General features: G+C 44.0%; 1 protein-coding gene, 1 long non-coding RNA gene and 2 pseudogenes across 2 annotated transcripts; 3 read left to right on the top strand and 1 right to left on the bottom strand.

Annotated features, from left to right (window-relative positions):
* The first annotated feature begins 12,033 nt into the window (after positions 1-12,033).
* Positions 12,034-12,714, top strand: LOC121536411. The gene is made up of 4 exons (XR_005994863.2): positions 12,034-12,100; positions 12,221-12,308; positions 12,417-12,484; positions 12,637-12,714. It is a non-coding gene; the product is annotated as an uncharacterized LOC121536411 (long non-coding RNA).
* A 3,218-nt stretch (positions 12,715-15,932) lies between these two features.
* Positions 15,933-18,330, bottom strand: LOC121536223 (annotated as a pseudogene).
* A 21,392-nt stretch (positions 18,331-39,722) lies between these two features.
* Positions 39,723-68,406, top strand: LOC121536654 (sterol 26-hydroxylase, mitochondrial). The gene is made up of 9 exons (XM_041844066.2): positions 39,723-39,965; positions 40,609-40,799; positions 41,542-41,741; positions 60,689-60,886; positions 66,152-66,315; positions 66,409-66,575; positions 66,751-66,832; positions 67,000-67,200; positions 67,935-68,406. The coding sequence occupies exons 1-9, from the start codon at positions 39,723-39,725 to the stop codon at positions 68,064-68,066; spliced, it is 1,578 nt and encodes a 525-aa protein (XP_041700000.1). The 3' UTR covers positions 68,067-68,406.
* Positions 48,836-51,807, top strand: LOC121536653 (annotated as a pseudogene).
* Positions 68,407-72,089: the final 3,683 nt, after the last annotated feature.

Genomic DNA, 72,089 nt, shown 5'->3' with positions numbered 1-72,089 from the left:
TTAGCCAATACGAGAAAAGCAGTGAATGAAAGAAAACATTTGCCTGATCAGCCGATCGAGGCAGTGGCAGTACAGGTAGAGGAGGAAAGAGGTAGCCTGCAGCAGTGCGTCGAAACGCAAATTAGTTGAGATGAAAATGACAGCTAGCAGCGATAACCAGACAGCAGCTAGCCAGCCAGCTAACAGTCGCTTGTATTCCACATGTCACAAATAAACCAACTTGTACAGTCTAAACACTGCACTGAAAATCACCATAGACCCCACCAACCAGGTGTCGTGGAAATTCTAAACAGGGACACTCGAAGTCAATCTTAAATGAACCTTGAAACTGAGATATCTTTCGTTCTCAAAACAAGGGTTTAGACGTACTGCCAAATTGCAGATACTGATAGTGACGATTCTTTCAATCAGTCACTTGCATGAACATAGAAATTGGTTATTAGAAAAGCACAAACATAGAACACAGAAATTGGTTATTAGAAAAGCACAAACATAAAAATGTCCATCACATTCCCTCCTCTTATCACTCAATCTGTGATAATCATCATTACATTTTTATGTAAGAATTTAGATGTTAGCTTCTATATCAAAATACATCATTATAATAAATCATAATAAAGGTTATACTTCTGTTAACGGGAGAGAATGTAATTTCATTCATAATCATCATAATAATGCTAAAATCTATAATGAAAGTAGTAAGTAATAAGTAAACAAAATCAGCACTTAAAACCACAGACATTTTCTAACCCTTCGTTCTGGGTTGTACAATCATTCTGGGTTGTACTTGTAAAATCAATCAATCAATCAAATGTTATTTATAAAGCCCATTTTACATCAGCAGATGTCACAAAGTGCTATACAGAAACCCAGCCTAAAACCCCAAACAGCAAGCAATGCAGATGTAGAAGCACGGTGGCTAGGAAAAACTCCCTAGAAAGGCAGAAACCTAGGAAGAAACCTAGAGAGGAACCAGGGTCTGAGGGGTGGCCAGTCCCCTTCTGGCTGTGCCGGGTGGAGATTATAACAGTACATGGCCATTAAGGCCAGATTTTTCTCCAAGGTGTTAAAACATTCATAGATGACCAGCAGGGTCAAATAATAATCACAGTGGTTGTAGAGGTTGCAACAGGTCAGTACATCAGGAGTAAATGTCACTTGGCTTTTCATAGGAGTCATCAGGCCAGGTAGTCCTGAGGCATGGTCCTAGGGCTCAGGTCCTCCGGGATGGGAGGGAGAGAGAGGGAGAATTAGAGGGATCATACTTAAATTCACACAGGACCCCGGATAAGACAGGAGAATATCACCAGATATAACAGACTGACCCTAGCCCCCCGGCACATAGACTATTGCAGCATAGATACTGGAGGTTGAGGGGGGGGGGGCACTGTGGCCCCGTCTGATGATACCCCCAGACAGGGCCAACCAGGCAGGATATAACCCCACCCACTTTGCCAAAGCACAGCCCCCACACCACCAGAGGGATATCAACAGACCACCAACCTACTACCCTGAGACAAGGCTTAGTATAGCCCACGAAGATCTCCTCCACTGCATGAGCCCGGGGGAGCGACAAACCGCATTAGAATGTTTTAACTTAAGACCTTCGCTTCAAATAGTTACACATATGCTTCATTACACAATTTTATTTATGGATTCTGGCAATGACATTTCAGCAGGAGCTTTTGATGCGAGTGGCATGTTAATGACAGATCGGTATCTCAATGCATTCTTAGTCTAAATTACTATAGATTTCACAGTGTGCAGACCTCCACAATCAACCTGATACCCCAAATAAACAATTTAGGATAAGCCTAAATTAATTACAGGCACGGTTGAACACATTTCTCAGAATACTTTTTTTTTTGTACCTTGTTTTTATTGAAGAACACACAAATAATTGTTTAAATAAAACAACATAATAAAAATAATCTGGCAGGTACAGCACACATCATACATACATCAGATTAGTTACAGTAACATCATCTTTGAATTAGACAATTTTAAAGTACGAAACCCATTTGTCTCTCATGAGTTCTTAAAGTAAAGGTAATACGCTCCATATAATGTATTTCTTTAACAATGTCTATCCATTGTGTCACGGTGGGAGGGTCTTTTTGTAGCCATTTCCTAGTTATAGCCTTTTTACTGGCTGCCAGTAGGACCTTCAACAGGTACTTTTCTCTATTGTTTAAGTTATCAGGTATTTCACCCAAATACAAAGAAATGAATGTTTGTTCTATGTCAAATCCCATTATTTTTCCAATGTTAGATCTTATTTCTCCCCAGTAAGTTTCAATTGCGGGGCAGGACCAAAATATATGAGTGTGATCCACACTTGATAACCCGCGTTCTCTCCAACAAGGGTGTTGGGAGCCAGTCTTTTTTTATTTCAGTTTAGGTGTTATGAAGAAACGTATAACATTCTTCCAACAGAATTCTCTCCAAGTCCTTGAGTTGGTAGAGCTTAATTGAATTTCAGATATGTTCAACCATGTTTCATCAGTTATTTCAATGTTAAGTTCCTCCTCCCATTTCTGTTTAATATAGTTTGTAGAGTGTTTCTTTGAGGATAGAATACCCAAGTAAAGATTTGAAATAGTTTTTTTGATATTCCCTAAATTGTATGCGTTAGTGAATCCTTGGATCAATTTCTTAGGTGTCCCTTACCCCCTTACCCATCTCAGCTGTTACCCTCTCAAACCTTTCAATGGCTTCTCCTGTCAGTGCTCACTACCTGTAGATCGATGGGCGGTGGTGGACACCATATGTATCTTCAATAGTTCCCAGTGGTTCTCAACCACATAGACACTTCTCTTATTAATGCCTACAGACAATTGTCAGTAGAGCCTCTCTGCCCTCACTCTAGCCTTCTCTAAGACTAGCCAGTGGTTCTCAGACCACGTAGACACTTCTTATAAATGCCTACAGACAATTGTCAGTGGGGCCTCCTGCCCTCACTCTAGCCTTCTCCTAAGACTAGCTTGCCGTTACTTCCTATACATTGTGGCGTACCGTAGGTTAGCCACCAGGGGGAGACTCGTCAAGGCCTGGTGACAGAGGGAGTCTACATCACGCGCCGATGGCTCCCTCTGCTGGACGTACCAGGTCTCGATGGGCTCTCCGGCCAGGACTAATTGGGGCTGATTGTGGTTCGTGAGTAATCAAGGGGCTGATTGCTCACCAGCTGGACGAGTCCCATAAAGCTGCCAGAAGGGCAGCACACAGGGGTGGGTACTGGGGAAGAGAGGTCACTCCCGTATAGTCGTGCTCAGTACCAGAGATAATGGAAGGAGCTCTGTTTTGTTCCCCACAGGATACAGCAAGAGGAGGAGCCCAGAAGACGGTATCCCGGGGAGATGTGGCATTTGATATAAATGTGAGGTTCTTCTAGCCCACGAACTTGGACTTGCAGCTCTAAAGAAAATAAACAAAGGGATTCCTTCCTTGCGTCTCAGCTCATATCAGAGACATGACAGGGGGGTGACAGGTAAATAAAAAGGGAGAGTAGCCCATTATTGTCAGGTGACTTGCTGTGTATAAATAATATTTATTTCCTTGCTCCAGCAAATAAACAGAGTGATTAGGAAAACATAACTATGCAGTGAGTGCCACGTATGAGTGTCACATAGGCCAGTGTCATAGGGCTGTAGTCTACTGTGATTACTGAGACATTAGCTTTGCATAAAGTAAATACATGCTGATATGCTAATATTTACATACGGTAACATGCTGATATTTAGTCCTGCAGTTATGACTGTAATGTCAACAGACATCATAAGTATTCCCCCCCACTTTAGTTGCAGAGATTCAGAGAGGGCGACAGTCAATGGAGAGTGCTGCAAAGCTAATTAGAAGAGCATACACAGATATAGACCCAGACATGGCAGAATTGCTGAAGGAAGATGAGGATGCCATCATAGACATTCATGTATCCTTTGATGGCACTTGGCACAGGAGAGGATTCTCTTCCAACTACGGGATAGGTGTGTGCATAGACATTGCAACATGTCTAGTGATAGACTATGAGGTGTTGTCTTCATACTGCCATGCATGTGTGATGAAAAGGAAAAGTGGAATTACTGAGGAGGAGTTCAGGGAATGGAAGGGTTCATATGGAGATGACTGTGCTCAAAACTTCTCAGGTTCGAGCAAAGCAATGGAGCAGGAAGCAGCTAAATGCATGTGGGCCAGATCAGTCAGTCGCCACCGCTTACGTTACACCGAGATGCTCTCAGATGGTGACAGTACTGCATACAAGGCAGTTTTAAAATTAGATCTCTACACAGGCATTGAGATAGGGAAACTAGAATGCATCAATCATGCCCATAAGAGGATGGGAACAGCGCTTCGTAAACACCTTGGGGGGAGAGGTGTAGGGAAACTCACTGCACAAAAATGTAAGAGTCTGCAAAACTATTACAGGGGTGCAATTCTTAATAACCAGGATGACGTAGAGGGCATGAAAAGGGTGAAGATCGACCCAGTTTTGAATAGAGAGGTTGCACAGAAAATGGTACCTATATATCATAGAATGTCAAATGATGACCTCCTCAAAAATAATGCAGCACGGAGGAACCTAGAATGCAAATATATATCTGAACTATATGGTTGCGATGCCCCAAAACTGTCTTTGTGGGCACAGGTCGCATTAATGCAGCAGCCAGTATGGCAGTAGGCATGTTCAATGAGGGAGCCACTGCTATATCAAATGTGATGGACAAATTGTGGCTTGACAGCACTTTGGTGACACTGGAAGCAGGGAAGCAGTCAGAGAGGAGGATGCGAGGCATGTTGTGAGAGTTGATGCTGCTTCAATGGAGTGTGCCAAGCGTAGGCGCAGGTCCCATGACACAGTCAAGAAAGTAAAGCGGCACCATCAACAACTCAAAGAGGGCCTTACATATGGTGCAGGCATAGCTGATTAATGTTCTGCATATTTCACCAGCCATACAAATGCCTTGTATGTGACAAATTGAGCAAAGTGATATGAGAATTTTCCCAAAACTGCAGATTTGCTCAACAGACTAGTGTTCAAAGCATATGCTCTATTGCTTGAAACTGTCACGGTCGTCTATGTCGTCCAAGTATGACCAAGGCGCAACGTGTCCAAGAAACATGACTTTATTAATCAAAGTAACCAAATACAAAACAAAAGACGACTCAAATGAAGTCCACGGTACAACAGACCGAAAACGGAACAAAAACCCACAAAAACACAGTGCAACCACAACAGTTTAAATATGGCTCCCAATCAGAGATAACGAGCCGACAGCTGTCACTCGTTACCTCCGATTGGGAGTCACATGAATAATCAAGAACCACCACAACATAGAAATGAACACCTAGAAACCAACATAGAAATACACCCAAAAGAAAATGAACAACCCTGGCTCAATAATCAAAGTCCATGGAGCCAGAGTGTCACAGTACCCCCCTAAAGGTGCGAACTCCGGGCGCACCAGCATACAGTCTAGGGGAGGGTCTGGGTGGGCGTCTGTCCATGGTGGCGGCTCTGGCACTGGTCGTGGTCCCCACCCCACCATAGTCACTACCCGCTTACGTAGCCTCCTCCAAATGACCACCCCCCAACTAAACCCCACAGGATTAAGGGGCAGCACTGGACTAAGAGGCATCACCGGACTCAGGGGCAGCACCGGACTAAGGGGCAGCACCGGGCTAAGGGGCAGCACCGGGCTAAGGGGCAGCACCGGACTAAGGGGCAGCACCGGGCTAAGGGGCAGCACCGACCAAGGGGCAGCACCGGACTAAGGGGCAGCTCCGGACTGAATGGCGGATCCTGGCTGGTTGGCTCTGGCTGATCCTGGCTGGCTGGCGGATCCGGGCTGGACGGCTCTGGCGGATCCCGGCTGGGACGGCTCTGGCGGATCCCTTGCTGGGACGGCTCTGGCGGATCCTGGCTGGACGGCTCTGGCGGATCCTGGCTGGACGGCTCTGGCGGATCCTGGCTAGACGGCTCTGGCGGATCCTGGCTAGGACGGCTCTGGCGGATCCTGGCTGGACGGCTCTGGCGGATCCTGGCTGGACGGCTCTGGCGGATCCTGGCTAGACGGCTCTGGCGGATCCTGGCTAGACGGCTCTGGCGGATCCTGGCAGGACGGCTCTGGCGGATCCTGGCTGGGACGGCTCTGGCGGATCCTGGCTGGACGGCTCATGGCTGGCTGACGGATCTGGCTGCTCGCGGCTGGCTGACGGATCTGGCTGCTCATGGCTGGCTGACGGATCTGGCTGCTCATGGCTGGCTGACGGATCTGGCTGCTCATGGCTGGTTGACGGATCTGGCTGCTCATGGCTGGCTGACGGATCTGGCTGCTCATGGCTGGTTGACGGATCTGGCTGCTCATGGCTGGCTGATGGTGCTGGCTGGGCGGCTGGCGGTGGAGGCGGACCCCAGCCTCGGATTGCGGTCATCACCTCCAGCAGGGCGGCTCCCATCTGCAGGAGCTGCTCTTGCTGGCCCCGAACCTGGGCTTCCAGTCTAGTATGGGCTGCGTCGGCTCCTGCTGATTCCATAGCTGGTGTATGATTCTGTCTGGCGGAAGGCTCTGGCTGATCCTGTCTGGCGGAAGGCTCTGGCTGATCCTGTCTGGCGGAAGGCTCTGGCTGATCCTGTCTGGCGGAAGGCTCTGGCTGATCCTGTCTGGCGGAAGGCTCTGGCTGATCCTGTCTGGTGGAAGGCTCTGGCTGATCCTGTCTGGCGGAGAGCTCTAGCGGCTCCGGTCTGGCGGACGGCTCTGAAGGCTCATGGCAGACGGGCGGCTTTGCAGGCTCAGTACAGACGGGCAGTTCCTGCGGCGCTTGGCAGACGGACAGTTCAGACGGCGTTGGGCAGACGGGCAGTTCAGGCGCCGTTGGGCAGACGGGCAGTTCAGACGGCGTTGGGCAGACGGACAGTTCAAGCGCCGTTGGGCAGACGGGCAGTTCAGGCGCCGTTGGGCAGACGGCAGACTCTGGCCGTCTGAGGCGCACCGTAGGCCTGGTGCGTGGTGCCGGAACTGGAGGTACCGGGCTGAGGACACGCATCTCAGGGCTAGTGCGGGGAGAAGGAACAGGCCGGACCGGGCTGGCGACGCGCACCGTAGGTTTGGTGCGAGTGGCAGGAACAGGCCGGGTCGGGCTGGCGACGCGCACCGTAGACTTGGTGCGGGTGGCAGGAACAGGCCGGACCGGGCTGGCGACGCGCACCGTAGGTTTGGTGCGAGTGGCAGGAACAGGCCGGGTCGGGCTGGCGACGCGCACCGTAGGTTTGGTGCGAGTGGCAGGAACAGGCCGGGCTGGGCTGGCGACGCACACCGTAGGTTCTGTGCGTGGAGCAGGAACAGGCCGGGCTGGGCTGGCGACGCACACCGTAGGTTCTGTGCGTGGAGCAGGAACAGGCCGGGCTGGGCTGGCGACGCACACCGTAGGTTCTGTGCGTGGAGCAGGAACAGGCCGGGCTGGGCTGGCGACGCACACCGTAGGTTCTGTGCGTGGAGCAGGAACAGGCCGGGCTGGGCTGGCGACGCACACCGTAGGTTCTGTGCGTGGAGCAGGAACAGGCCGGGCTGGGCTGGCGACGCACACCGTAGGTTCTGTGCGTGGAGCAGGAACAGGCCGGGCTGGGCTGGCGACGCACACCGTAGGTTCTGTGCGTGGAGCAGGAACAGGCCGGGCTGGGCTGGCGACGCACACCGTAGGTTCTGTGCGTGGAGCAGGAACAGGCCGGGCTGGGCTGGCGACGCACACCGTAGGTTCTGTGCGTGGAGCAGGAACAGGCCGGGCTGGGCTGACGACGCACACCGTAGGTTCTGTGCGTGGAGCAGGAACAGGCCGGGCTGGGCTGGCGACGCACACCGTAGGTTCTGTGCGTGGAGCAGGACCAGGCCGGGCTGGGCTGGCGACGCACACCGTAGGGTTCTGTGCGTGGAGCAGGAACAGGCCGGGCTGGACTGGCGACGCACACCGTGGGCTTGATGCGTGGAGTAGGAACAGGCCGGTCCGTACTGGGAACACACACCACTGGCTTTAACTGGGGATCAGGAACGGGCCGGACCGGACTGGTAACACACATCAGTCTCTCACGCCGTGCCGCAACAACTTCCCTTCCTCTACTCGCCAATGGCTCCCGTAATCCGATAGCCTTCTCTCCACGTCTCCCTGTGGCAGCCTCCTGCTGCCCAGCCCTAGCCATGTGCCCCCCCCAAAAATTTTTGGGGTTGCCTCTCGTCCTTCCGACGATGGCCCTGCTGATGCCGTTGCTCCTCTCCTGCCAGGTTCTCCCCCTTCATCGCCCTCCGGTACCGGACGGCCTCCTCCTGCGTAATATGTCCCCAGCCGAGGAGGACATCCACCAGCGTTCTCTCCATACCTGGCGCTTCCTCCCCAAAGAAATTCTTGGGTAGTACTCTCGGGCTTCCAGCCTTGCCTCCGTGCTGCCTCCTCATATCGCCGCCTCTCGGCTCTAGCTGCCTCCCGCTCTTCACGAGGACGGCGATATTCTCCCGGTTGATCCCAAGGCCCCTTACCATCCAGAATCTCCTCCCATGTCCATGAATCCTTTATGGGAGTCCATAAATCATGTGTAGGTAGGTCCTGTTGCCGCTTGACACGCTGCTTGGTCTTTTTGTGGTGGGTTTTTCTGTCACGGTCGTCTATGTCGTCCAAGTATGACCAAGGCGCAACGTGTCCAAGAAACATGACTTTATTAATCAAAGTAACCAAATACAAAACAAAAGACGACTCAAATGAAGTCCACGGTACAACAGACCGAAAACGGAACAAAAACCCACAAAAACACAGTGCAACCACAACAGTTTAAATATGGCTCCCAATCAGAGATAACGAGCCGACAGCTGTCACTCGTTACCTCCGATTGGGAGTCACATGAATAATCAAGAACCACCACAACATAGAAATGAACACCTAGAAACCAACATAGAAATACACCCAAAAGAAAATGAACAACCCTGGCTCAATAATCAAAGTCCATGGAGCCAGAGTGTCACAGAAACAAATGTATTAAATGTGCTACTGTATTTGTAAAAGGTATATTTGATGTTTATTTGTCAGTTTAGAAGTGATATATAAATAAGAAATTAATTAATGTGACATAAATTGTCATATTTATGGAAAGTACATTTTAATTGCATTAGCCTATCTTTATCGGCCATTTTCTCAAAATGACATGTTCCCGTGCGGCAATTCATTTTTCTTCAAAGGACGTACGTTCACATTATTCCACACACAGGTTCTTAGGTCTTATAGTCAGACTAATACAGAGGCTTTTTTTTATATATCTTGTGTCGTTTTGATTTTAAGTGTCATTTTATCTGTAAATATATGCAAAATATGCATCCGTCATACATGTGAGTAGTGTTTTTTAAATAATTCCATGAAATGGAAACTCAAAAGGACTGACAGTGACTCCTCTGTTTGAGCTGCTGGGTGTAAGAGAAATACGTCAGGGGGCGTAATGGCGGCGAGTAGTGCGGACGAAATGAAGAAAATTGAGAAAAAGTTGGTGAAGCAACAGCTGTGCTGGAATGCGAACAATATGGGTGTCAGTTCTGATGGTATGGAGCGGGAGGATGATGTTCAAGGACCGGAATGGTTGGTAGTGGAAAGACATAGGAAGAAGAGAGATCATGATACAGAAAGCAGTGGGGCGTCTAGTAAAGAAAGCATAAAGAGGGCCAAGGTAGGAAGCAATAGTAGTGATGTGTTGGAGTGGAAAGTGGTGATAGTGTTTGATGAGACCACAGGGCCTCACTTACACCATATCTGACTAACTAATGCCGTAGAGAAAGAGGTAGGTGAAGTGAAATTCGCTTTGTTAATTGGAAATGGTAGATTGTTAATATTGTGTTGTAGCCAGGGTCAGCAAGAGAAGATTTTGAAAATGGAAAAGATTAATGGGAAGAAGATTAAAAGCCATGTCCCTGGTGCGTATGCTAGATTGAGGGGAGTCATCACTGGGGTCCAATATGATTGAGGCCAAAAGGTTGATCAGTAGGAAAGAGGGTCAAAGAAGTGGAAGCTTATCAGTGATGCTGAGGTTTGAGATTGTCTTGCTGGGAAAAGTACAGATAGGATTCCTGAGTTTCAATGTTAGAGAATTTGTCCCATATGCACTGCTGTGTTTTAAATGCCAAAGAATGGGACATGTACCTGCTCAGTGTAAAGGAAAGAAAATATGTGTGATGGGGCACATGATTATGATGAATGTGGAAGCAATGCGAAGGTTAAGTGCTGTAATTGTGGGGGAGAACACAGTGCAACATTTGGTGGATGCCAGGTACAGAGAGAAGCTAGAGAGGCTCAGAGATATAGGATCAGTCATGATGTATCGTATGCAGAGGCCGTAAAACTAATTGGTAGAACTACAGTGCGGACTGATGGAGCTTACATGGATGTACCTGTAGTAAGTGGACGTACTGTCGGGGCTGGTGCTTCTGATGGTCCTGGCATGGTTTCGAGGCCTGTTCAGAAATCTTGTTCTCATGAATGTGCAGTGTCAAAGGACACTTTAATAATGAATGAAGTTGAATTCATAGCTTTTATTGGTAAGGTTATCAATACGACTTGGGTTGTGGAAAGCAGAAATGCCAGGTTGAAGGTTATTGTGGAGCAAAAGAGATATTGGGGGTAACAAATGTTACTGTTGAAATGGTTGTTGACATGCTGAACAATCCTAAGGGTGGAGTGTTTCAGCATGATATGGATAAAGTTTAATGGGGTGAGGAGGGATTTTGGAGGGAGGGGGGAGGGTGTGGTAGAAGTTAGGGATTTATTTGGTTTAGAATTTTATTTTCATGGTAGTACAGATCATGATTGATCGTACATTCCAGCACAGTAGGTGGCTGCATGCACTTAAACGATTGTTTGCGGACCGCCATGATATCGAAGAAGAAGAAGAAGACGAAGAAGAAGAAGAAGTGACTCCTCTGTTTCACCACTCTCATCACCGGGTCTGTGTCGCACCAAACGGCGGGCGCCACAAACACCTCAACCTCAATTGCTCCACCTGCACACTTAACGCTACCCCAGAAATCACTCCTTTCAATGGCGCAAAGCAAGAAACAGATCCGAAGAAACACAAACATATATCACAAGTCCACTACAGGTTACCTTCACTGATACAACTGCACCCAACTCCTTTCCAACACACCCTGAAACCACAAATGGATGCGCCAAAAGGCAAGGATCCACTTTCTCCAAAAATGTCACTCCTACTGGACCAGATTATTTTGTATTATGTCCATCGATACCAGGCTCAGGCTCTGAACTCTTCACCACACTTTCCACCTCACTTAACTCAGCCTCATTCACATCCATTTCACCTCCCTAACTTGGTCTGGCGCAAGGCTCACTCGGTTTGCACTTGACACCAATCTTCTTCGACAACCCATCTCCATTTGTATTGCCATCTTCCACAAATTCAAATCCAACCTCTGCTTTCCTCATTCTCTTCACCCTCTTCCTCTTTTTGTCCCATCCATTTCACCTCAGAAATCCAGCTTTCTGTGTCCCTGTCCCAATATTCCTCTTCTCCCGACATTGCATGCCACAAGACAGAACGCTTGCAAAAGCTTATTGGACTAATCAAACCTAAATACTAGTCTAGGACATAATCCTGCTTCTCAAACAATAAACATGTCGCTGGGAAGCTCTTCCCCATGAAGCCATCATCGAAAATATCATATTTTCATCTTCTTCTATGTTTTGGTAACTTCCTGTTCTTAGACCAAAAGACCAAAAATCTAAAGGTATGTGGTGTCCGTCTCGCAACATAGCCTTCAACTGCGTTTTCACTCTGTTGTGGATGTCTCCATTGAAATGCATGATATTCGGCGCAATGGAACAGAGTGCTTATGGGTAATATGAAAGAGGCTTGAGTCAGTGAAACTGGAAAGCATTTTTAGTGTAACCAGGTGGTAAAAGCACGTAGCTGTATTCATTTATATCCACTAGATGGCACTGTCCCATAAATAATGTGTGCAAACCACTATGGTATTGCACATGCAGTGTGTAAGAGTGAGAGCAAGCAATTACACTGGAGAGATGTCGAAATCCATTGTGGGTGCAATACTACTTCAGATGGGTAAATAATACTTTTTTTTATCTTACTATATATATCATATTTTGCATCATCTGCAGTGTATATGAGTTTGTTTTGTAATATTTATGCCAGATGGTAACGTTAGCCTGTTGATACTTTCAGATTGACATGAGGATGTTAGCTTCTTGCTAGCTGAATACCAGTGCTCTCAGAACCATGTTGTGGAGTTGATGATAACATTATTTGAAGCGTGAGTAATTATCAGAATGACATTCTATTTTGTGTAAAGCTTCAGGGTGTTGTATTTTGTTTCATTTTTTAATTGTAACTTATCTGTTGATATGACATTTCCCCCCAGTGCTGTATGGGTGAGATGAGGATCTACTGTTCCATGTGGGGTTAGGGTATCACGTGGACAGTGTGTTTGTAAGTATTCATATTGTTTTATGACAACATTTATTTTGGTTTTTTCATGCACAAAGTCATTTTGTTTATGGACATCTTGTACCCAGATATTTGAAAAGTCCACTCTAACAGTGAACATTGTGTTCTCTGTATTTTCTTGTGTATTTCTATAGAAAGCAGAGCCACTACCGTTTATGCATTTCACTTTGTCCTTATTGTACTCAGATAGTTTTTATGCACTTTACTCACAGATTTATTTAACTTGATTGTGATTTAGACTAAACTTTACTTTATGGTGACTTCACCTTGCGGTGATTTCCCTTCTACATTATCCTATTTGAAATGTAAGCTTCGACAGAATAAACAACCCCAACTTAGTTTGTGTCCTGTGCTGGGTTTACTTTCGCCAGGCTACACATTTTGGTACCAGGAGTGGGGTTCTGATAGCTTTGTTAGAGTAGTGAAGTGCATAATTAAGGTAGTGGTGAAGAGTGGTACGGGGCCAGAGAGATCTGATGAGGGACGGTGCCAGGGGATCTGAGAACCGGCAGTGAGGCCTGCCTGGAGTTGCTGTGGAATTTCTGTAACCAGACTGCTGGGATCCAGAGAACACCGTGAACCATTGTAGATCATCGCAGACCATCGCGGACCATCACAGAGGACCATCTGCCACCATCTCCATCCATCCAGCAACTTTCAGATACTGTTTCTGCTCTTCAGTATATCCTTGAACTGAGTTTGAGTACAAACATTTCACTATGTCAGAGCCAGCAGGTGATGGTGAAGCCGCCCTTGGTGGTGAGGGTAACCCTGTAGTTGATTTACAGTCACAGATTGCAGAGCTAAATAGGAAACATGACGAAGCAATGGCAACAATTGCAGCTCTGGGCAATGGGTCCACAAGGTCATATGTGTATGTACCTAGAGAGCGTCAGATCCAGCCTTTTAGTGGTGATGTCTCTAAAGATGGTCGGTTAGTTGATGTGTTCATTGAGGAAGTTGAACGTGTAATTCGAGCCAGAGATCAGTGTACTGATGAAAAGGTAGATTTCATACTGTCTCTGTTGAGGGGGTCAGCCTTAGAGGAAGAGCGGTTATGCATGGGTGGGGAGTCAAAGCAGCCCAGTAACCTGTTCTCGTACAGTGCCTTGAAAAAGTATTCATCCCCCTTGGCGTTTTTTCTATTTTGTTGCATTACAACCTGTCATTTAAATTGATTTTTATGTGGATTTCATGTAATGGACATACACAAAATAGTCCAAATTGGTGAAGTGAAATGAAAAAAATAACGTGTTTAAAAAAATTATAAAAAATAAATAACGGAAAAGTGGTGCGTAAGTATATATTCAACCCCTTTGCTATGAAGACCCTAAATAAGATCTGGTGCAACCAATTACCTTCAGAAGTCACATAATTAGTTAAATAAAGTCCACCTGTGTGCAATCTAAGTGTCACTTGATCTGTCACATGATCTCAGTATATATTCACCTGCTCTGAAAGGCCCCAGAGACTGCAACACCACTAAGCAAGGGGCACCACCAAGCAAGCGGCACCATGAAGACCAAGGAGCTCTCCAACCAGGTCAGGGACAAAGTTGTGGAGAAGTACAGATCAGGGTTGGGTTATAAAGAAATATCTGAAACTTTGAACATCCCACAGAGCACCATTAAATCCATTATAAAAAAAATAATATGGCACCACAACAAACCTGCCAAGAGAGGGCCACCCACCAAAACTCCAGGCCAGGCAAGGAGGGCATTAATCAGAGAGGCAACAAAGAGACCAAAGATAACCCTGAAGGAGCTGCAAAGCTCCACAGCGGAGATTGGAGTATCTGTCCATAGGACCACTTTAAGCCGTACACTCCACAGAGCCGGGCTTTACGGAAGAGTGGCCAGAAAAAAGCCATCGCTTAAAGAAAAAAATAAGCAAACACATTTGGTGTTCACCAAAAGGCATGTGGGAGACTACCCAAACATATGGAAGAAGGTACTCTGGTCAGATGAGACTAAAATTGAGCTTTTTGGCCATCAAGGAAAACGCTATGTCTGGCGCAAACCCAACACCTCTCATCCCCCCGAGAACACCATCCCCACAGTGAAGCATGGTGGTGGCAGCGGCATGCTGTGGGGGTGTTTTTCATCGGCAGGTACTGGGAAACTGGTCAGAATTGAAGGAATGATGGATGGCGCTAAATACAGGGAAATTCTTGAGGGAAACCTGTTTCAGTCTTCCAGAGAATTGAGACTGGGATGGAGGTTCACCTTCCAGCAGGACAATGACCCTAAGCATACTGCTAAAGCAACACTTGAGTGGTTTAAGGGGAAACATTTAAATGTCTTGGAATGGCCTAGTCAAAGCCCAGACCTCAATCCAATTGAGAATCTGTGGTATGACTTAAAGATTGCTGTACACCAGCAGAACCCATCCAACTTGAAGGAGCTGGGGCAGTTTTACCTTGAAGATTGGGCAAAAATCCCAGTGGCTAGATGTGCCAAGCTTATAGAGACATACCCCAAGAGACGTGCAGCTGTAATTGCTGCAAAAGGTGGCTCCATAAAGTATTGACTTTGGGGGGGGCGAATACTTATGTACGCTCAAGTTTTCTGTTTTTTTGTCTTATTTCTTGTTTGTTTCACAAGAAAAAATATTTTGCATCTTCAAAGAGGTAGGCATGTTGTGTAAATCAAATTATACAAACCCCCCCAAAATCAATTTTAATTCCAGGTTGTAAGGCAACAAAATAGGAAAAATGCCAAAGGGGGTGAATACTTTCGCAAGCCACTGTATCTAAGGGGGGCTTATACAGATTAGCGCAGTGCATCTCAGCTGTTGCACATCTATGGCCGCCATCAGCGAGAGGGAGAGGATTTTCGTGATTACTCACATGCACTCTCGCTGATACTTATTTCAGCTAGGGACATCAATTCTTGTAAGTAGTTGCCAAAAACAGAGGGTCACAGAGACTTCTCAAATCAACAAATGAGAAAGGCTACCTAGCTGAAGGTAGACTTAGGCCAAGATTCAATCAAATGCAGAGTGGACTTCAGAAGTGTATTGGATTTGCACAACAGCGTGTATCAGTAGGAGGGAGTTGACACTTGACATAGAAGTCTGGTTGACTGGATGACTTCTCAGCTAGATTTGCCAATGGATTGCCAATTTTGAAATTCTTAAAATTCTCTGAGAGTAATTCGTGCCACACCCTGTTTACCTTTAATCTCTACATAAATACCATGGCAATAGTACTTACTTTTGTGCCTTTGATTTGATTTAAAACACATGTCAAATTTTCACTCAGACTCACTTTTATTCAGTATGTGAGCACGCCATAATCGCTTTCCCATACATGACAGCAAATAAAGTTGAAGCATTTTCAATCTCAAACATGGAGTCCATTCATCTTCTCCTTTCTTGTCAACTGGTGACTGCTTCTGTGATCCTCCTTCCCTGAGTCATTTGCATCTCCTCACTGCTTCATCTTGGCCACATTGTCTATGGAGCCTGTTGGGTCCATTTTGAACAGCATGAAGTGTCCCTGCACCTGGGCGGCACTGATGTCGGGCTGTGCGGCCAAATCGATCCCCCTCTGTGGTGTCGGAACATCTGGGTGAGCTGCCAGTGTGTGCAGTGGCCCACGTACTGCTTCAAGTCCACACGAACCGGCCTGATCAGAGCTAGGTCCAACCTACAGGGAGGAAGGGAGATGGTAGTCAGGATACACAGAGGATTTGATCCCAATACAAACAATACATTTAGCTAAATATTGTAGGTACTGTTACATCTCAAAGTGGCCCATACCTGTCTATGAAGTTGGCGGTCATTAAGTTGATTTTGGCCTCCGACGAGGCCACTCAATTCGAAACGTTGAGGAGGCCACTGAAGGTCAGCCTGCCCATGCCCTGGTAGGCCAGAGGGCCTGTGGGACAGAGAAATGCAATAATGAGTCAGTCCTAAAGCACAACCTACCTGCAGGAAGGGTCTTGGATCTAACCTTCCCTGTAGTAAGTAGAGTAAATGCCAGATTACAGTGTCTTTGCAGGATCAGAGGCTTTGCGATTGCCATAGATTAACAGGAATTGAAACTGTGAATTACAGTAATTCATGAATACTACCCACCATATGTTTGCACACAAACCTCTATACCTCTTCTTTTAAGATGGGAGTAGAAATTAAACAAAATAATCTTAACAAAGATATATACAGTACAGTATACAATATATAGCAGGACAAGCAGGTGCAATATACGTACTCTTTGTGGGCAGCAGCTCTCGGCTGACGAAGGCGGCGTCCACGTCCTCCATGCCACGCAGGTGTTTGAGGCGGTCGTCAGACAGGCTGCGGTCGCTCAAGGTCATCAGGCAGATGTGGTAGCCCAGCTCTCCGGCCAGGGCCATACTGAAATACATGCAGGCAGGCACGCAGGTCACACTGTGTACTGTCTATATATCTCTCCATCCACTTCTGTCTCTCAAGCGTTATCTCATTTAGCAGCAAAATAACCCAAATGTACTGGAAAATCATGTAATTCTGTGTTTTGAGTGATCTATCCTATTAACTTCAATGTTTTGAGTGAACTACCCCTTTAAACGGAATGTCTTCAAGGGATTATGTAAACACCACTAACAAAAAGCTCCAAAGAAAGGTTGAGGCTGCCATATTCCCAGTTTACTCACAATAAGCTGCTTTTCCCACAGCCTGGAGGTCCATACAGCAGATAACCTCTCCTGTAGGGATCCCTGGATGCAGAACATAAAACACAACCACATTAACACTGACACAAGACCACACTCATTTGCTTATATGGGGAGCAGGGATGGGGTCAATTCCATTTCAAAACAGCCATTAATTCATCATTAATTACTGAATTGGAATTACCTCGGTCTGTGTACCACTTAGGGTTTCCGATTAACTCCTTCACGTCGTCTACGATCCTATCGGCCAAGCCCTGCTCCAGGACAACCGAGCTGATGGGCTGCCGTCGCCGCAGGAACCCAAAAGGCCTCCACTCGGAGCCCAGGGCCGTGTACATCACCGTCCGACCCTCCTCCTGCTTCAGGGCCAACTCCCTGGCTACATCACACCCAAACAGACAAGACAGCCAATCATCTCCCTCATTTGCAGCAGCCAATCACATATCAAGTTGTGTGCACATTTTCCTGGGCCACTGTCACTGTGTCTACTAGTCTAGATTCTAGCGTACCTTCTTGCAGGATGTTGAAGAAGACGTGTCTATTTCTCCCCATGGCGGTGAAGGTGACTGACTCCCAGGGAGTGCCTGTGTGAAGATCCACCATCTGTTTCTCTCTGGTCCTCTCCACTCTGATCCACTTCCTCCCATACCTACACTCAAACACCGATGGCAGTCAGCAGTGAGCACACAGTTTACCAACTCAATCTGAAACAAAAGTGCCTCCCTGGTTAGGTTCAGCATCATTTCCTCACATCAGCTCAGAGAACAACAGAGATGAACTATGAGAGCCCACTAAGGTAACTCCAACAGAATACTCAGAGTACAGACATTGATATTGAGTCGTTTCAGGTCTCACCAGATGATGTGGTTCCCAGGATTGGGGTGAAAGTCAAACTGCGTGTGGACCCGTCCGCTCTCATGCTCCATGTAGAAGGTCTCCACACTCAGGTGCTGTGTGTGATAAGCGTACTTGGTGACCCAGCTCAGCAGCCAGTGGTAGCTCGTCCCGGCTGGGCACCTCCAGGGTGATCATGTAGTTCCTCCGGAAGAAGATCATCTCAAATTGGGCTGATTTCCTGTCCACAGCAATGGCTGAGACCACCTCCACCAGCCCAAAGCCAGCTCCAAAGTAAGGGTTGTCCTTCACGGCATCTATGAAGTCTGATAGAAGCATGGTCCTTGTGTTTCCTAGCTATGTAGGCTACTCAATGCAGGTGTTCTACCTCTTCACAGCCTAGAATATAAATATTAGACACTCTTCTAAGTTACAGTATTATTATTAGCTACTGGCTAGGGGCTCAGGCTGGTTGGAACTGTTTCTCTGATCATAGCTAGCTACCGGCTGTCAGACTGTTTTAGCAACAGACAGATGACTTGAGAGATTGTGTGCAAAGGCGGTAGCTAGCAATTTAGCTAATTTAGCTAGTTAGCTAGATTACATCCCAAAAAGGTGTATTCACAGTCTTCACATATCATAATTTTCCAGTCTTGCAAGTCTCATTCGTAGAACCGTAGTACCCCTTGCCTTGTTACACCACAGCTTGGGCATTTCACTTCAACAGTGATGCTGTGGTTTGGTCAGAGAGGAAGAGGCGAAGGGAGAGGGTTTACTCCTCCCAAAATCTGTCCACGAAAATAATAAAATCTGTCCACGAAAATAATAAGTTTGTATGGAGGTCAATGGGAGAGTAGAATTTGGTCTCTCAGAATGAGACTGATATGAGGTAATTATTAATAAGTGACTGTTATCGATATATAACATATATATCTTTTAGAGTAAAATTCGGGAGATGGTAGCTCTATAAACAACTTCTTCCGTGGTGCCCCAAATTCCTAATGAGTTAATTGTTACATGATTAATTTCATCGGGTAACAATTAGACATACAGTGGGGAAAAAAAGTATTTAGTCAGCCACCAATTGTGCAAGTTCTCCCACTTAAAAAGATGAGAGAGGCCTGTAATTTTCATCATAGGTACACGTCAACTATGACAGACAAATTGAGAAAAAAAAATCCAGAAAATCCCATTGCAGGATTTTTAATGAATTTATTTGCAAATTATGGTGGAAAATAAGTATTTGGTCACCTACAAACAAGCAAGATTTCTGGCTCTCACAGACCTGTAACTTCTTCTTTAAGAGGCTCCTCTGTCCTCCACTCGTTACCTGTATTAATGGCACCTGTTTGAACTTGTTATCAGTATAAAAGACACCTGTCCACAACCTCAAACAGTCACACTCCAAACTTCACAATGGCCAAGACCAAAGAGCTGTCAAAGGACACCAAAAACAAAATTGTAGACCTGCACCAGGCTGGGAAGAATGAATCTGCAATAGGTAAGCAGCTTGGTTTGAAGAAATCAACTGTGGGAGCAATTATTAGGAAATGGAAGACATACAAGACCACTGATAATCTCCCTCGATCTGGGGCTCCACGCAAGATCTCACCCCGTGGGGTCAAAATGATCACAAGAACGGTGAGCAAAAATCCCAGAACCACACGGGGGGACCTAGTGAATGACCTGCAGAGAGCTGGGACCAAAGTAACAAAGCCAACCATCAGTAACACACTACGCCGCCAGGGACTCAAATCCTGCAGTGCGAGACGTGTCCCCCTGCTTAAGCCAGTACATGTCCAGGCCCGTCTGAAGTGCATTTGGATGATCCAGAAGAGGATTGGGAGAATGTCATATGGTCAGATGAAACCAAAATAGAACTTTTTTGGTAAAAACTCAACTCGTCATGTTTGGAGGACAAAGAATGCTGAGTTGCATCCAAAGAACACCATACCTACTGTGAAGCATGGGGTTGGAAACATCATGCTTTGGGGCTGTTTTTCTGCAAAGGGACCAGGACGACTGATCCGTGTAAAGGAAAGAATGAATGGGGCCATGTATCGTGAGATTTTGAGTGAAACCCTCCTTCCATCAGCAAGGGCATTGAAGATGAAACGTGGCTGGGTCTTTCAGCATGACAATGATCCCAAACACACCGCCCGGGCAACGAAGGAGTGGCTTCGTAAGAAGCATTTCAAGGTCCTGGAGTGGCCTAGCCAGTCTCCAGATCTCAACCCCATAGAAAATCTTTGGAGGGAGTTGAAAGTCTGTGTTGCCCAGCGACAGCCCCAAAACATCACTGCTCTAGAGGAGATCTGCATGGAGGAATGGGCCAAAATACCAGCAACAGTGTGTGAAAACCTTGTGAATACTTACAGAAAACGTTTGACCTGTGTCATTGCCAACAAAGGGTATATAACAAAGTATTGAGAAACTTTTGTTATTGGCCAAATACTTATTTTCCACCATCATATGCCAATAAATTCATTAAAAATCCTACAATGTGATTTTCTGGATTTTTTTTCCTCATTTTGTCTGTCATAGTTGACGTGTACCTATGATGAAAATTACAGGCCTCTCTCATCTTTTTAAGTGGGAGAACTTGCACAATTGGTGGCTGACTAAATACTTTTTTTCCCCACTGTAGATAGTTGATTCGATAAATAACAGCCATCACATTAATGAAAGTCACGACACTCCCAAGAGAGTTTTAAGTCCCCTTGCATAGACTGTGGCTACGGAAGACGCAGTATCGGTACCAGCCACACGGGCAGCTGAAGACTTTTCAATGACATCACATTTCTATACTCGCTGAAAGGCTTCTCTCCAATCAGAATCCAACTCACAACCTAGAGTTGTGTCAAACTCAGCATGGACTAGTTGTCTGCATCTGCTGATGATGTTCATTCCAAGGAGACCTGGTACTGTAGTCTGTGACTGCTGAGGATCTTCGACTACCAGGAAGCCACACCCAGGTAAAGTTGTCCCCATGGGCTCTACGTCTAACTCAAGGTAACCTAGGTAAGTGATGTCCAACCCGTTAGCTGCAGTTATCTTAAGCCGTCCTGCTGTCAAAATAATGTCTTAATCTTCCCCTAGTAAGTGTTCTCTGAAGAATGGATAGTGCTGACATGGCTCCCGGTATCCAGCAAACAGTTTGCAGCGACCCACCCCAATCTTGAGATCTACAACTGGACATTTGCCCACTGCGTGCTCAAGAAACCAGTCACGCCTACAAGTACTGTTGGGTAAGCCTACAGATTTTCCCCGAATTGCCCAGCTCTTGGTAACCGAGGATGTAGTTTTCCTGCACACTAGCAGCTTGTGTGGTAGTGAACTCATTTACTGAAATGCTCTTCTTTGTGCATGGTTTAACAATGTGTCCCACAACTTTACACCTGAAGCAAATGGCCTGACCGTCATCAGTAAACTTCGGTTTGGCTCTATGTTTCCCCCCTGTGTCATTACCAGTTTTCTCCTTGTTCAGAGCAAGACCCCGTTCTGCATTTGTTAGCTCCCCAATGGCTTTACTCTGCTCTGCCACCACTTTAAGAACATCTTCCAAAGAGACAGCTGGTTTCTCCTGTACATCAATGGCAGAACACTGAGAATCCCTCACTGTCTTGTAACACACCACTTTCCTACCCTTGACAACCTTAGTGTTACTGGGCTGGTCCTCCAGTGTCCAGGTGATGGCTTCCTCACGTACAGTTGAAGTCGGAAGTTTACATACACTTAGGTTGGAGTCATTAAAACTCGTTTTTCAACCACTCCACACATTTCTTGTTAACAAACTATAGTTTTGGCAAGTCGGTTAGGACATCTACTTTGTGCATGACACAAGTAATTTTTCCAACAATTGTTTACAGACAGATTATACAGTGGGTCAGAAGTTGACTGTGCCTTTAAACAGCTTGGAAAATTCCAGAAAATGATGTCATGGCTTTAGAAGCTTCTGATAGGCTAATTGACATCAATTGGAGGTGTACCTGTGGATGTATTTCAAGGCCTACCTTCAAACTCAGTACCTCTTTGCTTGACATCATGGGAAAATGAAAATAAATCAGCCAAGACCTCAGAAAATAAACTGTAGACCTCCACAAGTCTGGTTCATCCTTGCGAGCAATTTCCAAATGCCTGAAAGGAACCATGTTCATCTGTACAAACAATAGTATGCAAGTATAAACACCATGGGACCACACCGCCGTCATACTGCTCAGGAAGGAGACGCGTTCTGTCTCCTGGAAATTAACGTACTTTGGTGTGAAAAGTGCAAATCAATCCCAGAACAACAGCAAAGGACCTTGTGAAGATGCTGGAGGAAACAAGTACAAAAGTATCTATATCCACAGTAAAACGAGTCCTATATCGACATAACCTGAAAGGCCACTCAGCAAGGAAGAAGCCACTGCTCCAAAACCGCCATAGAAAAGCCAGACTACGGTTTGCAACTGCACAGGGGGACAAAGATCGTACTTTTTGGAGAAATGTCCTCTGGTCTGATGAAACAAAAATAGAACTCTTTGGCCATAATGACCATTGTTATGTTTGGAGGAAAAAGGGGTGTCACGCCCTGGCTCTGGGGACTCTTAAAGGTTGAGCCAGGGTGTGGATTTTCCTATGTTTAGTTTTTCTATGTTTTTGTTCTAGATGTTTAGATCAATGTTGGCCAGGGTGGTTCCCAATCAGAGGCAGCTGTAGCTCGTTTTCTCTGATTGGGGACCATACTTAGGCAGCCTTGTGGCATGTTAGGTTGTGGGATCTTGTTCCGTTAAGGTTTTGTGTTAACCTAGGACTTCACGTTTCGTTTGTTGTTTTGTTCGTGTTTAGTACTGAATAAAGTATGTACGTTTATCACGCTGCGCCTTGGTCCGCTTCATCAGTCAACGATCGTTACAAGGGGGTTACTTGCAAGCAGAAGAACACGATCCCAACCGTGAAGCACTGGGGTGGCAGCATCATGCTGTGGGGGTGCTCTGCTGCAGGAGGGACTGGTGCACTTCACAAAATAGATGGCATCATGAGGAAGGAAGATTATGGGGATATATTGAAGCAACATCTCAAGACATCAGTCAGGAAGTTAAAGCTTGGTCGCAAATATGTCTTCCAAATGGACAATGACCCCAAGCATACTTCCAAAGTTGTGGCAAAATGGCTTAAGGACAACAAAGTCAAGATATTGGAGTGGCCATCACAAAGACCTGACCTCAATCCTATTAAAAATGTGTGGGCAGAACTGAAAAAGCGTGTGCGAGCAAGGAGGCCTACAAACCTGACTCAGTTACATCAGCTCTGTCAGGAGGAATGAGCCAAAATTCACCCAACTTATTGTGGGAAGCTTGTGGAAGGCTACCCGAAACGTTTGACCCAAGTTAAACAATTTAAAGGCAATGCTACCAAATACGAATTGAGTGTATGTAAACTTCTGACCCACTAGGAATGTGATAAAAGAAAAAAAAGCTGAAATAAATCATTCTCTCTACTATTATTCTGACATTTCACATTTTTAAATGAAAGTGGTTATCCTAAATGACCTAAGGCAGGGAATATTTACTAGGATTAAATGTCAGGAATTGTGAAAAACTGAGTTTAAATGTATTTGGCTAAGGTGTATGTAAACTTCCGACTCCAACTGTACATCAAACAGAGTACACTGAGGCCTCTTCCTGACTAACTTCCGCAGCTCTCTCTTGAGAGTAGGATCAATGACGCCCTCAATGAACTGATTTCTGACAGTTTTATCAACTTTATCCTCGGGAATGGCATCTTGTTGTTTCAGTTCTCATTGAAGGGATATTACCTGTTTTTTGGACAAAATAACATGGGAACTTATTGGCAATGGGCAAAACATACAGACAATTAAAAATACCACTCAAATGCTGGAATTTGCCATATAACTTATTGCGAATTTTATATGATAAATGTCAGTGTAGTAACTCAAAAATCCTGAAGGGGGCAAGCGATATTAATATTTCGTGAGCATATTTCAAATGTACTCCAAAGTCAAATTTGATTTTTTAAATTAATTATACATTATTAAAGAACCGTATGGATATAGATTTGTTTTATTATATGTTGGTTTGTCCATTAGGCCTATGGAATGTCCATATCAGGCATGTTACACTGCCAAATGGACAAGTTGTTCATTTGTCACACATTATATTGCAAATGGACAAAGTGTACTTTTGTCACATCGGATCACAGGAAGTTGGGTTCTGGACCCAAAAGTCAGAACCATGTCCAAATGGCACATGCAACGTCCAAATGGCATATGAAACATACAAATTATATATATAATGTCCAAATGTCATATTAAATGTCCAAATGGCATATGTAAGTCTTGAAAGTACCAAATCAGTATGTCATGTCCATTTGCCAGATATGATCATAGGAAGTCAGTTCCAAAGCCAAAGTAAGTGAACCATGTCCAAATGGCCTGTATAATGACAAAATGGTATATATATATATCAGTATGTTAGGTTCCACTCCCTCAATCCCCTCATATCCCTGTTAAACTGGACATATTGGCACTGGCAATACATCACATGACAAATGGACACTGTCCAATTGCAGTATAACATGTTAAGACTGGCAATGAATTATGGGTAATAGTAATATCTTACAATGGATCATGAATTGGACATGCTGTAATTTGCTATTACAAAGATGAATTGCCCAAATGTAAAGCTAACTGAACTCGTGATGGCCTAGAAGTGATAGTGGGTCCTCTCCCTTAGTCATTGGTGTTGATTTCAGCATGTCCATTTGGCTCATAATAAAGGCCCATTCAAACATATTCCAAATGTACTTGTACGTTTGCCATATGAAACATTGCCAATGCCAATATGTTATGCTGGCATTGGCTGTATTGCCTATGCGACTTGGACCTCTGTAGCTCAGCTGGTAGAGCACGGCGCTTGTAATGCCAAGGTAGTGGGTTCGATCCCCGGGACCACCCATACACAAAAAAATTTATGCACGCATGACTGTAAGTCGCTTTGGATAAAAGCGTCTGCTAAATGGCATATTATTATTTATTATTATATCAAACTGTCTTCTTTGTCAACCCATCAGGCCACTATAAGGATTACCTGTGTTGAGTTTAAGCTTCCTGGAGCAACCGGAAGTTGGAACATAGCAACCCATATAGGCATCAAGTTGAAGTTAGGGCAGCAGGCAATGTATTTCTATGGGGGGAAATGAGTGTGAATAAATGCACCCTGTTAAGGGTTAATTTCAAATGGTCACGGGTAGGCTTGCGCGGATCGGGAGGATCTTAGGAGCGTTCCTGTGGTTGAATTGTGTTTCTAGCCTCAACGGTTCTCTCGCTGTGGCCCAAAAGCATATAAATTGAGGTCAAGGCTTCATTTTGGGCCTTTTTTGTTTGCACAGTCACTGCGGTCAGCCCGAGCGAGCTACGGTCAAGTGGGGCACCTCGTTGAACTCGGAGCGGCCTCGAGATTACAGTGATGCCATCCATTTGCCTTTCAGTGACCCTGATCACGTGGCAAATTGCATAAACAGGAGCAGAGTTAGAGCATTACATGTATACCCATGTTATCCTGTGGGGGAACTACTCGGATGGGTCAGACTGAATGAACCGCTGCACGCAGCTAGAATAACTCTGTGGCTTGTCCACCCCAACCTCCCCCCGATGAGATAGTCGAAGGGGGGAGAAGGCCGCAAAATGTCCAATCATGTTGAAATCACTACTAGTCAGGCTTCATTCCGGGCCTACTTATTTGCACTGACGCTGCGGTCAGCCCGAGCGAGCTATGGTCAAGTGGGGCACCTCGTTGAACTCGGAACGGCCTAGAGACTACATTGATGCCATCCATTTGCCTTTCAGTGATGGTTTCAACATGACAACTTGGTGATGGTAACTCCCTGTTTGGGCGATGGAGAATGTCCATTTGCCATATGACATATTGCCACTGCCAATACTTTCTGCTGCAAACTCCAGCCATCAACTCAGCCATCACTCCAAAAAAATTTCATACTGACACCAAACGGATACAATCTGACACCAAACTCACTTTGTCCAACTCGTTTAGAAGCCACCTATCACATATGTCAGAGCCGGACCAAAACACATAGCGCCTTCTGTTCGAAACCATAAAAAAACATAAAACACGTAGTTACGTTCAAGCTGCGGGTCCGATTCTGACATTATGTGTAGGCCCAGCTGAGGCGAACCGGAATCCAGAGTTTCGGCTTGATAGGTCATTCGGAGCCCGCGCAGCAACCTTAATTAGTGCTGAAAAATCACTTATTTCAGGGGTCGCTACGGGGTCCCTGAACGATCTATCGGCCAGAGACTTTTATGTTCCGTTTCTATGGGCCGGGCCAGTTTCAATGCACCCAGCCTTGTGATTCTGGGACTTTTCTAAATGTCGTAATATTCGTGATGATAAAAATGAATGGAACGTTTGCAAATGTACGAGGCTGTTTCTCGGCCGGAGAACCTCCTAGAGTCACGAAACTCACTGTGCAGGACCGGCTTAAGCTCTAGAACCGTTTCAGAGCTCTAGGTCTGACGGTTCTTTGATGGTTCCAATTCAGGTAACTATTGCAGGCTCTGTGCGTCTGTAAGCCCTACACTGTATCACTCCAGCTTGGCTGTGCGTGTGAGTTTTTTTCGGAGGTCTGATGGCTAGTGTGAGCACTTGTCAGGCTACAGCATGTCTCTATGGGTGCTTTCTCTGTGTCCTGGGCTTCTGGGGTGGTTCTTTGGGTCTCAAAAGAGTACTTGTGTTAGTTTGTCCAATTGCATTACAACATATTGGCACTGTCCAATTGCATTACAACATATTGGCACTGGCAATATACGTAATGGCAAATGGACACGTACATATCAGTGTTGCAAATAACTAGTTAATAACTAGTTACAGATGGACAAATTTTACCCAGAAAATCACATAAAATCACAGAAATCACGTAGAGCTCCGAAACCTGCCTTAACGGATCCGCCTTAACACGCCTCAAATGGGCCTATAAGTGTTTTCTACAAAACATTTTTTTTTTTTTTCATCATCAATGTGACGTTTTACGATTTCTCGTAAACGACGACAGTTAAATTTCTCGTTCCATTTTTCCTTACACCGTAGGGTAAGGAAGCGGTCAAATTAGCGCTGTATGACCGTTTTCGACATCTAATCCCAGAAAATGTGCATTAACTCGAAGAGCGACGCGTCCTCGACGCCATCTTGTCTTCAGGCTAAAAGCACATCTGGCCGCCCCCCCGCTCACCGAGTTTCGTTTTCAAAGTCGGTACAGTTTACGAGAAACGGCCACGTCCATTTGGCTGATGAAACGTCCATTTGCAATATGACGCTCATCGCCACACTGTGGAACTGTCCGGTACTGCAGGATTTTACCCCAAAAAAGAAAAATTAATATCCCGGAAAGCGAAAGTCCTGGAGACTTCGTTTCACGACTTCGCGCGGGGCGGGGCCCGGGGGCTCGACCCGGGGCCGTCGCCCCATTTTTAGCTCACCCGCGGACGTCTAGTAAGGGGCCGTCCGTTTGCCAAATGGTGAGTCCCACTGATCATACGGACGCCGCCGTTTCGGGTCCTTATGTAGGAAAGTATTCATACCCCTTGACTTATTCTACATTTTGTGTTACAGCTTGAATTCAAAATTGATTAAATAATGTTTGTTCTCACCCATCTACACACAATACCCCATAATGAGAAAGTGAAAACATGTTTTTTTGAATTTGCACACATGGATTGTACAATATTTGCAAATTCTTTTAACAATTCTTCAAGAGCTGGCAAGTTGGTTGTTGATCATTGCTAGACAGCCATTTCCAAGTCTTGCCATAGATTTTCAAGCCGATTTAAGTCAAAACTCTAACTAGGCCACTCAGGAACATTCAATGTCGTCTTGGTAAGAAACTCCAATGTATATTTGGCCTTGTGTTTTATGTTCTTGTTCTGCTGAAAGGTGAATTTGTATCCCAGTGTCTGTTGGAAAGCAGACTGAACTAGGTTTTGCCTGTGCTTAGCTCTACTCCCTAGTCCTTGCCGATGACAAGCATACTCATAACATAATGCTGCCATCACCAAGCTTGAAAATATGAAGAGTGGTACTCAGTGATGTGTTGTGTTGGATTTGCCCCAAACATAACACTTTGGTCAAGATGGCGCCGATAGACATGGTAGCCCTGTTCATGGCTCCTAAGCAACTTTGCAGTATTTTGTATTTTTTTGGTGTTATTTCTCACATTATTAGCGCAGAACGTCCTGTGCACTATTACATACAGCCGGAAATAACTTTTGGATATTAGAGCCATGGTAACTCACTAGCATTTCGACCAGAAATACGACTTTCCTAAATTGGACCCTTTCCTCATACCCCCCAATGCCATTCCACTTATCCCAGACACTGCTCCAAGACGCCGCCGGCGGAGAAGAGGTATTCGGAATTGACTTTTAGTCCGACTCAGGAGGCGTGCATACCATCCATCGCTACCGAGTACATTACTCGCTAATGTTCATTCCCTGGACAATAAAGTAGACAAGCTCAGGGCGAGGATCTCCTGCCAGAGAGACATCAGGGACTATAAAATACTCTGTTTCAAGGAATCATGGCTCTCTCCAGATATACTGTCCCCGTCCATACAGCCAGTTGGGTTCTCAGTACATCGCGCAGACAGAAATAAAGAACTCTCTGGGAAAAAGAAAAGCGGAGATGTATGTTTCATGATTAACTAATCATGGTGTGATTGTGGTAAAGTATATCCCGTGTGGCGCAGTGGTCTAAGGCGATACAGTGCAAGCTGTGCCACTAGAGATCCTGGTTCGAATCCAGGCTCTGTCGTAGCCGGCCGCGACCGGGAGACCCATGGGGCGGCACACAATTGGCCCAGCATCGTCCAGGGTAGTGGAGGGAATGGCCGGCAGGGATGTAGCTCAGTTGGTAGAGCATGGCGTTTGCAACGCCAGGGTTGTGGGTTCGATTCCCACGGGGGGGCAGTATGAAAATAAAAAATAATAATGTATGCACTAACTGTAAGTCGCTCTGGATAAGAGTGTCTGCTAAAATGTAAATGTAATGTACAGGAACTCAGGTCCTTTTGTTCACCCGACCTAGAATACCTCACAATCAAATGCCGACCGCATTACCTCCCGAGAGATTTCTCTTTGGTCATCGTCACAGCCGTGTATATTCCCCCTCAAACTGATACCACAACTGCTCACAAGGAACTGCACTGAACTTTGTGCAAACTGGAAACCGCATATCCTGAGGCCACATTTATTGTAGCTGGGGACTTTAGTATAGCACATTTTAAGAAAACGCTACAAACGTATTATCAACACATTGCCTGCGCCGCTCACGCATCAAAAACTCTCCATTGCTACCATTGCTACTCTCCCTTCCGGGACAGCTACAAGGCCCTCCCCCACCCTCCATTCGGCAAATCAGATCACACCTCCATCCTGCTCCTCTCTTCCTATAGGCAGAAACCCAAACAGGAAGTACCCGGTCTGACCAATCGGAATCCATGCTTCAAGATTGTTTTGATCACGCAGACTGGGATATGATCCAGGTTTCCTCCGAGAGTAAAAGTGACTTATACACTGACATGGTGACTGAGTTCATCAGGAAGTGTATAGGGGATGTTGTTCCCACTGTGACAATTAAAACCTATCCAAACCAAAAACTGTGGATAAATGGCAGCATTCGCGCAAAACTGAAAGCTTGAACCACAGCATTTAACCACGGCAAGGTGACTGGGAATATAGTTGAGTACAAACAGTCCAGTTATGCCCTTCGTAAGGCAATCAAACAGACAAATTGTCAGTACAGAGACAAAGTGGAGTTCAAGAAGATCATCAAGGGCCTCAGCCACCTGAGCCACGGCATGTTCACCCCGCTACCACCCAGAAGGCGAGGTCATTACAGGAACATCAAAGCTGGGACTGAGAGACTGAAAAACAGCCTCTATCTTAAGGCCATCAAACTGTTAAATTGTCAACACTAGCCGGCCTCCGCCCAGTACCATGCCCTGAACTTTAGTCACTGTCACTAGCCGGCTACCACCCGATTACTCTAACATGCACCTTGGAGGCTTCTGCCCTATGTACATAGTCATGGAACACTGGTCACTTTAATAATGTTTACATACTGTTACTCACTTCATACTCTATGTACAGTATATACCGTATTGTAGTCAAGGCCTATCCACATACTGTCCATACATCCCATCATATACAGTGCATTCAGAAAGTATTCAGACCCCTTGACTTTTTCCACATTCTGTTACATTACAGCCTTTTCCTAAAATTGATTACATTGTTTTTTCCCCTCATCAATCTACACACAATACCCCATAATGACAAAGCAAAAACAGGTTTTTAGAAATTGTAGCAAATTTATATAAAAAAACAACAACATAAATATCACATTTACATAAATATTCAGACCCTTTACTCAGTACTTTGTTGAAGCACCTTTGGCAGCGATTACAGCCTGAGTCTTCTTGGGTATGCCGCTACAAGCTTGGCACACCTGTATTTGGGGAGTTTCTCCCATTCTTCTCTGCAGATCCTCTCAAGCTCTGCCAGGTTGGATAGGGAGCGTCGCTGCAGAACTATTTTCAGGTCTCTCCAGAGATGTTAGATCGGGTTCAAGTCCGGGCTCTGGCTCGGTCACTCATGGACATTCAGAGACTTGTCCTGAAGCCACTCCTGCGTTGTCTTGGCTGTACGCTTAGGGTCGTTGTACTGTTCACCCCAGTCTGAGGTCCTGAGCGCTTTGGAGCAGGTTTTCATCAAGGATCTCTCTGTACTTTGCTCTGTTCATCTTTCCCTCGATCCTGACTAGTCTCCCATTCCCTGCCGCTGAAAAACATCCCCACAGCATGATGCTGCCACCACCATTCTTCACCGTAGGGATGGTGCCAGGTTTCCTCCAGACGTGACGCTTGGCATTCAGGCCAAAGTGTTCAATCTTGGTTTCATCAGACCAGATAATCTTGTTTCTCATGGTCTGATAGTCTTTAGGTGCCTTTTGGCAAACTCCAAGTTGGCTGTCATGTGCATTTTACTGAGGAGTAGCTTCTGTCTGGCCACTCTACCATAAAGGCCTGATTGGTGAAGTGCTGCAGAGATTGTTGTCCTTCTGGAAGGTTCTCTCATCTCCACAGAGGAATTGTGGAGCTCTGTCAGAGTGACCATCGGGTTCTTGGTCACCTCCCTGACCAAGGCCCTTCTCCCCAGATTGTTCAGTTTGGCTGGGCGGCCAGCTCTAGGAAGAGTCTTGGTGGTTCCAAACTTCTTCCATTTAAGAATGATGGCCATTGTGTTCTTGGGGAACTTCAGTGCTGCAGAAATGTTTTGGTACCCTTCCCCAGATCTGTGCCTCGACACAATCCTGTCACGGAGCTTTACGGACAATTCCTTTGACCTCTCTGCTTGGTTTTTGCTCTGACATGCACTGTCAACTGTGGGATGTTATATACAGTGGGGAAAAAAGTATTTAGTCAGCCACCAATTGTGCAAGTTCTCCCACTTAAAAAGATGAGAGAGGCCTGTAATTTTCATCATAGGTACACGTCAACTATGACAGACAAAATGAGAAAAAGAAATCCAGAAAATCACATTGTAGGATTTCTTGTGAATTTATTTGCAAATTATGGTGGAAAATAAGTATTTGGTCAATAACAAAAGTTTCTCAATACTTTGTTATATACCCTTTGTTGGCAATGACACAGGTCAAACGTTTTCTGTAAGTCTTCACAAGGTTTTCACACACTGTTGCTGGTATTTTGGCCCATTCCTCCATGCAGATCTCCTCTAGAGCAGTGATGTTTTGGGGCTGTCGCTGGGCAACACGGACTTTCAACTCCCTCCAAAGATTTTCTATGGGGTTGAGATCTGGAGACTGGCTAGGCTACTCCAGGACCTTGAAATGCTTCTTACGAAGCCACTCCTTCGTTGCCCGGGCGGTGTGTTTGGGATCATTGTCATGCTGAAAGACCCAGCCACGTTTCATCTTCAATGCCCTTGCTGATGGAAGGAGGTTTTCACTCAAAATCTCACGATACATGGCCCCATTCATTCTTTCCTTTACATGGATCAGTCGTCCTGGTCCCTTTGCAGAAAAACAGCCCCAAAGCATGATGTTTCCACCCCCATGCTTCACAGTAGGTATGGTGTTCTTTGGATGCAACTCAGCATTCTTTCAGCTGGTAGAGCACGGCGCTTGTAACGCCAAGATAGTGGGTTCGATCCCCGGGACCACCCATACACAAAAATGTATGCACGCATGACTGTAAGTCGCTTTGGATAAAAGCGTCTGCTAAATGGCATATTATTATTATTATTATTATTATTATTATTTGTCCTCCAAACACAACGAGTTGAGTTTTTACCAAAAAGTTCTATTTTGGTTTCATCTGACCATATGACATTCTCCCAATCCTCTTCTGGATCATCCAAATGCACTCTAGCAAACTTCAGACGGGCCTGGACATGTACTGGCTTAAGCAGGGGGACACGTCTGGCACTGCAGGATTTGAGTCCCTGGCGGCGTAGTGTGTTACTGATGGTAGGCTTTGTTACTTTGGTCCCAGCTCTCTGCAGGTCATTCACTAGGTCCCCCCCGTGTGGTTCTGGGATTTTTGCTCACCGTTCTTGTGATCATTTTGACCCCACGGGGTGAGATCTTGCGTGGAGCCCCAGATCGAGGGAGATTTTCAGTGGTCTTGTATGTCTTCCATTTCCTAATAATTGCTCCCACAGTTGATTTCTTCAAACCAAGCTGCTTACCTATTGCAGATTCAGTCTTCCCAGCCTGGTGCAGGTCTACAATTTTGTTTCTGGTGTCCTTTGACAGCTCTTTGGTCTTGGCCATAGTGGAGTTTGGAGTGTGACTGTTTGAGGTTGTGGACAGGTGTCTTTTATACTGATAACAAGTTCAAACAGGTGCCATTAATACAGGTAACGAGTGGAGGACAGAGGAGCCTCTTAAAGAAGAAGTTACAGGTCTGTGAGAGCCAGAAATCTTGCTTGTTTGTAGGTGACCAAATACTTATTTTCCACCATAACTTGCAAATAAATTCATAAAAAATCCTACAATGTGATTTTCTGGATTTTTTTCTCTCAATTTGTCTGTCATAGTTGACGTGTACCTATGATGAAAATTACAGGCCTCTCTCATCTTTTTAAGTGGGAGAACTTGCACAATTGGTGGCTGACTAAATACTTTTTTCCCCCACTGTATACAGGTGTGTGCCTTTCCAAATCATGTCCAATCAATTGAATTTACCACAGGTGGACTCCAATGAAGTTGTAGAAACATCTCAACGATGATCAATTGAAACAGGATGCACCCAAGCTCAATATTGATTCTTATAGCAAAGGGTCTTAATACTTATGTAAATAAGATATTGCTGTTTATGTTTTATAAATTTGCAAACATTTAAAAAAAACTGTTTTCACTTTGTCATTATGGGATGTTTTGTGTAGATTGAAGAGGAAAATGTTTTATTTAATACATTTTAGAATAAGGCTGTAACGTAACAAAACGTGGAAAAAGAATGCCAAGAGTGTGCAAAGCTGTCATCAAAGCAAAGGGTAGCTATTTGATGAATCTCAAATATAAAATATATTTTGAGTTATATTCATGATTCCAAATGTGTTATTTCATAGTTTTGATGTCTTTACTATTATTCTACAATGTAAATAATAGTAAAAATAAAGAAAAACCCTTGAATGAGTAGGTGTGTCCAAACTTTTGACTGGTAGTGTATGTAAATGATATATTTCTGTATTTCATTTTCAATATATTTGCAACGAAATCTAAAAACATGTTTTCACTTTGTCATAATGGGGTATTGTTTGTAAATGGGTGAGAAAAAAATTAATTGAATCCATTTTGAATTCAGGTGGTAACACCACAAAATGAATACTTTCTGAAGGCACTGTACCTTTGTAGCACTGGCATGGTCAGTCCATTTGTTACTTTAAACTTCAAGCTCTGATCTAATGTACTCTATGAAGCATGTAAAGCTATGAATCTGATCTCTATTTTTTTCTCTCAATTAGCCTGCCATGTGATAATTTAATTTACATGAATTATTGATTTATTGAACTCAATCGCATTTAATTATTGAATTATTGAAAAGATTGGTCTTTATTCATCTGATCCTGGAGGGCTGCAGGATGGGATGTGCAGGTTTTTGTTCCAGACCGGCTGTAACACCTGATTAAACATAATTGTGGAAGACCATGATCATTTAATCAATAGTTAATTACTGTCACGAATCCCCCTGGTACTGCTACTCATTCCGTTCACCAGCTCCGGAGGTCTACGTCACCGGCCTTCTAGGCGTCACTGATCTGATTCATTCCATTATAAGTGCCCTCTGTTCCCCATTGTCCTTGTTGATTATTGTCCCATGTCCGTTGGTCTCGTGAGTACCGTTTATTGTGCGCTTGGTAATACGGGTCTCGTCCCGTGTATTGTTTACAGATAGTGCTCTTGTTATTATGGTTCTCGTCCTGTGTATTGTTTAGAGGTTTACACACTTTTGTTTGGGTCACATCCCTGTGTTATATATATATATATATATGTGTGTTTGTTTTGGGCTTCGTCCCCGTCGTTGTTCATGATGTACCTTGTGTTGGGTGGAGAAAATAAAACCCCTATTACGTTGTCACGATCGTCGTTAAGAGAGGAGGACCAAGGCGCAGCGTGATGAACGAACATGTTTATTTATCATTAGCGATAAACACGGACAGTAAACAAAAACAACAAACGACTCGTAACGTCCTAGGTAACATAGACCAACACGGAACAAGAACCCACCAACACAAAGGGAAAAACAGACAGTTTAAATATGGCTCCCAATCAGAGACAACCAGCCAAAAGCTGACACTTGTTGCCTCTGATTGGGAGTCACTCAGGCCAACATAGAAATAAACAAACTAGAACTCCCAACATAGAAATACACCACATAGAAAGAACACACCCTGGCTCAACATATAGAGTCCCAGAGCCAGGGTGTTACAGTACCCCCCCTAAAGGCGCGGACTGCGACCGCACCTCAACTAGAGCAAAACAGGGGAGGGCTGGGTGGGCATTCCTCCTCGGCGGCGGTTCTGGCTCCGGCCTTGCCCACCACCCTCCAATAAACCCCCCATAGCGCCCCTGGTCCGGTCTGGCCCCGCTGGCTGGAGCTGAACTGGACGTAGCAGGAGCGGTTAGCTTCAGCTCCGTAGTGGAGCAGTTGACCTTACCAGGTACCGGTGACCCAGGCACGGGTTGTGCTGGACTGACGACGCGCACCCCTGGCTTGGTGCGTGGAGCCGGAACGGGCCGGACCGGGCTGACGATGCGCACCCCTGGCTTGGTGCGTGGAGTAGGAACGGGCCGGACCGGGCTGACGATGCGCACCCCTGGCTTGGTGCGTGGAGCCGGAACGGGCCGGACCAGGCTGGCGACGCACACCGTAGGCTTGGTGCGTGGAGCAGGGACAGGCCGGACCGGGCTGGCGACGCACACCGTAGGCTTGGTGCGAGGAGCAGGGACAGGCCGGACCGGGCTGGCGACGCACACCGTAGGCTTGGTACGAGGATCAGGGACAGGCCGGACCGGGCTGGCGACGCACACCGTAGGCTTGGTGCGAGGAGCAGGGACAGGCCGGACCGGGCTGGCGACGCACACCGTAGGCTTGGTGCGAGGAGGCCATGTGATAAAATTAAGACCTGACATCTGTAGCTCTCACATGGATCTCATCTAGATTGTAAAAGGACAGGGGAAAACGTTAAATTGTATACTCTTACTAAAGAAGGTTCTGGCTAGAACCAAAAAGGGTTATATTGCTTGCATCATTTCACCCCTAAAGGTTCTACTGTATATAGATCCCAAAATTGGTTCCATATAGAACCCTTGGGTTCCATATATAGTTATGCAGCTGTAGCCAGGGATGATGTGACCTATGCTCAGATCGACGCCAGACAACGGAGGAAACCATTGAACAGAGGTAGAATCAGTTCAGGTCCCGTCACCCACAGCCTCACTGGCTCACATGGTTAAGAAAGACAGTCTATAGGCCTTATGATTTATCACCTTATGATGTAATGTATCACACCACTGCTTCTCATTCCATTGCAGAAACAAAAATGGATCGTTATGAGTCGAAAAATTTATAGATGGTATATTGATCAGGAAATATACAAATGTTTTAAATTGTTATTTGTTTTTCTCTACATTCCCTTCAGTGCGTGTGTGTGTGTGAGAGGGTGAGGGTAAGGGTGTTTGGTTACTGTGGGATTCTTTAATCAGTTTGGCTAATTAGACAGGTCAGAGTCTAAACTGTAAAGGGTTTGCCATGAATTTGACAGTATATTACAGGCAGCTCTGTGGCGAGTAAAATTCAGTATTTCATATTACAGTACACCTACTGTAATATAAATACGGTATTAAAGCAAGTACTGTGTAATGACACACAGTACAATACAATTGACTGTATTATACTGTAAAAAGGTCAATGCTACCGTAATCGGAATGTATGAATGAAATTCATTGAGGGGAGGGGTTTGTATTTGACAGTATTTAACTGTAATTACAAGGGATTGGTGCAAGCAGGTTGGCTGCTAGATAAAGTGTTTACACATTACAGCATATTAATGGATTTGGTGTTTTATATCACTTGTACTTCTAGAGGCCTCTTACAAGGCATGCCTCAAAATGTTAATGAACCGGAAACAACAATTCCATGCACCCACTAGTGGTCAAAAGGTTTTTGGCACTCCAAAGATACAGTACTGTATTCTGTGGGGTGTAATTACAGTACTATTCGAAATACAGTAATTTTCCCACAATTCACCATAATTGACAGTATGCTGCAGTAAAATGTTTCAGAATTAACTGTTGATAACACCTAAAATGACCGTATAAATTACAGTTTTCCGTTAGTGTGTTGTTGGGTATTGAGGTTTTTGACAATACACTGTAGGTGTACCCTACATTACCAAAAGTATGTGGACACCTGCTCGTCGAACATCTCATTCCAAAACCATGGGCATTAATATGGAGTAGGTCCCCCCTTCGCTGCTATAACAGCCTCCACTCTTCTGGGAAGGCTTTCCACTAGATGTTGGAACATCGCTGCGGGGACTTGCTTCCATTCAGCCACAAGAGCAATAGTGAGGTCGGGCACTGATGTTGGGCAATTAGGCCTGGCTCGCAGTCGGCATTCCAATTCATCCCAAAGGAGTTCGATGGGGTTGAGGTCAGGGCTTTGAGCAGGCCAGTCAAGTTCTTCCACACCGATCTCGACAAACCATTTCTGTATGGACCTCGCTTTGTGCACGGGGGCATTGTTATGTTGAAACAGGAAAGGGCCTTCCCCAAACTGTTGCCACAAAGCTGGAAGCACCGAATGTCATTGTATGTTGTAGTGTTAATATTTCCCTTCACTGGAACTAAGGGGCCTAGCCCGAACCATGAAAAACAGCCCCATACCATTATTCCTCCTCCACCAAACTTTACAGTTGGCACTATGCATTGGGGCAGGTAGCATTCTCCTGGCATCCGCCAAACCCAGATTCTTCCGTTGGACTGCCAGATGGTGAAGCGTGATTCATCACTCCAGAGAACGCGTTTCCATTGCTCAAGAGTCCAATGGCGGCAAGCTTTACACCACTCCAGCCGACGCTTGGCATTGCGCACGGTGATCTTAAGCTTGCATGGAAAACCCATTTCATGAAGCTCCCGACGAACAGTTATTGTGCTGACGTTGCTTCCAGAGGCAGTTTGGAACTCGGTAGTGAGTGTTGCAACCGAGGACAGACATTTTTTTATGCGCGACGCGCTTCAGCACTCGGTGGTCCTGTTCTGTGAGCTTGTGTGGCCTACCACTTCGCGGCTGAGCCGTTGTTGCTCCTAGACGTTTCCACTTCACAATAACAGCACTTACAGTTGACCGGGGAAGGTTTAGAAATTTGACGAACTGACTTGTTGGAAAGGTGGCATGCTATGACGGTGCCACGTTGACAGTCACTGAGCTCTTCAGTAAGGCCATTCTACTGCCAATGTTTGTCTATGGAGATTGCATGGCTGTGTGCTCGATTTTATACACCTGTCAGCAACAGGTGTGGTTGAAATAGCGAAATCCACTAATTTGAAGGGCTGTCCACATACTTTTGTATATATAGTGTATGTGTTCCAGAGTAGAGAGTAGAGAATGTTCCAGAGTAGAGAAATCCACAGTAGGTACTGTAATTGAGTATTGGCAGTGTCTGCTGTGGCAGGTGGGAAGGTGCAAGTTACCTGAAAAATATCTGTTCTCTCAATGTTCTAATCTCTCAATGTTGACCAAAATCATGCATTGAAATTTTGAAATTAATTGTTTTCTGCCGGGGAGGATGCCCCTACTGGCTTTGGGCTCCCAATGTAGAAATGCCCCTTGAAGCTTTGTCCTCCTCAGGCTGATGCTGACTACTCTGAGGTAAAGCCAAAGAAAAGCTAAAGGTAAGACACAGATACTCTTATTAAAAAAGCACTACACACCTAATACATAACGTATACAATTCTTAATATTGATTATACAACGGTGTGTTAGAGTTCTGAGGTGAAAAGATGCAGGCTGCTTCAAAGGAAAATAAATAACAGCCAGAGGAAAGAGGGAACAAGATCAAGTTAGTCACCAAAAGACTTGACAGATACTACTGCTTTATGAACAAAAAAGCTATGTCCCATAAGCTACTAGTGCTGTGTTATACTATATACTATATGATTACACAAATCAATTCTAAATGTATGTCCCATTAAATGTTTTATGTGAAATGTATTATTGCATTTTTTAAATGTTTTATTTTACCTTTATTTAACTAGTCAGTTAAGAACAAATTCTTATTTACAATAACGGCCTACACCGGCCAAACCCGGACGACGCTGGGCCAATTGTGCGCCGCCCTATGGGACTCCCAATCACGACCGGTTGTGATACAGCCTGGAATCGAACCAGGGGGTTTTCAGTCAGCTGCACATTCTGCTAGGCAGCTGTTTGAATTGCTCAAGATACTACTCTATTATAATATTGTTTCATTTGTATCAACATTACTTTTTTCTGAACTATACCTTCACTGAAAAAAGGTAGAAAAATAAAAATGCTATAAAAAACATGATTTATATATATATATTTTCGTAATTAATTAATATATATATATATATATATATATTTAATTATTTATATGCATAATTGCTTTCGTATTTTCTATTTGAACAAGGAAATACAAGTCACTCAAGAACATGATTGGCCAATATCCCTTATAAAACAAATGTTACACTGTTTAAAATAGATTCACTAGACTACAAAAGTGTGTTCCAGAAAATACACTACTCATTTTAATCTAACATTCATTGTTATTAACTTCCTTATTATATCAGTTTGATATGACATTTTAAATGTTTCAACACATTCTCCATTTCAGCATTCACTGTTATTTCTTATTCTTGGAAATCCCAGACCAATGCTGGAACATTGGTACATTGTGGGAGGCAACCCATCTGTCAAGAGAGACTAGTTATTTCTGTGTTCCAAGTAAACATTCTTCCAGTATGGCTGCTCTTCAAGAGAGCCTTCCCTCCTGTTCTTCAGTGTTGGAGTTGAAGGGTTAACTTCCCCAGGCTCCCAAGGACATGGCCCCTCCCCATTCTCACTGGTGAAACAGGAGCCCTGTGTTTTTAGACATTTATCTTACTGCTCCCATCATGGCCGTCCGTCTTGCCCAGAGTGTGGTGCAGAGGAGCGGCCGCTGGTTCCTGCCGTGCCTCAAAGCCCAAGATCTGGTCTGCACCAGGTGGGTAGGGGGCACCCCTTCTCCCTCCAACACCCTACCATCCACCTCCCAGGGTAAGAATCGGACCGCGGATGACCTCCCCAGGATCAAAACCTGGGAGATGTTGTACAGAATGTTTGTCAAAGGCTACTACAACCGTCTACATGAGCTACAGGTACAGTAAAAAGGCTATGCCCTCTATGGAAATGTGTGTTTTCTAAGTGTGCTCTCTGTTTTCTATGGTGGCTGTTGATATTTACCCCTCTCTATGTTTTGGGTACAGTAAGTTTCTGGGACCTTACTTTGTGTTTCTCTGTTACTGCTCACTAACTAGAGTTGAAACATGAGATCTGTGTGAGGCGTTTGTGTTTAGTCACAGAGCTGACCCACAGAGACAGTTAGGGTGCATAACAGGTATTCTCTGACATGCAGTGTTTACCTTCTCCAAGAGCTGTCTTTGCTTTGGAAATGCTATCCCAAGGGCCATCTCCATTGACATTACAAAAGGGCAGCGGTTTAAATTTATTTTGCCAGAATGCATGTCGAGGGGTTTGTTGACCCCATTTCCGAATATCAATCCATAATTGTGATATATTCAGTTACATAACAATGTGGAACATCCTGAATGGTAGAGATGTTTAGAAATGTGTGTACTATAAAGTACACTGTATGTAACACCCTGAGTTTTTCTTCCTCCACGAATACTAGTCTCTCTCTCTCTCTCTCTCTCTCTCTCTCTCTCTCTCTCTCTCTCTCTCTCTCTCTCTCTCTCTCTCTCTCTCTCTGTCTCTGTCTGTCTCTCTGTCTGTCTGTACTAGGTGTATGAGAAACAGCTGTACGGCCCCATGTACAAAGTGGGCACGGGCAGCTTTAACTCGATCGCCCTCAACAGTGTGGAGCTCCTGGAGGAGCTACTTAGGAAGGATGAGAAGTTCCCCAGCCGAGGAGACATGTCCCTCTGGACAGAGTACCGGGACCTGAGGGGCATCGGCTACGGCCCCTTTACTGAGTAAGGCCCAGGGATGGCCACTGTCTCCTGACAGGTGGTGACAATGACATCCCTGTGCAATGCTGGTCTTTTGCCTCAACCAATTGATAGCTTTGCCATCTGATGGCGGGCAGTGATGAGATCACATAAGAGAGGGACATAGCAGTGGGAAATGGAAAACAGTCACATTAGTGTACATGTCTTATAATCACACCCAGGGACGTAATTGATACACTAGTGCTCTGTCATGAAAGCGATTGCCACAGATAGTGATCAATAGTGATCCAGAAAGGCTGTGTCATTATACATTTCCATAGGCCGTGCAAGGCAGGAAACATGACCTAAGACTAACACAGCACAGTTTGCACTGGGAGTATCCTTTTGGAACCATCAAACTGTATGAGCCTACATCCATCTTACATGGCCTAAGTAGCCATCTATCTTAGTGAGATTTGATATGCATACCAACATAGATGTTTCAAATAGATAAGCACGGCAGCCATTCTGACTACATTTCCTCAGTTGTGTTCCATGAACTCCAAATGCTGCAAGACCCTTTGTAGGTCAAAGTCCAGTCATGTGAATCAATCGGATGCTCAAAAACAGTAAAACCAAATAAATGAGCCGCTTACATAAGAGCATTAACGTGCTATATTCCAATATGTGCCAACTAATCCAAATGTATTATCCTGCCTTATTGTTATTGTTGTGAATGTGCTGTGAGTGTGTAATGCAGAGCCTGAGATATTGTGTTTCCTGACAGGGAAGGGGAAAAGTGGTACAAGCTGCGGACTGTGCTGAACAAGCGCATGCTGCACCCCAAAGACTCGGTGCAGTACGGAGATGTGGTCAACGAGGTGGTCAGCGACCTGATCAAGAGGATCTACCACCTGCGCCGGATAAGCCCGTCGGGAGACCTTGTGACCAACCTGTCCAATGAGCTCTACCGATTCTCTCTGGAGGGTATGTGGGAAATCCTGCCTGTGTTGAGGGGACGATTCTTTCACCCTTATTTCTAGTTCATTTTAAGTTAAATTATAAAGAATCAGGTATAATTAAGCAATAAGGCACAAGGAGAATATACCATGGCTAAGGGCTGTTCTAATGCAAGACGCAACGCGGAGTGCCTGGATGCAGCCCTTAGCCGTGGTATATTGGCCATATACCACAAACCTCCAAGGTGCCTTATTGCTCTTATAAACTGGTTACCAACGTAATTAGAGCAGTAAAAATAAATGTTTTGTCATACCCGTGGTATACCACGGCTGTCAGCCAATCAGCATTCAGGGCTCGAAGTACCCAGTTTATAATGCTATATAACTAATTATAAGCATGTATGAGGCTCATGTAGGCTATCTCCATGCATAACATTTTCAACTATTTCAATTTGTGAAATGTATGATATGTTACGAATTCGAATTTGTTGTTGCTAATGTTAGCTAGGTGGCTAATGCTAATGTTAGCTAGGCTAGGGGTTAAGGTTAGTGGAAGGGTTAGCTAAAAGGGTTACGGTTAGGGTTAGGGAAAGGGTTAGCTAACATGCTAAGTAGTTGCAAAGTTGCTAAAGTTGTCCGTGATGAGATTCGCTCACCCATCCACCCCGACCAACCACCCTCCTTTTGTTTTTGCCTTAAGTAACCTTCTGTCTTATGTAACCATGCTAAACGTAACATATCATATTAATTTGAGTGTCTAAGTGTGGAAAGTGTCTACCGATGTGGAAGAGATTGCACAGCTAGTAAACGATATATAACAAGACAAAGAGAAGATGCACACAGATACAACACAGCTAGCGGACAAAGCAGTGGAAGAACTGAAGGTCTTCATTCCATCGGACAAGCAATCCCACCAATGTGTCATCCCATCGGATAAAGGAGCATTCTAAATATCTCACTGGATAAATTGACTGGATCAAACAGCATTCAACTGGACAAAAGAACATTGCGATTGAAATTGATTCCCTTGGACAAACTACAGAATTAACTTCCACTCGAGCTTGAGCGTTAGACAACGTTGAATCCTGTGGTGGATATTTTAATCAATAATGAGGAGATACAAAGTCAACCACCAATCAGGATATTAACTTTATTAAAATAACTTATCGATAAGGGAGCTGGTCGCAATACCCACACAACCAAGTGGATAGAGTGAGAGCCCAACGAACAGGAAATGCTGACGTCTTATATAGTGGACCTAAAAATGATTAGTCATGGCTGGTTCCACCCTTCCCCGGCAGATCATGAGCTACCTTGTTTTCTTCTTGTGGCTATGTGTATCGGGTCATAGCGCACAAACAAGTGATAACGTTAGCTCCATTACTGCCCATGTCTCCACACAGCTGTGCCCTTGGAAGATAGTAAAAGACAGGATGAACTGAAAAACTGTGGTCACTCTGAGGCTCTTTGTCTTATGCCATGTGACCAGGTTACTCAGAAGCAAAGAGAAATTGAAACAATACAGGTCTATCTGCTCCTCAAGTTGATCTCTATCTCATGTCCTTGACTACACGCTCAGACCAGCTGCGGGGAGCTAGAGGGAACAATCCTTATGAAAAGCACTGCATTGGTAGTTAATAAATGTCTCTACAATTGTTAAGCATATTAATTAAACAAATCAGGTAAATACGTGATCTTTCTCTCACAATCCGGAGCTACAGACATTGTCAGAATCTTCGGAAAGGGAAAACGTGTTTGTGGTCTCTAGCAACAGCTGTGCTGGACTGTGGTCGACATGGATGATAGTTCTGATGGGTCGGGATGATGAAAGTCAAGGACCTGGATGGTCTGTGGTGAAAAGGAAACGGAAACAGAATGGCCCTGCTATAAGCGCTGCTGACAGCAGTGCCACTTCTAGTGTTGAGAGCGTGAAGAGGGTGAAGGTAGTGAAAACTAAAGTAATGATGTGTCGGAGATTAAAGTTGTAATCGTGTTTGATGCGACCACAGGGTCTCATCTACACCCTATTCGATTAACCAATGCCGTTAAAAAAAAGAGATAGGTGAAGTCACATTAGCCCGGTTTATTGGTAATGGTAGGCTGTTAATATTCTGTGCAGACCATGTTCAGCAAGGGAAGAATCTGAAAATGAAAACTCAATGGGAAGAAAATCACAAGTTGTGTCCCTGGAGCTTCGGCTAAGCTGAGGGAGGGTCATTTCTGGGGTTCCACTATCTATGTCCATAGATGATATAAAATAAAATGTAGAGGCGGGCATTATGGTTGAAGCCAAAAGGCTGTTCAGTAAGAAAGAGGGGCAGAGAAGTGAAAGCCTGTCAGTACTCAATGTTTGATAAGGTTTTGCATAAGAAAGTACAGATGGGCTTCCTGGCTTTCACTGTTAGAGTTTGTCCCACCTCCATGAAGGTGTTTTAAATGGCAAAGAATGGGATATAAAGCGGCTCTGTGCAAAGTAAAAAAAAGATGTGCCAAGTGTGGAGGGGAACATGATTATGGTGAATGTGGGAACAATGTCAACATTAAGTGTTGTAATTGTGGGAGGGAACAGTGCAGCATTTGGTGGATGCCAGGTGCAGAAGCAGGCTAGAGTGGCCCAAAGATATAAAATCACTCTTAATGTCTCTTATGCAGAGACTGCAATGCAGATTGATGGAACTATTAGGCAGAATGATGGAGTTAATAGGGTCACCTGGAATAAGTGGACCTACTGTAGGAAATCTTGTTCTCACAAATGTGTTGTGTCAAAGGACACCTTGATAGTTCATCAGTTTGACTGTATAGCCTTCACTGGAAAGCTTATCAAACTGACTGCGTTTGTCGAAAGAAGAACTGCCAAGTTGAAGACCATTGTGGAAGCAGCAACAGAGTTTTTAGGAGTTTCAGATGTTACTGTCGCCATGATTGTTGATATGTTGACTCCTAATAATACTAATGATGGAATGTCTCAGTATGATGATAATTAGAGTTATGGTTTTTGTCATCCTTCAGTGGAATGCCAGAAGCCTTATTGCTAACAGTCAGGAGATTAAGAAATATGTAATTGATTTAGAGATCAAACCTGATGTGATATGTGTTCAAGAAACGTGGCTTAGACCACATCTTGATTGTATTCCTGGTTATTGTTCAATCAGATCTGATAGATCAATTGGACAGGGTGGTGGGTGTGCTACTTTCATAAGGGAAGGTCTGGTATATTATAATATACCTGTCCCATCTGAATATGAATGTGTGATGGTGGAAATCTACAGTGCAGGTAGTAATATTAAGTTGCAACATTATTACAACCCTTGTCGTCAACTATCTGTAGCAATGTTTGATGAAATATCAGCAGAATTGGGCTCTAGAGAGATATGGTGCAGTGACTTTAATGCACATAATAGTTTATGGGGAAGCACGCATACAGGTGCTAATGGTACTATTGTGGAATATATTATGGAAACAATAGCATTAGTATGTCTTAACGATGGATTTGTTATAAGAGTTGAGGTTGTTAGAGGGGTTACATCCTGCCTGGACCTCACACTGGCTTCTAACTCGATTGCATCTGGAATGTAATAAATGATTGGAATGTAATGAATGATTCTACTGTTGGAAGTGATCATTTCCTGATTTTGTGTACCATGAACTTTGTTGTTACTTTTACAGATAGGGTACCACTCAGAAGATTGTGCTTTCATAAAGCAGACTGGGAAAAGTTTGGTGGTCATTGAATAAAGACCACCCCCCCCAAAGTCAATACTTTTTAGAGCCACCTTTTGCAGCAATTACAGCTGCAAGTCTCTTGGGGTATGTCTCTATAAGCTTGGCACATCTAGCCACTGGGATTTTTGCCCATTCTTCAAGGCAAAACTGCCCCAGCTCCTTCAAGTTGGATGGGTTCCGCTGGTGTACAGCAATCTTTAAGTCATACCACAGATTCTCAATTGGATTGAGGTCTGGGCTTTGACTAGGCCATTCCAAGACATTTAAATGTTTCCCCTTAAACCACTCGAGTGTTGCTTTAGCAATATGCTTAGGGTCATTGTCCTGCTGGAAGGTGAACCTCCGTCCCAGTCTCAAATCTCTGGAAGACTGAAACAGGTTACCCTCAAGAATTTCCCTGTATTTAGCGACATCCATCATTCCTTCATTTCTGACCAGTTTCCCAGTCCATGCTGATGACAAACATCCCCACAGCATGATGCTGCCACCACCATGCTTCATTGTGGGGATGGTGTTCTCGGAATGATGAGAGGTGTTGGGTTTATGCCAGACATAGCGTTTTCCTTGATGGTCAAAAAGCTAAATTTTAGTCTCATCTGACCAGAGTACCTTCTTCCATATGTTTGGGGAGTCTCCCACATGCCTTTTGGCAAACACCAAACGTGTTTGCTTATTTTTTTCTTTAATGACTTCTTCTTCTTCCGCAAACAAACTTTAAAAGCTGAGATTTGTATAAACCTTGCTGTCTGGGTAAATGGCGCCGAAGGGGATGGCTGCCGTTTTACGGGCTCCTAACCATCTGTGTGTTTTTTTGTGTTGTTTGCAACTTTTTTGTACATAATGTTTCTGCCACTCTCTCATGACCGAAAAGAGCTTCTGGACATCAGAACAGTGATTCCTCACCTCGGAGTGGACACAGATTTTTTTTCTTTAATGAATCGGAGGCGAAAGATTTACGGCTCCTCCCGGACCAGGCCCAAATCCCCGTCATTCGCATGAAGAGGAGACGCTGATACAGGGGCCGCAGACCCGGTGCTTGGTGAGAATTCATCGGTGAGTGGATAATCCGCCTTTACCATCCGTCCTACTGGCGAACATGCAATCACTGGAGAATAAACTGGCTGAGCTCTGTTCGAGACTATCCTACCAACCGGACATTAAAAACATTTCACAGAGTTGTGGCTGAACTAGGACATGGATAATATACAATTGGCTGGGTGTTATGTGCATCGGTAAAATAGACCAGCAACCTCTGGAAAGACGAGGGGCGGTGGTCTGTGTCTATTTGTCAATAACAGCTGGGGCGCGATCTCTAATTTTAAGAAAGTCTCAAGGTTTTCCTTGCGTGAAGTAGAGTACCTCATGATAAGCCGAAGAACATTTACATTTACATTTACGTCATTTAGCAGACACTCTTATCCAGAGCGACTTACAGTTAGTGCATACATTATTATTTACAATTTTTCATACTGGCCCCCCGTGGGAATCGAACCCACAACCCTGGCGTTGCAAACGCCATGCTCTACCAACTGAGCTACCTCCCTGCTACCAGGACTATTTGCATGGACCCCCTTTTATACGCTTCTGCTACTTGCTGTTTATTATCAATAGTATGCATAGTCACATTACCCCTACCTACATGTACATACAGTGCATTCGGAAAGTATTCAGACCCCTTCCCTTTTTCCACATTTTGTTACATTACAGCATTATTCTAAAATGGATTGAATAACACATTTCCTCGTCAATCTACACACAATATCCCATAATGACAAAGAGAAAACAGGTTTTTAGAATTATTTTCAAATGTATTAAAAATAAACAATGGTAATACCTTATTTACATAAGTATTCAGACCCTTTGATATGAGATTCGAAATTGAGCTCAGGTGCATCCTGTTTCCATTGATCATCCTTGAGATGTTTCTACAACTTGGCCAAACTGAGCCAGACGGAAGCCACTCCTCTGTAAAAAGGCACATGACAGCCCCAGATTCTCTCTGGTCTGATGAAACCAAGATTGAATTCTTTGGCCTGAATGCCAAGCGTCACGTCTGGAGGAAACCTGGCACCATCCCTACGGTGAAGAATGGTGGTGGCAGCATCATGCTGAGGGGATGTTTTTCAGCGGCAGGGACTGGGAGACTAGTCAGGATCGAGGGGAAGATGAACGGAGCAAAGTACAAAGAGATCGTTGATGAAAACCTGTTCCAGAGCGCTCAGGACCTCAGACTGGGTCGAAGGTTCACCTTCCAACAGGACAACGACGCTAAGCACACAGCCAAGACAACGCAGGAGTGACTTCGGGACAAGTCTTAATGTTCTTGAGTGGCCCAGCCAGAGCCCGGACTTGAACCTGATCGAACATCTCTGGAGAGACCTGAAAATAGCTGTGCAGTGATGCTCCCCATCCAACCTGACAGAGCTTGAGAGGATTTGTTGAGAAGAATGGGAGAAACTCCCCAAATACAGGTGTGCCAAGCTTGTAGCGTCATACCCAAGAAGACTCCAGGCTGTAATCGCTGCCAAAGGTGCTTCAACAAAGTACTGAGTAAACGGTCTGAATACTTATGTAAATGTGATATTTCAGTATGTATTTTTAATAAATGTGCAAAAACGTCTAATAACCTGTTATTTTGCTTTGTCATTATGGGGTATTGTGTGTAGATTGATGAGGGAAAAAAAAAAATCATCCATTTTAGAATAAGTCTGTTAACAAAATGGGGGAAAAGTCAAGGGGTCAGAATACTTTCTGAATGCACTGTATTACCTTAATTACCTCAACTAACCTGTACCCCCGCACATTGACTCGGTACCGGTACCCCCTGTATATAGGCTCTTTAATTTAATTGTTACTTTTTCTTACTTTAGTTTAGTTTATAAAATATATATATATATATATATATATATATAAGTAAAAGTAACTAACTGTAAGTCGCTCTGGATAAGAGTGTCTGCTAACTGACTTAAATGTAAATATATAAATTCTTTTTTTCTTAAAAAATAAATAAAACTCTGCATTGTTGGTTAAGGGCTTGCAAGTAAGCATTTCATGGTAAGTTTACATTTACATTTACGTCATTTAGCAGATGCTCTTATCCAGAGCGACTTACAGTTAGTGAACACATCTTTTTTTATACTGGCCCCCCATGGGAATCGAACCCACAACCCTGGCGTTGCAAACGCCATGCTCTATCAACTGAGCTACATCCCTGCCGGCCATTCCCTCCCCTACCCTGGACGACGCTGGGCCAATTGTGCACCGCCCATGAGTCTCCCGGTCGCGGCCGGCTGCGACAGAGCCTGGATTCGAACCAGGATCTCTAGTGGCACAGTTAGCACTGCGATGCAGTGCCTTAGACCACTGCGCCACTCAGGAGTACGAGGATCTACCTACACCTGTTGTATTCGGCGCATGTGACAAATACAATGTGATTTTACATGACCAATTTCTCCACTTCACAAGAAAGATGAGGCTACACCGTGTTCAGTTGAGACAATTAGCGGTTTGCATCATTGGATCCTGGGGTTGGTTGAGTAATAAATGTGTGTTATATGATGAGTCTGTCCGGACCTGGGATATCTTTCACCCAATGGAATGTCGTTACAACAGCCTATCTGCCATTTGCTGAGATGTATGTGACTTCAAACTCAACCTATCCATCATCCCGTCTCACTACCAGACCCTCTGTATCCAGATCAGGAATGGATCTGTGATGCAGCCTGGTGCTCACTCTTGATTCCGCATCCTTGAGATCCTTTATGTCAAAGGCTGTCTGCCCATGATTCTACCTGCCACCTTCAAGGGGCTGTCCAGTGTGAACACACTTTCTCTTTTCTGTGAGCTACAGTGTTACAATTCATCCTTTCCTCCAACACATTCAGTGACCTGGCTAATCTGGAGGAACTGTCCATTTAGAACTACAGGCTGTCTGTGATGGTAATAGACACAATGGAGGGGATCCCTGTTTAGAAGAAAATCACAGTCAGCAGCTGTACACAGGAGCTTACTGATTTGCTATGTCGGATAGGTGATATGTCACGGTCATTGACGACCCTGGACTTTGAGTCAAAGGGGATAGTCATTTTGAGACACAAAAATTACTCAGACACAAATGGAGCCATTCTTGAACTTCCTTATTTCAATCATCTTCAATTTTTTATTTTTTCATTCCCTAATGCACATAATTTATCGAAAGGAGCATTCCGAAGCTTTGAAAACATTTCATCTCTCGATTTGCCCGACATTGGTGAGCTACAGACACAGCTTCTGCAGTCTGGAATCAGCAGAATATATATGATTTCCTTCGAATCCATTTGTGAAATTTTCAATGACACAAATATTGTTACTTAATCCTAAATTCAAGAACAACTACATAACATCTGAGAAAAGTTTATTTGGCCTGCACAGCTTGGAAACCCTACTGCTGTATGATAACCCACTTATACATATTGAAGCATCTGCATTCATCCACCTTATTTTGCTGAAGGAAGTAAATTTGGACTTTCGCCCTCCAACCAGTGAGTTAGAGACAAGTGTGAATCTGACACACTTATTTGGTGTCTTCCCTCAAGGTCTGACTCACATGAACATTAGCTCCTGGTGTCCTCTTACCATCATCATTGTCAGCGACAGAGCCCCAAAACCAGGCTTCGCTTTAAAACTCAGCTCTCCATCGACTGTGATCTTCCAGGACTGCTGGAGGTCATTATTTCGGTCAGTTGTCTTCCTCAATGTCATGATAGGACGACTCCTGTGTTGTTCTGACTTCTTTGCATGGTACTCCACCTCCCTGCAGGAGTTTGAGTTCCGGCTGGTTTCCTCAACAGAGTTTGGACATGTGGCACCCCATATGGACATGACTGACCTGAACACACTAGTGCAGAGAGATCTGAAGCTAATGAACGTGGACCTCATCGTGCAGCCAGCACTGGGCAGCATGTTTCACAACCTGACTAGGCTGGAGAGCTTGAGTCTGATCTACTGTAGAATCCTTCCTCTGGGGGAGGAGTTGAGTAGAGACCTGCACTTCCTCAGGCTCCTATATGTGGATGTGACAGAGGAGTTTAGTGTGATGGAGAAATTTTCAGAACCTCAGACCAGCCTGAGGTATGTGAAGTTCTACTATCCTCGCCTGCACTGCAGCTGTGAGAACGCCTGGCTGGAGAACTGGGCCAGGGGACAGAGACAAATCCAGGTCATCATATGGCATGCTGTGGAGCTGGCGATAACGTGCAAAAATTAAGATGGCATCCAGAGCTTCCCCAAGAGGCCAACTGTTCCCTGGACATGGGCTTTTTCCTCTTCATATGCACCTCCCTGAGCCTGCTCCTCTTCATAATTTTGGTCCTGCTCAATCAGCTGGCTGGAGACAACCTGCTGGCCCTCTGTCACATTGCCCGAGGCTGGATGGAGGAGGCTGTGCGGAGGCCCAACCCCAGGGAGCGATACCGCTATGATGCCTTTTAAAAAATGTTTACGATGCCTTTGTGTCGTATAGCGGGAGAGACTAACACTGGGTGGCGAAGCAGCTGCTGCCAGGCCTCAAGCAGAGGGGTCCTCCATTCCTGTGTCTCAGTCTGTACAACAGGGACTTCCAGCTGGGGAAGGTCATTGTGGACAACATCACAGACAGCCTCTACGGCAGCAGCTACACCCTGTGTCTGGTGAGTCGTCACTACCCGCGCGGTAACTGGTGCTCCTTGGAGCTGCGACTGGCCACCCTCCGTCTGCTGGTGGGGACATCCTCATCGTGGTCTTCCTGGAGGACATCCCCCGCTCGTCACCTGTCTGCCCAACACAGGCTGGCCAGGCTTGTCAAGACCAGGACCTAACTGGACTGGCCCCAGGACCCGGCCCTGCAGCCTCCCTTCTCTGACCGCCTCTGAACCAAACTCGCTCCTGAACATTTTACATTTACATTTTAGTCATTTAGCAGACGCTCTTATCCAGAGCGACTTACAGTTAGTGAGTGCATACATTTTCATATTCACGTCCTATAAAGGAAATTCCCGTACTGTCCTGATCCCACAACAGTTCTATTACATTTACATTTACATCATTTAGCAGACGCTCTTATCCAGAGCGACTTACAAATTGGTGCATTCAACTTATGATAGCCAGTGGGACAACCACTGAACCAGCCAATGGACAGCAATAGCAGACACAGATACAGTTTTTATTTGTAATTTTTTGATCAGCTTTAATTTTGCAGATTGTTGGTTCTATCAATTTAATTGTTTGCATCATTTCTAATACCCTTTATTTTATTTTATTTTTTCTCTATACTTTTTCCCCTTTACCGTACCATCCCTACCCTAACTGGACTAAACTAACGGACAACAATATTGTTATGGGTGGAAGATGGCACATTGATGCCATCTGTTGGTAAATGTTCATTACTGCAACTCCAGTGTTTTACCGATGTACTTGAGATACCCGGATGTATTGCAATATACTGAACAAGACTGGTTACTCGCATCAATGCCTCTGCCTCGTTATTTAACATTCAAACATGGTGTCAGAGTCGGATAACTAACCATGCTTTCCGCAAATTAGAGTCACCTGTTCTGGTTTTAAAAAGCTTAGTTGAGTAAAACTTCTCCGGAATTGTCCTTAGCTAGATTGAGTTTGCTAGTTAGCTTCAGTGTTGTTAGCACCGTTTAGACATGGCAGCGAACATTTCCCCTCCCGCCGTTATGAAGCTCAGCGGAGATTGGAGCACAAACTGGGATACGTTTAGAGGTGAATGGGAGGACTATGCACTAGCAACGGGACTTCGGGAAAAGGACGATGAGGTAGTGGCTGCCACTTTGAGGACTATAATGGGAGCAGAATGCCGACACGTATACAAACACAACCTGAACCTAACAGCAGCTCAGCAAGGTAACGCTACAGCTATTCTTGATGCTCTCGAACTTTACTTTAAGCCAGCAAAGAACGTTATCTACGAGCGTTATGTTTTCGGTTGTTGCAAACAGGAGGACGGGGAGTCCATTGACAGCTTTGTCACTAAGCTAAGGGAAAAGGCAGCTACATGTGACTATGGTGCTTTAAGAGATGAACTGATCAGAGACAAGATAGTGCTTGGCATAACTGATGAGGGCACCCGCAGACGTTTGCTGAGAGAACGTGACCTGACACTAGTCTTGGCAGTGGAGACATGCCGTGCAGCAGAGCTTACGGATATACAGATAAGGTCCATGGAGCTAGAAAGGCAACATATGGACAATGTCAATGCTACATTCAGGCAGCCAATAAAGAAATTCCCTTTTGCCACAGCTAATGCTAATACTACAGCCAACTCTGCAGTAGACAATCCCAATGCATGCCGATATTGTGGCATTTCTCATGGACGAGGAAAAGAACACTGCCCAGCCTATGGAAAAATATGCAAATCCTGTGGTACAGCTAATCACTTCGCAAGGGCCTGCATGAAAAGCAAGAGAAAGGAGGGTAAAGTGCACTCCATTGAAATAAACACAGATGAAGGGAACAACAGCACAGAGGATGTATATGCTAGCGAGTGCATAGGGGCAGTAAGGGCAAAAGGAAAAAAATGGTTTGTCACTCTGCTACTTAATAATAAACCACAGCAATGCCAGCTAGATTCAGGGGCCACATGCAGTGGCGGTTTTACACGGAGGCCGGGGGAGGCCCGTGCCTCCCTGGAAATGTCCCTGGCCACCCCTGTGGCCCCCCCGTGCTGACCAAATAAAAAATTATGAATTTATAACTATTTTACACGCGAGCGCCAAAAGCGGAACTAATGCAACGCTCTACACGGCAACGTTCTACACGGGTAAATTAGAGTGGCGCACCCAAAAAGTAGGCTAGTAGGCTATCCTTGCTAGGTCTACACAATGTTGTGATGTTAACCACGTAACTTCATCCGTCTTGGCTGTTGCATCGCGATAACAAATACATTTTTAGTAAAGTAATCAACAGGTTATCTGCCAGTGTTAAGTAGGGAGGGATGGTTAGGTAACAAAATGTAATGCATGCCCCTACGTTTTTTCTTCTTCTAATAGTTATCATGAAACGAGGAAGGGACATAAAGTCATTTTTTGCCCCAGCAAACAAAAAAGTGAGAGAAACAAATCGAGGTTTTGAGAAAGTTGAGGAAGAGGGAGAGCCAGCATGTGATGAAAGTGAGGGGTCTGACAAAGAGAGGGAAATTCCAGAGGGTGAGGAGGATGAAGAAGAGGGTGAGGAGGATGAAGAAGAGGGTGAGGACTCCTTGTTTTATTATTTTTCATTTTACATCATCTATCTTTTTTTCCTCACAGTACCAGTAGTTCCACACACTACTAGAGTGTATGTATGTTTGTATGTATGTATATATATCCCACCAATCCTCTCTCAAGAGGTTTTCAAAAAGGGGCAAACTCATGTCTCAAGACCTGCTTCTGTTGGTTCCCCTCTCCTGCCTGTAACTTTCCATCCACATCCCCAAAGTTTTGTGGCCCATTATGACATCACTCCATTAAGTGATTGCTGCATGTACTGCTCTAAGGAAACACTTCTCTCTCTCTCTCTCTCTCTCTCTCTCTCTCTCTCTCTCTCTCTCTCGATAGATAGATAGAGTTTATGATTTTATTCTTTTGAATTATCTCTGCCAAACATCTATGTACTACAAATCTTCAAGCTCCACAGATGTTTTATGGCATCCACTAAACCTCTTTAGATATTTGTAAATTATACAGTGTGATACCTTTCAACAAAAGTTTATTTTATTTTTTACCAACTATGATTTTTCCTTTTGAAAACAAGCAAAGCAAGAAAAAAAAGAAACAAAATCACTCCAATCATTGCACACTTGTGTCGTTCAGACTTTGCAGGTCCAGCTTTGACATGATGATCTAACTAACACTAATATTGTAACTAATATTGTAACTGAAATATGTATGATCCTATGATGAGCGATTGCTTACTTCCCTTTCACTCTTAAAACATTACTGAAAAAAAATTTGTATAAAAAGTAGGGGTGTAACGATCCATCTACTACATCGATGTATCGATTTATATTCATATGATCCAACTACATCGATCTGTGCTTGGCGAGTTGGCCTTTTGGACAACATATATCGATCTAACATCGTTTTAAAATGTAATAAATCGATTGTATCGATACTAGGAAATAACCCATTGGATTTAAGCACGTCAGACTTTATATGCAGGGGTGCACATAACTGGTACGCAGATACGCAAGCGCGACAAAAATCAGGAATGCGTAATGCCACTTGTGTTACTACGCGCCTTTGCGTACTTGACCGATCTTCTCATCTAACCTTACACATGACATGTTGCTTGTCAACTACTGTCAGGGATGTCCAAAAAGCAACAGACATTAAGCAGATTCTTTGGCGTTTCGCCACCTACAAAGAAACGCCAACTGGAGCCAGAGCCGAAGAAAATACTTTTTTCGGAAAAGTGGCTTGAAGCTAACGATGAGCGCACTGAAATGTGGTGCAAGATTTGCCGCTCAAATCCACATCTAGCAGACAAAACAGGTGCATTTTATAAAGGCTCAAAGAATTTCAACCATCCTTTATTTGACAAACATGAAAAGAGCAAGGAGCACACGAATGTGGCGCAAGCCATTGCTAAAAGCGAGCCGAGAATAAATGTCCAGTCGCCGAGACAAGCTGAATGAAGAACAGCGGCAAGCTCTGTTTAATATTTTTCTCTTTCCATAAAGCTAAACACGCACGTCCCATGTCTTCCTATTCTGAGGATGTTCCTTTACTGAATGCTTTTTGATGGATCTGAGGATATCACAAAAACTGAGCAGGAAATAGTTTACATTGTGTCTGTGTCCAGCAACGGAGAGTTTACTTCGGACTTTATTGGACTGATTGAATTGGGTGCTGACCGAACCGCACAGGCCATAACAGACGGACTTGTGAGACTTTTGGTAAGTTTCATAATACCAGATGGTCTGCATGGAGTCATGAAACACTGTTAAAAATATCAAGACTATTGCCAGCCATTAAAATGCAACTGGTTACCAGGTATTTATTTCAGTCACACTGGTTGAATTTTTTGGCTAAAAGGTTACTGAATCGATTTCAAGTCACTGAATCGTTTCGGATCGTATCGTTCTAAATGAACCAATATCGTCCTTGAATCGTATCGACAACCACGAATCGTGATACAAATCGAATCGTTGTTAAAACGAATCGTTACACCCCTAATAAAAAGGTATATGTAGTATATGTTTGTTTAGTGAGCATTCATGCTGTCATTTTTTCCTAATGTGAACTATGGTGGAAATGTGCTGTCCTAAATGGACTTGCCCATATATGTTGTAAAGCCTTTTTTTGTACACCTGCTCATCAACTGACAGTGAAGTACACAAAGACACAGACACACACACACACACACACAGACACCTGTAATATTCTTGTTTTCATGTTGTTGCTGATATCCATCAGTGTTGTTCATATTGCTACATTGTGTTGACATGATTGTTGCTTTTAAACGAATGTTAACTTAATGTTTATTGTCTGCATCCTATTGGACTACTGGATGTTAATGTGTAACACGTTTTCCTGTTTATGTGCTTTAGCAATACTGTATGTCAATATGGTCATGCTAGTAAAGCCTCTTTGAATTGAATTTCTTTTCTGATTTGGTTTATTTTACCTAAATGGATACAGGGTAGTGTGTTTTGTTTATAAATCACTCAGAAAGTTTTCTTTCTTAAAACAAAATGTGGAATCAACTGTCCACAGTAGTGGGGCTTCCATAAATAGGAAATGGCACATTGTTGTACCCTTTGTTGTATCCTGGAGTTTTGTTCACATTGAATATGAACCCTGTATTTGTACCCTGTACTTTTTTAAAACATTTTATTTATTTATTTTTTCATTTTTATGGCACTATCTCTCTTGCATCTGCACTCTTGTACAAAATACGTGTTATAATAAATGTCATATGATTTTAAAGTAAAATAAAGTTTATAATCTTTGAATATCATGTGTTGCCAGTTTTTTTATGTGTGCCCCCCTGATTAAACACTGGCCCCTCCTTGGCCCCCCTAGTAAAATGTGTCTAGAACCGCCACTGGCCACATGTAACGTTATGAGCCTTAAAGATAAAAGGAGGCTCGCGCCCAGAGACAAACTCACACAGAGTAGCACCAAGCTGAAACTGTATTCAGGCCAGTTCATGACCTCTTTAGGCCTGTTTGTGACAGAGTGTGTTTTACGTGGCCAGAAACACACTCTTGAGTTTGAAATAGTTGAGGCTAGTCAACAGCCATTACTGTCAGGTTCTACATGCGAGTGCCTTGGGCTTATTAACTTCACCATCCCAGCTGATCTTAACATTATAGACAAAGTCCAGGCTGGGCCCCTGAGCAAGGAGACTCTCCTAAGCAAGTACCATGATGTCTTCAACGCACCGGTCGAGTCAGTTCCCGGCGAAGTCCACTTTGAGTTGGATGCAGCAATCCAGCCTGTCCAGTGTGCACCTCGCAATGTACCAGTGGCCATGAAAGCAGCTACAAAGGCTCAGCTTGACAAATACGAAGCAGATGGCCACATCATATCCGTCACCGAGCCTACAGACTGGATAAGTAATATGGTTATCGTCAAGAAACCAGACAAGCTACGGATATGCATAGATCCTAAACACCTCAACCGGGCTCTGAGACGTTCACATTACATTATGCCCACGTTGGAGGATGTTCTTTACAAGCTCCCAAAGGCCAGAGTCTTCACGCTCCTGGACGCCAGAGATGCCTTCCTGCAGTGCAAGCTTGACGAGCCCAGCAGCTACATGACCACCTTTTGGACACCCTGGGGCAGGAAGAGGTGGTTGAAGCTCCCGTTTGGTGTCTCCGTGGCTCCAGAGGTGTATCAGCGGAAACAGCACGAGCTGTTGATGGGACTCAGCGGCGTGGAACCCATAGCAGATGACATCCTCGTAGTGGGCTGTGGGGACAGTGATGAGGAGGCAGAATGTGACCATGACACCAAGCTGCTGGCCCTGATGGTCAGATGCAGACAGGTCAAGCTAAGGCTAAGCATAAAAAAGCTTCAGTTTAAAGTGCCAGAGGTTCGCTTTCATGGGCACATCTTGTCCTCCACCGGATTGAAGGCGGATCCAGAAAAAGTGAAGGCTGTCTTGGATATGCCCCACCCATCTGACGTGAAGGCAGTGCAGCGCTTCGTCGGATTCGTCACCTACCTGGCCAAGTTTCTACCGCGGCTCTCTGAAGTGTGTGAACCACTAAGGAGGCTCATGGACAAGGACACCATCTGGCATTGGCTCCCAAAACATGACACAGCGGTGAGGGAAATAAAACAACTGGTCACCCAGACACCTGTACTGCGATACTACGATGTGTCAAAACCTGTCACGATTCAGAGTGACTCAAGCCAGTATGGACTGGGCTGTTGCCTCATGCAAGAGGGCCAGCCTGTGGCATTCGCCTCTAGGGCACTCACTCCAACAGAGCAGAACTATGCCCAGATAGAGAAGGAGTGACTCAGCATTGTATTTGCATGCCAACGCTTCCACCACTACCTGTACGGGCGTGACAATATTACCGCAGAGACAGATCACAAGCCCCTTATTGCTATATTCAGCAAGCCTCTCCTGAATGCCCCGAAACGACTGCAGAGCATGCTACTGGCCCTACAAAACTACAACCTCAAGGTGGTGTATAAGCCAGGGCCAGAGATGTATGTGAGTGACACGCTCAGCAGGGCTACTGCATCAGGCACTCACACACGCTCCATGCATGAACAACACGCAGTGTGCAGCTTACAAACAGAGCAAGTGGATGTTGAACACATCAACCAGGCTGACTACCTCAATGTTACGGACCAGCGCCTTATACAAATCAGACAGCACACAGACAGGGACGAGCAACTCCAGGCATTGAGGTCTGTGATTCTGATGGGCTGGCCCGACTGCAAGGAAGAAACTGCTTTAGCCACCAGAGAATATTGGCCAGTCAAAGAAGAGCTCAGTGTTCAAAACAGAGTAATATTCAAGGGTCAGAGAGTCGTTATTCCCCGGTCTCTGCGCCCTGAGATGTTGGCGCGCGTGCACTCAAGTCACATAGGAGGTGAGGCCTGTTACAGACAAGCACGTGACACACTGTATTGGCCAGGAATGCAGAGTGAAATCAAAGACTATGTCAGTAAATGCACACTCTGCAATGAATATGCCATTGAGCAACAGAGAGAGACGATGATGTCCCACGAGCTACCAATGCGCCCCTGGCAGATAGTAAGTCTAGATCTCTTCCAGCACAGTGGCAAAGACTTTCTGCTGGTAGTTGATCATTACTCAGACTTCTGGGAGATTGACCTCCTCCCGACCTCTCAGCAGAGACAACGATCAAACGCTGCAAGGCTCAGTTTGCCCGCTATGGCCAGCCAGATAGGGTAATTTCAGATAATGGACCCCAATTCTCCGGATGTGAGTTCCGAAAATTTGCTGCAGAATGGGAATTCGAGCACGTCACTTCATCACCACGACACCCAAAAGCTAATGGGAAGGCTGAGTCGGCAGTCAAAATTGCAAAGAACCTCTGCAAAAAAGCTCTGCGAGAGGGCAAAGATGCCTGGAAAGCAATCCTGCAATGGCGCAATACCCCGACAGAAGGCATGGATAGCAGCCCGGCCCAGCGCCTCATGGCACGGCGTTTAAAAGCAGCTCTGCCAGTAGCAAGCACTCTCCTGGAGCCATGTGTGGTGACAGACGTGCTGGTGAAGCTACGTCACAGAAGACAGGTCTCCAAGTTCATCTACGACAAATCAGCAAAAGACTTACCTGAGCTCAGGGTGGGTGAAACGGTGCGAATGAAGCCACTACCAGGGGACCGGACGGGCCTCTGGAGACTCGGATCCTGTGTACAGAAAGTGGCACCACGCTCCTACTTGGTCGAAGTGAACGGATCACTGTACCGTCGTAACAGGGTTGACCTTCGGATTGCTGAGCCAGCATCCACTCAGAACTCGGATGGTCATAGGGGTCGCATGACAAAAGACGGAACCCCAGCAAGTCACATGGGGCCTGAGGCACTGGGCGAAGAGCCAGGGGATCACAGGTCGGCCACTCCCTCGCCCATCAATACTCCCCTTAGACAGTCAGGTGACACGCCTGTGCGGGAGCCCGCAGTCCACGCAGACAAGCGCCCTGTCTTTTCACGCTGCGGGCGTCTGTCCCAGCCACCAAAAAGACTTAATCTGTAGGTTTCCCATTAGGGATTGTTGACAGACAGAGATAAAAGTGAAGAGAGTATCAAAATGTGTTAAGTGGTTAATAAAAAAAATAAAAATAAAAAATAATAATAATAATACTTAACTGTTCATGTTGGAAATTACTACTAGGTTTGTTTTGTTAGTGAATTGACAGCTCCTGTCCTATTTTATAAAAGGGAAGATGTTATGGGTGGAAGATGGCACATTGATGCCATCTGTTGGTAAATGTTCATTACTGCAACTCCAGTGTTTTACCGATGTACTTGAGATACCCGGATGTATTGCAATATACTGAACAAGACTGGTTACTCGCATCAATGCCTCTGCCTCGTTATTTAACATTCAAACAAATATTTCTACTGCTACTAACAGCTACACGGTTATCTTAACGGTTATTGAATATTTGTGAAAATGTGAAGATGTTTGTTTTGACATTTTTAGTTGTTTTCTTCCTTCCTCCTCCATAACGACTTATCACAACAGGGGTATTCAACATTTACAGACCTGTCTTTTTACATTTTAACATGTGCTACCTGTTTTGCAAAATACTTACTTTACCTTATTTTTTTGTTATCTTGTTTGATATTTTGTGTTTTTTGATTTGCCTTGCTTTGAACAAACGTCCATATAAGAGGAAAGCCTGATGCCTTTCAGAATATGTGGGTCTTTGTAGCATGTAATGCAAAATACTTCAGTGATTATTGATAGAAAATATAGAACTGGAATATTGATGGTACTGCTTTTTTTGTGGGGGTGGGTTTAAATTTTCCCAGCAAATGATACTGACGACTGCTGCTCATCCATTCCTCACAACATATTTGTCCAACAGTGATGTTGTGTATGTGCTCTATAAGTCTATGGCTTTACCATTGATCACCTGCAGACAAAAGTTTATCTTAAACTTTAATTAAATGAAGTTAAAAGTTTACAAGTTATTATAGAAAGTAAGTTACTGCATACAACTCTGGTCCATCAAATGAGAATTTCCGTCATCTGTTTCAATGATAAATATCTAATCTCTGTTCTTCAGGAATCTCTTCCATCCTGTTTGAGACGCGGATCGGCTGTCTGGAGGAAGAGATCCCGGTAGAGACGCAGGACTTCATCGACTCCATCGCTCAGATGTTCTCCTACAGCATGCCGGTGGCCATGCTGCCTAAGTGGAGCCGCAACATCCTGCCAATCTACAGGCGCTACATCGCTGGCTGGGAGGGTATCTTCAAATTCTGTGAGTTATTTGGCACAATACATTCCGTCACTTGTTCACACCTTCTCAAGAATTTAAAAAGCATTGGATTGGAGAGTGCATTGTGAATTCAGTTGATTACCTATTAGGTCAGATACAGTGGGGGAAAAAAGTATTTAGTCAGCCACCAATTGTGCAAGTTCTCCCACTTAAAAAGATGAAAGAGGCCTGTAATTTTCATCATAGGTACACGTCAACTATGACAGACAAAATGAGGAAAAAAAATCCAGAAAATCACATTGTAGGATTTTTAATGAATTTATTTGCAAATTATGGTGGAAAATAAGTATTTGGTCAATAACAAAAGTTTCTCAATATTTTGTTATATACCCTTTGTTGGCAATGACACAGGTCAAACGTTTTCTGTAAGTCTTCACAAGGTTTTCACACACTGTTGCTGGTATTTTGGCCCATTCCTCCATGCAGATCTCCTCTAGAGCAGTGATGTTTTGGGGCTGTTGCTGGGCAACACAGACTTTCAACTCCCTCCAAAGATTTTCTATGGGGTTGAGATCTGGAGACTGGCTAGGCCACTCCAGGACCTTGAAATGCTTCTTACGAAGCCACTCCTTCGTTGCCCGGGCGGTGTGTTTGGGATCATTGTCATACTGAAAGACCCAGCCACGTTTCATCTTCAATGCCCTTGCTGATGGAAGGAGGTTTTCACTCAAAATCTCACGATACATGGCCCCATTCATTCTTTCCTTTACACGGATCAGTCGTCCTGGTCCCTTTGCAGAAAAACAGCCCCAAAGCATGATGTTTCCACCCCCATGCTTCACAGTAGGTATGGTGTTCTTTGGATGCAACTCAGCATTCTTTGTCCTCCAAACACGACGAGTTGAGTTTTTACCAAAAAGTTCTATTTTGGTTTCATCTGACCATATGACATTCTCCCAATCCTCTTCTGGATCATCCAAATGCACTCTAGCAAACTTCAGACGGGACATGTACTGGCTTAAGCAGGGGGACACGTCTGGCACTGCAGGATTTGAGTCCCTGGCGGCGTAGTGTGTTACTGATGGTAGGCTTTGTTACTTTGGTCCCAGCTCTCTGCAGGTCATTCACTAGGTCCCCCCGTGTGGTTGTGGGATTTTTGCTCACCGTTCTTGTGATCATTTTGACCCCACGGGGTGAGATCTTGCGTGGAGCCCCAGATCGAGGGAGATTATCAGTGGTCTTGTATGTCTTCCATTTCCTAATAATTGCTCCCACAGTTGATTTCTTCAAATCAAGTTACTTTTCTTGCAATTCTATACATTTTGCCATGTCTAATGTGTATTCATGATATTTGAGTGACAAAAAAATTACAACAATATCAGTCTTCCCAGCCTGGTGCAGGTCTACAATTTTGTTTCTGGTGTCCTTTGACAGCTCTTTGGTCTTGGCCATAGTGGAGTTTGGAGTGTGACTGTTTGAGGTTGTGGACAGGTGTCTTTTATACTGATAACAAGTTCAAACAGGTGCCATTAATACAGGTAATGAGTGGAGGACAGAGGAGCCTCTTAAAGAAGAAGTTACAGGTCTGTGAGAGCCAGAAATCTTGCTTGTTTGTAGGTGACCAAATACTTATTTTCCACCATAATTTGCAAATAAATTCGTAAGAAGCATTTCAAGGTCCTGGAGTGGCCTAGCCAGTCTCCAGATCTCAACCCCATAGAAAATCTTTGGAGGGAGTTGAAAGTCTGTGTTGCCCAGCAACAGCCCCAAAACATCACTGCTCTAGAGGAGATCTGCATGGAGGAATGGGCCAAAATACCAGCAACAGTGTGTGAAAACCTTGTGAAGACTTACAGAAAACGTTTGACCTGTGTCATTGCCAACAAAGGGTATATAACAAAATATTGAGAAACTTTTGTTATTGACCAAATACTTATTTTCCACCATAATTTGCAAATAAATTCATAAAAAATCCTACAATGTGATTTTCTGGATTTTTTTCCCCTCAATTTGTCTGTCATAGTTGACGTGTACCTATGATGAAAATTACAGGCCTCTCATCTTTTTAAGTGGGAGAACTTGCACAATTGGTGGCTGACTAAATACTTTTTTTCCCCACTGTAGATCAGTGGTTCCCAAACTGAGGGGTCGGCATGGTTGAGAGAATGCCAAGAGTGTGTAAAGCTGTCATCAAGGCAAAGGGTGGCTATTTGAAGAATCTCAAATATAAAATATATTTTGATTTGTTTAACACTTTTTTGGTTACTACATGATTCCATATGTGTTATTTCATAGTTTTGATGTCTTGAAAAACCTGTGAATTAGTAGGTGTCCAAACTTTTGACTGGTACTGTATATATGTATATATATGTGTGTATATATATGTGTATATATGTATATATGTATGTGTGTATATGTATATATATATATATATATATATATATATATATATATATATATATATATATATTGTGTGTGTGTATATACACTACCGTTCAAAAGTTTGGGGTCACTTAGAAATGTCCTTGTTTTCGAAAGAAAAGCAAATTTTTTGTCCATTAAAATAACATCAAATTTATCAGAAATACAGTGTAGACATTGTTAATGTTGTAAATGGCTATTGTAGCTGGAAATGGCTGGTTTTTAATAGCCTTCATTTCTCAGAACAAGAATAGATTGACGAGTTTCAGAAGAAGGTTCTTTGTTTCTGGCCATTTTGAGCCTGTAATCGAACCCACAATTGCTGATGCTCCAGATACTCAACTTGTCTTAAGAAGGCCAGTTTTATTGCTTCTTTAATCAGCACAACAGTTTTCAGTTTTAATGATCAATTAGCCTTTTAAAATGATAAACTTGGATTAGCAAACAAAGTGCCATTGGAACACAGGACTGATGGTTGCTGATAATGGGCCTCGTCTATGTAGATATTCCCTTAAAAATCAGCCGTTTCCAGCTACAATAGCCATTTATAACATTAACAATGTCTACACTGTATTTCTGATCAATTTGATGTTATTTTAAATGACAAAAAAATGGCTTTTCTTTCGAAAACATTTCTAAGCGACCCCAAACTTTTGAACGGTAGTGTATGTATACATATATTTCAAGAGGATGTTAAAATGTTGTATATATATATACATATACACACACATAAATACACACATATATACACATGTATGTATGTGTGTGTGTGTGTGTATATATATGAATGTATATATATATGTATATACACATGTGTATATATGTATGTATGTGTGTGTGTGTATATACAGTGAGGGAAAAAAGTATTTGATCCCCTGCTGATTTTGTACGTTTGCCCACTGACAAAGAAATGATCAGTCTATAATTTTAATGGTAGGTTTATTTGAACAGTGAGAGACAGAATAACAACAACAAAATCCAGAAAAACGCATGTAAAAAATGTTATGAATTGATTTGCATTTTAATGAGGGAAATAAGTATTTGACCCCTCTGCAAAACATGACTTAGTACTTGGTGGCAAAACCCTTGTTGGCAATCACAGAGGTCAGACGTTTCTTGTAGTTGGCCACCAGGTTTGCACACATCTCAGGAGTAATTTTGTCCCACTCCTCTTTGCAGATCTTCTCCAAGTCATTAAGGTTTCGAGGCTGACGTTTGGCAACTCGAATCTTCAGCTCCCTCCACAGATTTTCAATGGGATTAAGGTCTGGGACTGGCTAGGCCACTCCAGGACCTTAATGTGCTTCTTCTTGAGCAACTCCTTTGTTGCCTTGTCCATGTGTTTTGGGTCATTGTCATGCTGGAATACCCATCCACGACCCATTTTCAATGCTCTGGCTGAGGGAAGGAGGTTCTCACCCAAGATTTGACGTTACATGGCCCCGTCCATCGTCCCTTTGATGCAGTGAAGTTGTCCTGTCCCCTTAGCAGAAAAACACCCCCAAGGCATAATGTTTCCACCTCCATGTTTGACTGTGGGGATGGTGTTCTTGGGGTCATAGGCAGCATTCCTTCTCCTCCAAACACGGCGAGTTGAGTTGATGCCAAAGAGCTCGATTTTGGTCTCATCTGACCACAACACTTTCACCCAGTTCTCCTCTGAATCATTCAGATGTTCATTGTCAAACTTCAGACGGGCATGTATAGGTGCTTTCTTGAGCAGGGGGACCTTGCGGGCGCTGCAGGATTTCAGTCCTTCACTGCGTAATGTGTTACCAATTGTTTTCTTGGTGACTATGGTCCCAACTGCCTTGAGATCATTGACAAGATCCTCCCGTGTAGTTCTGGGCTGATTCCTCACCGTTTTCATGATCATTGCAACTCCACGAGGTGCGATCTTGCATGGAGTCCCAGGCTGAGGGAGATTGACAGTTATTTTGTGTTTCTTCCATTTGCAAATAATCGCACCAACTGTTATCACCTTCTCACCAAGCTGCTTGGCGATGGTCTTGTAGCCCATTCCAGCCTTGTGTAGGTCTACAATCTTGTCCCTGACATCCTTGGAGAGCTCTTTGGTCTTGGCCATGGTGGAGAGTTTGGAATCTGATTGATTGCTTCTGTGGACAGGTGTCTTTTATACAGGTAACAAGCTGAGATTAGGAGCACTCCCTTTAAGAGTGTGCTCCTAATCTCAGCTCGTTACCTGTATAAAAGACACCTGGGAGCCAGAAATCTTTCTGATTGAGAGGGGGTCAAATACTTATTTCCCTCATTAAAATGCAAATCAATTTGTAACATTTTTGACATGCGTTTTTCTGGATTTTGTTGTTGTTATTCTGTCTCTCACTGTTCAAATAAACCTACCATTAAAATTATAGACTGATCATTTCTTTGTCAGTGGGTAAACGTACAAAATCAGCAGGGGATCAAATACTTTTTTCCCTCACTGTATATATATGTATAAACAATATTTTAAGCAACTCAGTCCAGCTTTAAACTTCCTCTTGAAATTTGGTAGTGCATCATCAGTTCCTTTTGTCATGTTAGTCATTGCATACCTTAGAGAGCTATTTATAACTTGTCAGAAATGTCCAGATCAACTAACCCATTTAAAAAAAAAAGTTTTTTTAGCCCATAGAATATGTCATTTTTTTGTCCCTCAAATATCACAGGAATACACATTAGACATGGCAACATTCATAGAATTGCAAGAACATTTGCTTTAAAACTGCTAAATTCTCTCCACCAACAAGAGGGGTGTGAACAGTTTGTGCCATGAACAGTGCTTGTGCCCATAGAAATAGACATGTCTCCCGAATGCTGGAAGGGGGGCCCGAGTTAAAATGTTTGGGAACCGCTGAGGTAGATAATGCTAGACGTTTTCAGCTGGGAAGTTGATTGACATGAAGATGGAGGCAATTCAGAAGCGAGTGGACACAGACCAGGAAGTCGAGGGAGAATATTTAACGTACCTTCTCTCCAACACCAACATGACCAACAAGGAGGTGTACGGCAGCGTCGCTGAGCTGTTGTTGGCTGGAGTGGACACGGTTAGCAAATCCATGTAGTTTCACTACAATCTCGATCTGTTGTACCATAAGGGCTTGAATTCACTAACACTGTTGTTGTTGTCATACTTGAAGACTTCCAATACCATAATGTGGGCCATGCACCTACTGTCCAGGGACCCCAATGTGCAGGACACCCTTTATCAGGAGGTGTCCCACTGCATACCAGGAGACAAGATCCCATCTGCCCAAGACGTCAACCGTATGCCGTACCTCAGGGCTGTCATCAAGGAAGCACTGAGGTAAGAACTGTGGAAGTGACCAGGACCGAGTTTGGGAAACCCTGGTATACATCATGAGTATGATTGCCTAATTTAGCTCTTGTATGTCAGCATTTATATTTTCTTCGGAAAGGATTGAGTTCTTGATAGTTCCTTATCTTTCTCTAACACAATTTATGTACTTCCTGTTAACCAGAATGTACCCTGTGGTCCCATTGAATGCACGTATCATGGTAGAGAATGATATCATCATTGGCGGACATTTTTTTACCAAGAAGGTTAGTCTAGCTTTAGGGGAACAAATAACTTTCAAGTACATCTTCACTTTAATGGCCTAAAACTGGCCCAACCATTAAAACAAAACACCATTTGAATTCATGTAAATCATGCTGTTGTTGGTTTAGTGCTGTCAATTAATTCCCTCCCTGCTGTCTTGTGTCTGTAGACTTCGTTTACAATGTGTCACTATGCCATCAGCCAGGATGAAAAGACATTCCCAGAACCATCGAAGTTCAAGCCCGAACGCTGGTTGAGGGATGGCCGAGTTCGACCAAACCCATTTGGCTCTATCCCATTTGGGTTTGGGGTTCGGGGCTGTGTAGGTCGTCGTATAGCTGAACTGGAGATGTACTTGGCTCTGTCACGGGTAAGAGCCAGAGATTTTATACCTGAGTGTCATAGGAAAAAGTATAGAATGTGTATAGCAGCACAGGTGATAGCAGAGGTGATGAACAGTTACAGTAAGCTAGGCTACTTCAATTACTAGGCTACATGCAATTGTAGCCTACTAGACCTATTCTACTGTTACCAAACTATTGGAACAACTCATAGCCTACCTTATTATCAATCAACTGTAGCCGGAATGTGACCAAATGCTTTTATACACATTGCTGCAGACGTCATGCTTGACCAAGTTACTCAATAATAGGCTACTTGTCTTGCGCAGCAAGTTGGCAACTTCGAACTCACCATCATCAGGCTACTTATTAAAAGTATTGAATAAACATGTGTTGTCCATTGGGTAGTCCTAGAATGAAAAAGTTTGCCTTGGCTTCCATTGCTTTTCAGTTACAAATAGCTTCCATCCCATTGCTTTTCATTTACAAATATAATGAAGGCCTAGGTGGACATTATAATCACACATAACCACAAATTACATTAAAATACAAAAACAGAACATCCTGTACATGTGTAGGCTACTGCAGCCAATTACAATAGTGTGAATACCCTAGGGTGCATGGTTTCATAAGTTAGTGGTAGGCGGTGGAGGCATGAACTTGGTGTTGTCAATGAGCTTATATGACAGGGATGTTATGTGAACATGGATACCCCTGAAGAGACCCAGACAATGACATTATTTTTGTTTTTAATCTCCCTCAGATAATCAAGCTGTTTGAAATCAGACCGGACCCCAGCATAGGAGAGGTGAAAGCCCTCAATCGCACCGTCTTAGTAGCAGACAGACAAGTCAACCTGCACTTCCTGGAGAGGACAAACAAAGCTGCCCTTTGATTTGTTAAAGCCGGGTGATAGCCATGTACCCAAGCAGCAATGCTATAAAGGCCTTCAATATATCTATTGTTGAATTAAAATAAACATACATAAATACTTGTTACACTCCAACCCAATACTGTGGTATTACAGTTGTATTGAAGGTTTGTTTTCATAGTTGCTGTGGTTCAGCTTTACTTCCCTACTTATGTTGGTAATTCTGAAAAGGCTTTACAATGGCTTATTATTATTATGTACAATATTAATTGCTATATATAGACCAAACTGTTCTGTTATTCTCTATTTTGTTGATGAAAATGTATTTTCTTACTATGGAAAGTATTTTCAATTTCTGTCAATAAATTCACTACAGTGATGTTGTAGTTCTTGATATATCCGTCCCCCTCTGTGTGTGTGTGTGTGTGTGTGTGTGTGTGTGTGTGTGTGTGTGTGTGTGTGTGTGTGTGTGTAGGCCTGCTTTACATTTTTAAACATACTATGTATACTTCATTCCCTCCATCTGTGAAGTTCTCAAAATTTCTTATGTGGATTATTAAACCACATGTTGGTGCATAGCCATTATACATCCATTTTAGTTTAAAATGAAATATCATACAATTTATTTATAACACATTTCTTATACATTTGTACATTAACTTGTATTGAATATTATTTTAAGATATTTTTAAGGTTTTCCTAATATTAATAATTCAACACCACCCATGAATGTACAAACTTGCCTTTGTGACAGCTGAAAACATTTATTTATCATGAAAAATATAATACTTCCACACAACCTTTTTGTGAGATTATTATAACAACCATATGATTTCCCTATCTAAAACAAATCAATCAATGTAAATTATAAATAGTATTCTCATTTATCTAAAAAATATGGGTGTGGTGGAAATGACAAGGTGTGGTGGAAATTACATATACAGTGCATTGGGAAAATATTCAGACCCCTTGATTTTTTCCCACATTTTGTTACATAACAGCCTTATTCTAAAATGGATTAAATTGTTTTTCTCCCTCATCAATCTGCACACAATACCCCATAATGACAAAGCAAAATTTTTTGCAAATGAAAACACTACCGGTCAAAAGTTTTAGAACACCTACCTGAAAGGGTTTTTCTTTATTTCTTTACTATTTTCTACATTGTAGAATAATAGTGAAGACATCAGAACTATGAAATAACACATATGGAATCATGTAGGAACCTAAAAAGTGTTAAACAAATCAAAATATATTTTATATTTGAGATTCTTCAAATAGCCACCCTTTGCCTTTGACAGCTTTGCACACTCTTGGCATTCTCTCAACCAGCTTCATGAGGAATGCTTTTCCAACAATCTTGAAGGAGTTCCCACATATGCTGAGCACTTGTTGGCTGCTTTTCCTTCACTCTGCAGTCCGACTCATCTCAAACCATCTCAATTTGGTTGAGGTCAGGGGATTGTGGAGGCCACGTCATCTGATGTAGCATTCCATCACCCTCCTTCTTGTTAAAATAGCCCTTACACAGCCTGGAGGTGTGTTGGGTCATTGTCCTGTTGAAAAACAAATGATAGTCCCACTAAGCCCAAACCAGATGGGATGGCGTATCGCTGCAGAATGATGTGGTAGCCATGCTGGTTAACTGTGCCTTGAATTCTAAATAAATCAGACGGTGTCACCAGCAAAGCACACACACACCATAACACCTCCTCCTCCATGCTTTACGGTGAGAAATACATATGCGGAGATCATCCATTCACCCACACCATGTCTCACAAAGACACGGCGGTTGGAACCAAAAATCTCCAGTTTGGACCCCAGACCAAACGACACATTTCCACTGGTCTAATGTCCATTGCTTGTGTTTCTTGGCCCAAGAAAGTGTCTTATTCTTATTGGTGGCCTTTAGTAGTGGTTTCTTTGCAGCAATTCGACCATGAAGGCCTGATTCACACAGTCCACTCTGAACAGTTGATGTTGAGATGTGTCTGTTACTTGAACTCTGTGAAGCATTTATTTGGGCTGCAATTTCTGAGGCTGGTAACTCTAATGAACTTATCCTCTGCAGCACAGGTAACTATGGGTCTTCCATTCCTGTGGCGGTCCTCATGATAGCCAGTTTCATCATAGCGCTTGATGGTTTTTGCGATTGCACTTGAAGAAACGTTCAAAGTTCTTGAAATTTTCCGTATTGACTGACCTTCAAGTCTTAAAGTAATGATGGACTGTCTTTTACCAAATAGGGCTATCTTCTGTATACCCCTCTACCTTGTCATAACACAACTGATTGACTCAAACACATTAAGAAGGAAATAAATTCAACACCTGTTAATTGAAATGCATTCCAGGACTACCTCATGAAGCTGGTTGAGAGAATGCCAAGAGTGTGCAAAGCTGTCATCAAGGCAAAGGGTGGCTATTTGAAGAATCTCAAATATAAAATATATTTAGATTTGTTAAACACTTTTTTGGTTACTATATGATTCCATATGTGTTATGTCATAGTTTTGATGTCTTCACTATTATTCTACAATGTAGAAAATAGTAAAAATAAATGAGTAGTGTAGTAAAACCTTTGACCGGTAGTGTATATAAAAAAAAATATATATATATACAGTGGGGAAAAAAAGTATTTAGTCAGCCACCAATTGTGCAAGTTCTCCCACTTAAAAAGATGAGAGAGGCCTGTATTTTTCATCATAGGTACACGTCAACTATGACAGACAAAATGAGAAAAGAAAATCCAGAAAATCACATTGTAGGATTTTTAATGAATTTATTTGCAAATTATGGTGGAAAATAAGTATTTGGTCAATAACAAAAGTTTCTCAATACTTTGTTATATACCCTTTGACACAGGTCAAACGTTTTCTGTAAGTCTTCACAAGGTTTTCACACACTGTTGCTGGTATTTTGGCCCATTCCTCCATGCAGATCTCCTCTAGAGCAGTGATGTTTTGGGGCTGTCGCTGGGCAACACGGACTTTCAACTCCCTCCAAAGATTTTCTATGGGGTTGAGATCTGGAGACTGGCTAGCCCACTCCAGGACCTTGAAATGCTTCTACGAAGCCACTCCTTCGTTGCCCGGGCGGTGTGTTTGGGATCATTGTCATGCTGAAAGACCCAGCTACGTTTCATCTTCAATGCCCTTGCTGATGGAAGGAGGTTTTCACTCAAAATCTCACGATACATGGCCCCATTCATTCTTTCCTTTACATGGATCAGTCGTCCTGGTCCCTTTGCAGAAAAACAGCCCCAAAGCATGATGTTTCCACCCCCATGCTTCACAGTAGGTATGGTGTTCTTTGGATGCAACTCAGCATTCTTTGTCCTCCAAATACGACGAGTTGAGTTTTTACCAAAAAGTTCTATTTTGGTTTCATCTGACCATATGACATTCTCCCAATCCTCTTCTGGATCATCCAAATGCACTCTAGCAAACTTCAGACGGGCCTGGACATGTACTGGCTTAAGCAGGGGGACACGTCTGGCACTGCAGGATTTGAGTCCCTGGCGGCGTAGTGTGTTACTGATGGTAGGCTTTGTTACTTTGGTCCCAGCTCTCTGCAGGTCATTCACTAGGTCCCCCCGTGTGGTTGTGGGATTTTTGCTCACCGTTCTTGTGATCATATTGACCCCACGGGGTGAGATCTTGCGTGGAGCTCCAGATCGAGGGAGATTATCAGTGGTCTTGTATGTCTTCCATTTCCTAATAATTGCTCCCACAGTTGATTTCTTCAAACCAAGCTGCTTACCTATTGCAGATTCAGTCTTCCCAGCCTGGTGCAGGTCTACAATTTTGTTTCTGGTGTGCTTTGACAGCCCTTTGGTCTTGGCCATAGTGGAGTTTGGAGTGTGACTGTTTGAGGTTGTGGACAGGTGTCTTTTATACTGATAACAAGTTCAAACAGGTGCCATTAATACAGGTAACGAGTGGAGGACAGAGGAGCTTCTTAAAGAAGAAGTTACAGGTCTGTGAGAGCCAGAAATCTTGCTTGTTTGTAGGTGACCAAATACTTATTTTCCACCATAATTTGCAAATA

This window comes from Coregonus clupeaformis, chromosome 23 (assembly GCF_020615455.1).
Source record: "Coregonus clupeaformis isolate EN_2021a chromosome 23, ASM2061545v1, whole genome shotgun sequence".
Taxonomy (NCBI): Eukaryota; Metazoa; Chordata; class Actinopteri; order Salmoniformes; family Salmonidae; genus Coregonus; species Coregonus clupeaformis.
This window is presented reverse-complemented; position numbering and strand designations above follow the sequence as displayed.

Coding starts and splice junctions, on each gene's coding strand:
- LOC121536654 (XM_041844066.2), top strand. CDS start 39,723: ATGGCCGTCCGTCTTGCCCAGAGTGTGGTGCAGAGGAGCGGCCGCTGG. Junction 41,742..60,688: donor CTACCGATTCTCTCTGGAGG/GTATGTGGGAAA, acceptor TCTGTTCTTCAG/GAATCTCTTCCATCCTGTTT. Junction 67,201..67,934: donor TGTACTTGGCTCTGTCACGG/GTAAGAGCCAGA, acceptor AATCTCCCTCAG/ATAATCAAGCTGTTTGAAAT.